Raw genomic sequence first — 57,325 nt, 5'->3', positions numbered from 1 at the left:
TTTTGATGTTTTGTTTTTTAATTTGTCTCACTTGATCAATTGATATTAGACTAGTTATAAATTTTTAAAAATTATAAAGATAGATGTTAATTTAATAAATTTTAACTAACTATTATAGATACTATGTATATAAATTTTTAAACGAATAATTTCAATTAAAAAATCACAAAAATAACGTTATTTTTAAAAATAAGTATATATTCAATAAAAACATAAATACTTAATTTTATTTTTGCTTATTATAATAACTATAGTATGTCACGCACCTTATATTCTATATAGGTACAAAATCATTGAAAATAATGGAAAAGATCTTAGTTAATATATATTAATATTTTCAATGAGAAAGTTATATTTTTAAAAGGTAGAGATAAACTTTTAAAGGAGTGGTAGTTTGTTTATTGAGAGAATGATATTTTTTTAAAAGGGTGGAATATTTTTTATGAAAAATATATTGTAAATTACGACTGTGATTTATATAAATTTTATTCAGTGGCAGATGTAAGACCCTATGTTAAGGAGTGAATTTTAAAATAAAAATAAAAATTAAGAGATAATAAATTTATAAAATTTTAATAAACGAAAATTAATTATCAAGTGAAATATAAAGAAATATATAAAATATATACTAAATTAAAATTTTCAAGGATGATTATTATTATTTATCTCCTTCAATTCATCTGTGATTTAATTTTATTTTTTATCGTTCAGGTTCCTAAGGCTTAGTCTTGATTAATCTAGACCGACTCGAGTTGTGCCTTGGTTATGGTGTGCAAGTCTCCCAATGGAGAATTTTGTATACACAATGACTCAAACTCAACACCGACTTAAGTGATATCAAACTATTTACCACTTAAATCAATCTTATTATATCTCTTGTTTAAATTAATTCTGATCAAAGAAACAATTTTGATTAATGTATAGATAAAAGACTCGACTTGGCATCTTCCAAACTCAATAGATAAAATAGATTATGACAAAAAAAATAATAAAAATCAATAAGTCAAAAGCGTCTGTATTTCGGCGGTCCATGCAATGCAAGTCGCGTTAAAATTTGTTTCCGATTCACAGTTGCGGGGAGTGTAAAACACGCACGAATCATTGAGTGGAATTTGAATAGAATCTTTCTAGGGTTCTTTGTAATTGTATTTTTAGAAAACTAAATAATCTCTTTACCATTGAAAGTCACGACCGAAATGAAAAGAAAGTCGCCGTCCTTAAATATTCCTCTATTTTTTTTACTTATATTTTATTCCAGGTTTAGATACGTACAATTTTTTTGTCTTATTATAAAATTTAATTTTTCTTATAAGTGAATTGATTATCTTATTTTTTAGCTTTAATCTAAAAGAATTTCAAATTATACATTTTTCATTTAGTTGGTAATTTTTTTATTAATTTAGGTATCTAACGTTTCTAATGTTATCATTTATGCATCTCGACTGTAATAGACACTAAAAAATTTCCATCAACCATTTAAAATGTGACATGTGGTGCCTTTATTAATTTTTAAAAATTTTATTTTTAAAAAAATTAAAACTTTTATTATTTTTCAGAAAAAACCCTAAAATATTTTTAAAATCTCAAAATTCTTAATCCTAAAATATCCACCACACCCTTTGCTTGCCCACCCGTTGTCGGCCTTCAATCGTAGTTTCAAATCTCCTAAATCTCAACAAAATTAATCCCAATCGACATGTGAACAGTTAAAGGGTGGCCGACGAGTGAGTGGTCAGCGATTGAGTAGATGGTCGTGAAAGGCGGTAGTGATCGACAGACGAATTGAAGATCTTGGGTATTTTATGAAAAATAAAAAAAATTGAGAATTTTTAAAAAATAATTATGAATTTTATTTTCTAAAAGAATTAAAGGAAATAAAAATCAATTCACATGTCAAATATTGATTGGTTGACTTACTTTTAATGATTTTTTAACGTTCGTTATGTCGTAGCCACCTAAATGATAATATTGGAAACGTTAGACACCTAAATGAGAAAATAGATAATTTAGGCACTTATTTTTATATTAAGCCTATTTCTTATTTGAGAACTTTTAAATATTTTTAAATATTTATTTAATTTTATTATTAATCGTTGACATGTTATAAAAACAAAATAATTGTAATAAAGTAAAATAAATTTTTAATCTTTTATATTTATAATTGTATTAATTTAACTTTCAAATTTTAAATATAATTTGATTGAAAAAAATATTTCGCTCCATTAATGATTATTTTTTATTTAATATTAAAAAATAAAAATTAAATAAAATTATAAACATAAAAAATTAAAATAAATATCTTTTTGTATTCATTAAATCAATAGTCAATAAGAAAATTAAATATAAATTAAGAGATCTGAATTTTCACATAAGAAATACTATAAAAACTTAGCATTATACAAATAATATATAAAAATCAAATTTTGAAATAATAACACGACCCTTAACATATTTTTTATGTTTTCTTCCCGATTCCCTAAAATTTTATCCTGATTAATATATATCAATTTATTTCGTATATTTAATTTTAGTAAATGATTCTTTAAACAAAATTCTTTCATATTTAAATAATATCAATGTGCTTTCGTGTTTTACCATATTTGAATCTTCATTCAGACTTTTCAAATCAACCACACAGGCCTCAATTAATACGTATAGCCGTTGAGCCAACAGTTTAAATAGCACGCGCGAAAGAGTTGAAATTGGATATCATCAATGTGCTAACTTTGAATTTTGACCAATAAATTGTAACTTTCTATTATGTTAAATGATTGGACGAAAGGATAAACATATATAAAATTTATATTTATTTATTCAAGAGTAGGGACGGAAGTATTAAGATAGACCTTTGTCCACTTCAGAGGATAATGCCTACAAGTTGCATGCATTTCCCAACACAAGAATCTCATGATATTTTTCTTTATGGCTCAAGCTATCTATATTCCATATGATCCCTTTGAATAGACTTTTAGTATGAAATAAACACGAGTGAACTATTTTAAAATATTAAATAAGGGGATTTATTCTATGGTTTTAATAGAATTAATTAATTGAATTAAAATTTAGTTCAATTAATTGATTGAATGATTTAAAAAATAAATATACAACTCTTATTCACTTTAAAGGTTTTTTTTTGTCAAGGTAGGTGTTTAACGTTTTTGGCATTATCATTTTAAGTGTTTGATCTGTCATGACTATTAGAAATGTTTGTTAAGAATCAATCGATCAGTGTTTGATATATGACTTAATTCATAATTTCCTTTATTTAAAAAAAATAAAATTCATAAATTAAAAATAATCTTACTTTTCTTATTTTTCACAAAATACACCAAAATCCCTTACCCTAAAACTCATTTTGTTATCGACCACCATCACAGTTAGTGATCACCCACTCACTTGTTATCCACCATCCACGTTTTGTTAGGGATTGCAACCATCCACGTTTTGTTAATGATTGTAAATTACAATATGATTGGGATTAACACCAGTCATCACTTTTGATTAACACTCATCCTCAACGTAACGATAACATCAACGAGCGAAGTTTCCTAGCTAGCAACACTGTTGAGACCTGAGATTGTAATTTGATTGGAGATCAAGAATTTGAGTCTTGGGATTTAGGGATTTAAAGTTTGAATTTTGTGATTTAGGGATTGTGGATAATGGTAAGGATATGGTGATATTGCGTGTAGACAGCTGGCAGGGGTAACAGTGGCAGAGGACGGTCAACAAAGAAGTTAATGTTTTGAGATTAGGATTTAGGGGTACTTTTGAGATTATAAAGAAAATTTGGGTTTTTTTTTTGAAAAATAATAATAAGTTTAAGTTTTTCTAAAATAATATTTTAAAAAATTTATAAGTGTGTCATGTGTTATGTTTGAATGGATGACATGTTTTTTTATCAGTCCCAACAGGCAAGACATTTAAAATTGCAATGGAGAAAATGTTAAGCAATCTACCTTGACCAAAAAAAAATTTAGACACCTAAAGTGGACACTAAATTTTTATATTAAGCCTCAAGTCTTTTTAAAGTTAAATTATCGATTAATTAAGCAGTGATTTAGAATCCCTATATCAGATTGTTTCACTAAAGATACAATGGGCTCTCGATTTGTTAGGAAAAATAAAAATATATAAATTAAAGTTAGATCTTCATAATAATGTGTTATCGGCAGCGGAAAGGAAAAAAAAAGATCATGTTTAAAAAAAAATATATATATATATATATATATATATAATTGGATGTGTGTTCTAAATCTCTCTCGGATTCAGATTTTAGTAACCGAAAGAAGGTATTCTTAAAAGAAGCAAAACGAACATGAGAGTTTGTAAATAATTTTGGTTGTAGTATTGATGGAGGTGAATAAGAAATGGTGCTTGAACTAATTGGTAGATTAGTAGGACAATAGAAGCTTATTGTGATGTCTCATTGGTAAGTGTTTGTAGTGACAGACTCTTCGATAAATTTTAATGAGGTGATGTGGTCTTGGTCCTAAACCATGTTATTTAAGGGGCTGTCATTATATCAAAAGTAAATGTGAATGATTTAAGGTTTTTAATTGTCAAGACGTGGATGCCATTCTTCAATTACAGGAAGTTCTGTATGTAATAGGCGCTTAATGTTGGCGTTAGATTTTGGATAAACCGTACCAATAATTCGTCATTATTGATGTAGTTCAACCTTTGGTGTGGCTTTGTAATTGGAGTAAGTGTTAGCTTCTGCCATGAAGATCTCTTCTCCATTGCTGTTCAGGTTTGTTTGGTAAGAAAATTTAACTTCAGTTACTGAATGAGTTTATAGTCGAGAAAAGAATGATTCAAAGATTTCTTATTCCGTTTTATGAAAGATATTCTATTGCAAAAGCTTAACTTGATTTATTGGAGGTTCTTTTTCATGTACAAAGATTATGGTACCCATGTTCAAAACTTATAGTAAAATTTGAGTCAAAATTCTCATGTTGAGTGGGTGATGTGATTGAAATGGATGTTGCAGATAGTCTTTTACTTGACTTTGGTAGGAATTGACTTTGCAGATTGTAACATCCTTAATACCGGGTTAGTGACTAAATTTTAAGGTTTCAAAAATTGGTGATTTAAATTAGAATAATTGAGTGGTTTAAAGACTTATATGAGAAATGAGGGGTAAGATCAAATTGAAAAGAATGAGGAATGAAAGGATAGTATGGTCATTTGTAAAGAAAAGGAAAAAAAATATAATAATAATAATATATATATAGATACACGTGGAATGAAGGAAACAAAGCTTAGAGGTTTCCAGAGTTCCCTTCTTTTTCTTCTTCTTCTTCACGTGTGAAGCCAAGCAAAGGTGAGTTTTCACTTGAGCTGATTATGTGCTGAAATTTAAGTTTAGTTTTGATTATTAGATGCTAAGTAAGATTAAGGAAAGATTAATTGCTTTAAAACAACAAAATGAAGAGTTTATGAGGATTTAAAGATTTGAAGTTTTTGAATGAATATCGAAATAAAGTTTATATTAAGAATTGGAAGTTGAATTTGACTTGTCATCAAGTCAATTAAGGGATAGGAAGTGTTAGAATAGGAATTTGAACATGTTGCAAAACTAGTATAATTTTTGCAATTACATAGGAATGACTAGATTTGAAGTTAAAGAAGTGATTAGGGAATAAGAATAAGTTTAAGTATGTGTATTAAAGTTAGAAGTATTAAAGGAAGTGAAATAGGAAGGTTTGAGCTGAAATAAGGTGATTTTCGAGCTCAAAATGAGATTTCTGGGCTAGGGGAATCGGTACCCATTCAAGGGGAATCGATTCCCCCTCAAACGAGTATGAATTCCAGAATGCTAGAGGGGAATCGATACCCCCAGGGGAGGAACCGATTCCCCCATAATGAAAAAAAGAAGAAAGAAGAGAGACTAAACTATTAATCCCTTAAATTGGTAGGAATTAGAGGTTAATTTCAAGACTTGGGCATCTGATAATCATCTTGAAAATTATGCTTATGTAGATATTGAACGTGACTTTGTTTCAAAGTAAACGAAGGGTTAGAATTGATTCAATTCAAACAAGGCTAAGGTGAGTGCAGTGCATAACATGATTATGTTAGTATATTCAGTTTTAGAACTGCGATAAGTCTAGATTTAATATCTTGATACATGATTCATTCAATATTATTAAATATGATATGAATTCATACCAATACATTATGGGATATACTATGCAGATTGTGGTAAGTCTATGTTCCAGATTAGAGCTTATATATGAATGAGTTACGAGATATCTATATTAGGTATATGAAGTGTGTGTGATGTGTTTGTTATGGTTTATATGTATGAATGAGCATATGTATTGACATGTTACAATATATATATATATATATATATATATATATATATATATATATATTATATGAGTTGTGTAAATATGTAGATAAATGTGTTAAATATGTGAAATAGTTAAAATGATCAATATGATTTCATAAGAATATGAAATAAGAAGTATGAAAAGGACATAAGAAAGAATATGAAATATACAGAATATGAATATGAAATCATATGAGGGATGACATGTATGTATGTAATGTTTATATGAAAAGGTATAGGTAATAAGATGATCATATGAACATGTGATAAAGAGCTATAGAAAAAGAAAAATGTGATATGATGTATGAATATGTAATAAGGTAAAAGACAATGCCATGATATGAGTTATGAGAACTGTAAGTATAGTTGGTATGCCAAGAGTCAAAGAACTACCTATGTCTTTCGAGACATATGGACAGTATACCTAGGTTCTTCTGGACCTATGGATAGTTACCGAGGATCTTTATGACCTCTGGATAGTTACCAAGGATCTTTATGACCTCTGGATAGTTACCGAGGATCTTTATGACCTATGGATAGTTACCGAGGATCTTTATGACCTCTGGATAGTTACCGAGGATCTTTATGACCTCTGGATAGTTACCGAGGATCTTTATGACCTCTGGATAGTTACCGAGGATCTTTATGACCTCTGGATAGTTACCGAGGATCTTTATGACCTCTGGATAGTTATCGAGGATCTTTATGACCTCTGGATCGGTCCTTCGAAAAATTCATGGAGCTGTGGGGACAGCATACGTGTGCACAATCTCATAATATACCTTGGGTTCTCAATAGTGTATATGGATTTAAATAAGACATAACGAGGATGTATATAGTTGTATCTTAATATGGTATTATTACGATTTATATTGGCTCATATGTGGTATAATAAATGATGGTATGATAGTATAATTGTGTTTGGATAGTAGACGACATGTTTATATTTTAATAATTCTTTATGATGTAATTATGCCTCACTAAGTCTATGACTTAGCGTGTAAGTGTTTTTACACGTAGGCTTCGAAGAGCAGGAGAACCAAGAATAGGAATTTGCAGATCAACCTATCTCTACTCAGCGATCAGATCAGAAGTAAAGTCACAGTAGGTATTTTGTTGTATGTAGTGTGTTGGCATGTAAGAACAGTGTTAGTTCAAATGCTCTGATTAGTTTTGTCCTATTTTGGTTAACTCGTGTGCAGTGACAATGTTATTTTAATCAAAGTTTTAAATTTCATTGGTTTTCGTTAAAAGATTAAAGTTTGAAAAGTCATGTGACACCTCAGACTTGTATCCGGGTCGGATACGGGTTGAGGGTGTTACATTTAATGGTATCAGAGCTACGGTTTAGTCGATTCTCGGCATAAATCGGAGTCCATAGTGTCTTAAAAAGTGTTCATGCCAACATAGTAGTAAGAACTTCTGATCTGATACGAATAATGAGTATGTTGTTTAGCTAATAGAAATATTTGGTTATCTCTTATTAGATGTCCGGACAAGATAGCTCTCGGGGTGAAGCGAGAGATGATAGATTAGCTGAAAGTAGTAATTCACCTGCCCTGGTCAGGCAAGGTGAAGGACAGGCACCCTCTGGAGTGCCTGTACAAGATCAAAATGTATTTTTCAGGACGTTGGGCACTATTTTGACACGTTTCCAAACTCCTGCATCCTCAACGCAGAGGATTAATATAGCCAAAGAGTTAAAAGGATTAGGAGCTCCAGAGTTCAAAGGTGAAGCCGAAGAAGGTCCTGTTGTTGCGGACCTTTGGCTTAATGATGTACAGATCATGTTAGAGGGACTCCACTGCTCTGATATGGAGAAACTAGATGGGATGGTCTCTTTGCTCCGTGGGCAAGTGAGAATCTGGTGGACGAATGTTATTCATAGGATGCCAAATGATCAGAAAACATGGTATTTATTTTTAGAAGAGTTTAAGCACAAGTATATAGGAGATCAGTTCATCAGGGAAATGAAGCAAGAATTCTTGAATTTGAAACAGCTGAATCGCACAGTGTATGAATATGAGTGTGAATTCAACAAGTTAAGTCGATTTGCTGCCGAATTGATTCGGACAGAGAAAGAAGCATGTGAGTGGTTTATTGAAGGACTACGACCAAGGCTAAAAGAGATGTTGATTGTTTTGAACTTGTCCTCATTTCAGGAAGTAGTAAACCGTGCTAAAGCTCTAGAAAGAGCTCAGAACGAGTGGTTTGGGGATCAGAAAGCTCAATCTTCCAAAAGAACGGGGGCTTCGTCGAGCTCTGTACCACCCAAGAGAGGTAGAGATTCTGGGTTCCAATACCAAGTAAGGCCTGAATCAGTGGTATCCTCTGCTAGAGGATCAAATCAGATGAGAGCTAGACAGACTCAATTAGGAAAGTCTGGTGATGGAAGAGCACAACAGAGACACTGTCAGATTTGTGAGAGATATCATGGTGGGGCATGCAGAGTTGAATCTGGAGCCTGTTTTCGATGTGGGGAAATAGGACATTTCATGAGAGATTGTCCACTGGGGACAGGAAAGCCTGTGTAGTCGGAGCGATCTGCTTCGATATCCCAGAGAGAGGACGGGGTAGAGGTAGAGGAAGAAGTCAGACAGAATTTTCTACTCAACAGGAAATGCGCTCTACGGCTAGAGTATATAATCTCAATATCAGTGAAGACAATGAGGATCCAGAGATGATAGCAGGTATCTTCTATTGTACAGTAAATGCTTTATGATATTAGTTGATATGAGCTTGTATAACCATATAATAGTAGAGAATGGGTAAGAGAATTGAGAATTTAGTTAGAAGTCATTTTTTTTGAAATAGTGTAGTGACAATTCCATTAAGGTACAATGTTAAAGTAAACAAGATATGTTAGAAGTGTTACATTCGAATTCAGGGAATTTAATTCTCTGTTAATCTAATGGAGATATTTCTCAAGGGATAAGTAAGGAGATAGTGATTTATAAAGGAGTATATATATAGGGAATTAAATGAAAAAAAGGGTTTAAAGTGTGAATTATAAGTTGATATGGGGTACGGCAATGGTGGATAATGTTATGAAAAGATTGATTGATTTCGTAAAGTATACGTTTAATAACATTTGAAGAGGTTTAGGGTTGTATTCTGAGTTATAGAATGATGGAATAAGAGATTGGGTATGGTTATAAGGTAATTAGAAATGGATTGGGTTCTTTGGGAAGTGAAAGCAAATCATTCATTACAAATTGCAATGGGATAAAGTAGAGAATGAGCATGAGAACATTGAAAGATATGTTCTTATCGATATGTGTAATGAAAATTCGAGGACAAATTTTCTTTAAAGGATGAGAGATTTGTAACATCCTTAATACTGGGTTAGTGACTAAATTGTAAGGTTTCAAAAATTGGTGATTTAAATTAGAATAATTGAGTGGTTTAAAGACTTATATGAGAAATGAGGGGTAAGATCAAATTGAAAAGAATGAGGAATGAAAGGATAGTATGGTCATTTGTAAAGAAAAGGAAAAAAAATATAATAATAATAATATATATATAGATACACGTGGAATGAAGGAAACAAAGCTTAGAGGTTTCCAGAGTTCCCTTCTTTTTCTTCTTCTTCTTCACGTGTGAAGCCAAGCAAAGGTGAGTTTTCACTTGAGCTGATTATGTGCTGAAATTTAAGTTTAGTTTTGATTATTAGATGCTAAGTAAGATTAAGGAAAGATTAATTTGCTTTAAAACAACAAAATGAAGAGTTTATGAGGATTTAAAGATTTGAAGTTTTTGAATGAAATATCGAAATAAAGTTTATATTAAGAATTGGAAGTTGAATTTGACTTGTCATCAAGTCAATTAAGGGATATGAAGTGTTAGAATAGGAATTTGAACATGTTGCAAAACTAGTATAATTTTTGCAATTACATAGGAATGACTAGATTTGAAGTTAAAGAAGTGATTAGGGAATAAGAATAAGTTTAAGTATGTGTATTAAAGTTAGGAGTATTAAAGGAAGTGAAATAGGAAGGTTTGAGCTGAAATAAGGTGATTTTCGAGCTCAAAATGAGATTTCTGGGCTAGGGGAATCGGTACCCATTCAAGGGGAATCGATTCCCCTCAAACGAGTATGAATTCCAGAATGCTAGAGGGGAATCGATACCCCCAGGGGGGGAACCGATTCCCCCATAATGAAAAAAAAAGAAGAAAGAAGAGAGACTAAACTATTAATCCCTTAAATTGGTAGGATATTAGAGGTTAATTTCAAGACTTGGGCATCTGATAATCATCTTGAAAATTATGCTTATGTAGATATTGAACGTGACTTTGTTTCAAAGTAAACGAAGGGTTAGAATTGATTCAATTCAAACAAGGCTAAGGTGAGTGCAGGTGCATAACATGATTATGTTAGTATATTCAGTTTTAGAACTGCGATAAGTCTAGATTTAATATCTTGATACATGATTCATTCAATATTATTAAATATGATATGAATTCATACCATATACATTATGGGATATACTATGCAGATTGTGGTAAGTCTATGTTCCAGATTAGAGCTTATATATGAATGAGTTACGAGATATCTATATTAGGTATATGAAGTGTGTGTGATGTGTTTGTTATGGTTTATATGTGAATGAGCATATGTATTGACATGTACAATATATATATATATATATATATATTATATGAGTTGTGTAATATGTAGATAAATGTGTTAAATATGTGAAATAGTTAAAATGATCAATATGATTTCATAAGAATATGAAATAAGAGTATGAAAAGGACATAAGAAAGAATATGAAATATACAGAATATGAATATGAAATCATATGAGGGATGACATGTATGTATGTAATGTTTATATGAAAAGGTATAGGTAATAAGATGATCATATGAACATGTGATAAAGAGCTATAGAAAAAGAAAAATGTGATATGATGTATGAAAATGTAATAAGGTAAAAGACAATGCCATGATATGAGTTATGAGAACTGTAAGTATAGTTGGTATGCCAAGAGTCAAAGAACTACCTATGTCTTTCGAGACATATGGACAGTATACCTAGGTTCTTCTGGACCTATGGATAGTTACCGAGGATCTTTATGACCTCTGGATAGTTACCGAGGATCTTTATGACCTCTGGATAGTTACCGAGGATCTTTATGACCTCTGGATAGTTACCGAGGATCTTTATGAGCTCTGGATAGTTACCGAGGATCTTTATGACCTCTGGATAGTTACCGAGGATCTTTATGACCTCTGGATAGTTACCGAGGATCTTTATGACCTCTGGATAGTTATCGAGGATCTTTATGACCTCTGGATCGGTCCTTCGGAAAATTCATGGAGCTGTGGGGACAGCATACGTGTGCACAATCTCATAATACTCGTATACCTTGGGTTCTCAATAGTGTATATGGATTTAAATAAGACATAACGAGGATGTATATAGTTGTATCTTAATATGGTATTATTACGATTTATATTGGCTCATATGTGGTATAATAAATGATGGTATGATAGTATAATTGTGTTTGGATAGTAGACGACATGTTTATATTTTAATAATTCTTTATGATGTAATTATGCCTCACTAAGTCTATGACTTAGCGTGTAAGTGTTTTTACACGTAGGTTTCGAAGAGCAGGAGAACCAAGAATAGGAATTTGCAGATCAACCTATCTCTACTCAGCGATCAGATCAGAAGTAAAGTCACAGTAGGTATTTTGTTGTATGTAGTGTGTTGGCATGTAAGAACAGTGTTAGTTCAAATGCTCTGATTAGTTTTGTCCTATTTTGGTTAACTCGTGTGCAGTGACAATGTTATTTTAATCAAAGTTTTAAATTTCATTGGTTTTCGTTAAAAGATTAAAGTTTGAAAAGTCAATGTGACACCTCAGACTTGTATCCGGGTCGGATACGGGTTGAGGGTGTTACACAGATAGTCTCATGTTTTACTATTTTGAATTGTATTGTTTTAGATGGTATGATTGTGTCGTGTGTTTATGTTGTTTCATCTGCCTTTTGTTTTAGTTTTTTTAGAGTATAATTTGATGTTTTTGTTTTTCTGAAGAACACTCGACATATTTTTAACCTCTAACAAATATTATTTTCTTTAATAAAATTTACTTTATTGTGAAAATAAGGGAAAGTGTTTGGTATATTGCATGCGAGTTCATTTATAGAAATATCAAGTTGAGAGTAATTTAATCTAATAGATCATTGAATCTTGAGTTTTGTTTTGCTTGGATCTTTCTTCACTATTGATGTTTTTTTTTGTTATCTTTTTAGTATTTATATTTGAGATTAGAATTTATTTAAGGATTGGAGTTCCTCTTTAAAGATGATATTTTTTATTAGAGTCGCAAGTCGATTAACTATTGTCTTAGGCTGTGAAAAGGTGTTCATCCAATTGTTCAAATGTATCACATCATCCTTCTATTATTGGGATAACAAAAGGTTAAAAATCAAGCGACGACTTGTTGTAAAACAATAATGTTAGTGGTTATTTTATTATTTTAGAAACTTCAATACTGAAAATAGAAACATAATCATACTTCATTTACCATTTATATAGTTTACCCAAATAAAAATCTACCATTAAATTAGAATGCCTAAATTAGCCAGTCCCTCGGTTATTCAATATACCGATATATTGTACCCTGGACTGAGTTTGTTTGCAAAGAAAATTTAACTTCAATGTTGATTGCGAGTCATTCATTGAGTTTTTAGTGGAGATAAGATTGATTCGAAGATACCTTATTCTATTTTATAAAACGCATTCTGTTACAAGAGCTTGATTTGATTGGTTGGAGGTTATCTTCCATACACAAAGATTATGGTACATATGTTCAAAACTCATCGCAAAGTTTGAGTTAGTTTTTTCAAGCTTGTGATAATTTTTTTTTTCTAAAACAATTATAAAATATCATGTGATTTGATCGAAATGGCCGCTACGAATAATCTTTTGCTTGGCTTTGGTAGGGGTTGGTTGTTTGTTTTACGATTTTTAGTTCGTTGTATTGTTTTAAGTGGTGTGATCATGTTGTGTATTTATGATGTTTCATCTGCATTTTGTTTTAGTTTTCTTTGAGTATAATTTGTTTTGTTTTTGTCTTTTTGCTTCTTTGAAGCAACAATCGACATATTTTTGACCTTTTGACCAATATTATTTTCTTTAATAAAATTTATTTTATTGTACGAAAAAAAAGAAAAAATATTTGGTATATCACATGGGAGTTTATTTATGAAAAGATCAAGTTAGGATAATTCAATTTAATAGATAATTGAATTTTGGGTTTTATTTTGTTTGGATGCCTCTTCATTATTGATCTATTTTTTGGTTAAGTATTTGTGTTTGGAATTAGAGTATATTTAAGGATTGAAGCTCCTTCCATGAACCACGCCTTACGCTGATGTGGTGCCACATGTGGTAAGGCGGGCCCATGCACCGCGCCTTATACTGACATGGCAACACTCTGGGTAAGGCGCGGTTCATGGGCCACGCCTTTTGCCACGTAGGTGTATAGCGCGGTGTATGGGTCGTGCCTTCCTGCAATTATGACAGGCATTATACAAGGCGCAATGCATGGGTCGCGCCTTGTATAATTGCACCCGCACTTCTCGGCTTTAAAGCGTCTTCTCTCGGCTATAAACACCATTTCCCTCGTAAACTCTCTCACAACTTCCTCTCAACTGAAAAAAAATAATACAATAATCCTCTCAACCAGTAAATAACACCCGACAATCCTCATATATTTGATTAGAAGTTTGTTCTATCTTTCGTTATAAGGTAATTTTTTATAATATCTTTTTATAATTATATATGATTATTTGAAAAAAAATATTGTAATAATTGTTTTAATTAATTTTTGTGGTTGTAAAATTGGAAAACGGGAGCATACGTCGAAATATTTTTGCTGATAAGGTAATAATATAAAATTATATTATTTAAATTATTTACGTTTTTGTGTAAAAATTTTATTTCCTTATATTTTAATTCATCTATTATTTATTTAATTAGGCTTGTTTCAGGTTTATTTTTTGCAAATATAAGATTGTCTCACTTTCAAACTCTAAGAATAGCGCGAATTTCAGCTATTGTTTATTATGATGGAGAAATTCGGGAAGATGAAACTGGCGTTGTTTTCATATCAAATCATTATGTTAAAATATCATTCAAGAGAAACATAACTCTTGAGGAGTTGATAACGAAGATTTCAAGGAATGTTCATGTTGGAAGTACTAGAAGAATGTCGTCGCTTTAGTACATATTTTGAACATTATTGTTGCTATTAACTTACACAGCGTTCGAACTATCGAACAATGATGATGTTGAAATGATGGTTGATTCTCAAAATAATTATTCAGACGCCGTTACGGAGATGTATGTAAAGTTTGTTGAAGTACGTGCTATTCGGGATCTTTCATTAAGCTCTCACTATGGGCTAGCTGATCAAGTTGACAACCCGACTACAGTAATGTATAATGATTTTAATGCCATAATGGGAAATCCGCATCATGGTGTCGTCTCATCAACTTCAATGGGGAGACATTCATCAGCAACTCTTTACGATATGTACCGAGGTTGGTCTACGAACAATCCGTATGGCAACATCGCGTCTAGTTCAAGGGGAAGGCATTCATCTGCCAATTTCTTTTGACCTTAATATAGACATGCCCTCGACGTAACAATCTGTGCAGTTTCCATTTGACACGATAACTTCAAGCTCCAGGGGCTCGACTGCGAGCTTTTTTTTATCTCAATGTCGATATGCCTTTTAGTTCAAATGGAAGGCATGCAAGTAGTAGGTTCTTCGACCTAAATGTGGAGAGCATAGAGGAACCATCATCTCCACCAGAAGAACCGCTTCGTGAACCAGGTGCAGATGGTGCTGAGACTAGAGTATTCATTCACCCAAATTCACCGCAGTTCAACTCCGATGATGATGATGATGTAGATGAAGTTCCCTTAAAAGTAACACAAGCTGAACTTCCAGCACACAGGTATGAAGCTGACTATGGTGCAATGTACGGGTCAGAATTTCTGGATATACCTCATCTCGCTGGCTATGGATTTTACTCATCAATAAATAATGGTGAGTTATCTTTAGGCATAGGGTTTTTAAGCAAAGTAGAAGTGAAGATGGTTATAAAAAATTACAATATCCATAATTCGTTTTAATCTAGAGTCGACCCCTCTACGACAGAAAAATATGTATGCCACTGTGCTCGACATGAAAACGGATGCAATTGAATGGTTCACGTATCGAAGAGGAAGAGGAAAAATAATAGATGGGAACTAACGATATACAACGGTCCTCACACATGTTGTACTGGAGGGATCAACCAAGATCATCCCAACTTGGACTCTGAAGTGATATACCAAGCCATCATGCCCATGGTAAAAGCAAACTCCCATATAGCTATTGCAATGTTGATTTCTTCTATACAATCACAATATAAGTACACTGTCTCATATAAAAAAAAGCTTGGTTGGTAAAACAGAATGACATTGTCAAACTTCATGGTGAATGAGATGCATCTTACAACGAACTTCCAAGTTGGTTTAGGGTGGTGCGGAGGTTGAATCCTGGGATAATTGTGAACTTCGAAACCTCCCATGCATACCATAATGATCGAGTTCTTTGCGATCGATGTCAATTCTACCAGGTTTTTTGGACTTACCTACAGTACGTTAATGCTGTCAAATACTACAAGCCTGTGGTCCAGATCGCCGGTACTTTCTTGTATGGAAAATACAAGGAAGTTTTACTATTGGCAGTTGTCCAATATGGTAATCGCAACATTCTTCCAGTTGCTTTTGCTCTTGTTGAAGGAGAAGATACAAATTCTTTGGCTTTTTTCCTCCGAAACTTACGTTCACATGTTATCACGAGGGAAAAAGTCTGTGTCATTTTAGATCGCGGAGCTAGGATCAAAGCAGCAATGGAGTCTTTGGGTCAAATGTGGCAACCACCCTTTGTCCAACATAGGTATTGTATCCGAAACATTGTTGCGAACTACCATGGAAGGTACAAGAAGAATGATGAACGTCAATTACTTGTGCGCATGGGTAAGTGAAACTGATGTAGTTTTTTTTTTCTTTCGACCATTTTCATTTTTTAAAGAAACAAAGTTAGTAAGTTATACATTTTATGCTCAGGTTACGAACTACTACCACAAACATTTGAATCCATGCTTTAAGATTTACGGGCGAAGAATGAGGAAGGATATGATTACATCAGCCTCATCGATAAAGAAATATGGACAAACACATATGATGGTGGATATCGATATGGACACATGACGACCAACTTGGCTGAGGCAATCAATTCGACCTTAAAGGGTGCACATCACTTACATGTAGCGGCTTTGGTAAAAACTATATATTTTCATTTGGGGGCACTTTTTACGAAGCTTGGGGGACAAACTCAAACATGGATGCAAGGTGGTAATGTCTATCACCCTAGATTAGTTACAGATCTACAAAAAAATTGTCGCATTAAATGGAATGTCTGTAACAAGCTTCTCTAGAATGCATGAATTGTTTCGTGTCACAGAGTTGTCGCGACCTCTTCAAGGGATTGAAGCTGTGTCATTAAGAGTAAATCTACGGGACATATGGTGCGACTGTGGGTTTTTTCAAGCTCTGAAGTATCCATGCTCTCATGTGATAGCAGTTTGCTCGCATACCTATCAAGACTATAACCGTTTTGTGGATCCTGTATACCTACTATCAGAAGTGTTTAAGGTTTACGAATTTGAGTTCCCCCTATAGGTAATGACAAAGACCCTGATGAGGTTCATAATTGGGTTCTGATTGTACCAGATCAGACTTTATTGAGGGAGCATGGTCGTCCAAAATCCACTCGAATTCATTGTGATATGGATATTCGAGAAACATCTAGACACGATAAAAAATATGGGCATTGTATAAACTAAGGACACACTAGAAGAACATGTCCACTTCTTTTGTTATCAAGTACCCATTCAAACTAAAACAAATATATATAATTCTGATCAAAATAATAATCTAATTATATAACTATAATACAAAATCGATTTTTAAACATTAAAATGCATACCTCTGTACCATCCTTCTGATCGATTAGCAACTTGATTATTTCTAATTCATCATGTAGATCCCGATGATTTTTCCTGTCAATAGACCACCTATTCAAGAAAAAAAATTATTATACACTGGATAAAATGATTAATATACGAAATCAGTTTTGTAATTACCTCAATAGTAACGGAAATACGAACGAGTTCTTCACAACAGAACATAAAAAGGGTAAGTGATATCATGCCCAAGACTACAGTAGAAGAAGATATCCGCCGATAGTATTTTTTCTGTAGTCAGTCGCTCGACACATCTCCCTATACAGGAATGCCAAAACTGTTGAGCCCCAACTCAGTGATCCGGCCAGATGAAAGTCGCCAAGATGTCGCAACCACATACAGTGAACTTGGTTGCGCGATTTGTCCGGCATCAGCAACCCTCCTATCAGTTGCAGTATGCATGCACGTGCATACATTTTAACTTGATCCTCTGAGGCGTCCTCACTCAAATTCTGAAGATTTGTATCTAACCAATTTAACAGTATCCGACCACCGTTAAAATTTCGCGGGACACCTCCTAGATAATCCTGGCACGAAGTAGTCCAATTACCGTGTGTCATCCCTGAAATCACATCTCCATCCACAGAAAGCCCCAAGTGCATATAAACATCATCAAGTGTAATCGTGCACTCTCCGCACGGAAGATGGAATGTGTGGGTCTCCGGCCTCCACTCCACTAATGCAGAAATAATGTTTGGTTATATCTTACAACGACCTTCATATCTAGCTATGTGACCTAATCCAACCTCGACTAAATACGGCCAGACACGGGTAGGTATCGCTAACTTAAGGTTCCTAATAAAATGATCTAATATACGGTCGCTCTCCTAAAATATTAATAATAACAAAATTAATTTATAAACTAATAATCATGCATTAATTAAATAAATTATTACTAATAATTTAAATTAAATTAAAATGTAAAAATATTATCGTATCAGCATAACGACTCGATATATGATTTTTATCCAAACGAAGAAGATCACCTTCCATTTTATAATTGTAAAAAATAATTTAATAAAATAATTAAATAATTAAATAAAATACTAATAAAGTAATAAATATAATAAAATATACCTTAAGTTGAGAGGATTTGAGAGAAGTTGAGAGGATTTGAGAGGATGAAAATGATTGAGAATGAATTTATATATAGGGGTGTGATGGGAGTGTGAACGGTCGGGGGGGAGAAGTTGAGAGGATTTGAGAGGATGAAAATGATTGAGAATGAATTTATATATAGGGGTGTGATGGGAGTGTGAACGGTCGGGGGGTTGGGAAATTAATGGAAAGCGCAGCCCTTGCACCGCATCTTCCTGACACGCGTCCGACTACTAGAAATTTGCGGCCCATGCACCGCGTTATACCCTTACGTGGCATAAGGCGCGGTCCATGCATCGCGTCTTACCCAGCGTGTCGCCATATCTACATAAGGCGCGGTTCATGAGTCGCTTCTTACCACACGTGGCGCCACATCAGCGTAAGAAGTGGTGCATGGGTCGCGCCTTCCTGCAAAGGGTGTTAGATCGAGAAATAAAGTCGAAATGGTGTCTGACAGAGAAATAATGTTTTTAAGAGTGATATTTCAAGAAATTCGCCCCTTTTTAAAGAGGATATATTTTATTAGAGTTAAAAGTCAGTCAACTCTTGTCTTGCACGGTGGAAGGATGCTAGATGAATTGTCCAAACATGTCACATTATTCTTCAACAACTGTTGAAATCAAGTGACCGATATATTACGAAACAATAATATCAGTAATTATTTTATTATTTTTAAAAATTAAATGCTTAAAACAGAAACTTAATCATACTTCAATTACCATTTATATACTTTACTCAAATAAAAACCTACCTTTAAATATATTTTACCCTAGACTTTTTTTTTTTTTGTGAATAACATTTTACCCTAGACCGAGTAGTGCCGTCCTTTGTTACTTTCTCTCCAAATTTTTCCCTTGCCCTTTTCTGTAATATGTCGGGAAGCACATCTTCTTCCTCCTCTCCTTTGGATCAATCATCTTCGAATAACAGTAAAGAGTTGAGGACGGAGAAATTAGAAGGATTGACTGAGAATAAGTGTAATTATTCGGTGAAAAGCGAGTCCGATACCGATGATGAATCCCTAATAACTGACGAAGAGTATAAACGCTACTCGGATGCTGTGAAGGCCAGCGATGTAATCTTCGTTACCTGTGTTTTCTCGCTAGATTTTGGCTTTTATTATCTTATTTTTGTGTTCACAATTTCCCCCATTTGATTTACTTTAGGGATTTGATGTTCCTCGTTTAACTGGAGGAGATTTCTATTATGGTGGTGGAATTGTTCCTCTTCGCATGTGTGATTATTATCGTACAACACTGGAGCCATTTTGCGTTGCTGCTATGAATCATTACAACCAAGACAAGGTTAGTTTGGATTTTATTTTTCTCCATATATATATTTTTTCATCGTGAACTAGGAAAATAACTATAATTATTGGATTTTTTTTCAGAAAACAAATTATGAGTTTGTGAGACTGATAAAGGCAAATGATCAAGTCTTAGGTTGTTTTATAAATTATTATTTAACCATAGAGGGAAGGACGTCTGAAAACAGCACTAAGATTTTTGAAGCAATAGTTACGGAATCTCTAGGTGATCCGGAGGTCCAGTTTTGTAGGGAAAAGGCTCCTCCAACCGAGACGGGTATGGATCTTGTATCTCTTACAAAATGATAGATACATGATATTTTGTATCTGTGTCATTTTATTGGCTTCTTCTTTGACATTTAGCACAGCTATTTGATTATGAGGGATGTGTCTTTGTTCTTTGTTCATAAATTCTCTTTGTCGGAGACAAACACGCAAATTGGATTATTTTTTGATGTCATTTGCATCATCACTAATTGACCTCTGTTTAAAGAGACATGTTCTTATTTTGTAAATTAGGATTTCACTTTTTGATTCTAAATAATCTTTAGAGGAGCACAATGATGTTAAGTCATCAAACTTGGTCTTTTTACCCTTTTCTTTGGATGAATTTGTACATTCTTCGAGTTTCAGTCTCTGTTCTATTACTTTGCTTTTGTGTCTTTGTTTGTAAGGAAAAAACTCTAATGGCTTTCTATTGATAAAATAGGGTTGGCTTAGAAATAAATAAAATCAGCTCGGATATCTTGGAATTAAATGACATGGCGTCTTCTTTGGAATTCTCTCTTGTAGTCTTTGATTTTTATTAAATTTATATGGGTATGCAATGCTAAATTTGTGAGATTGTTTTCTTGATAGTATAGGTGGAATTACAGATGGTATGGCTTATTTTCTTGTTTATGTGAGTGTTAATATAACTGATAAGTTCATCGCATGGTGGTAATCCATGTTTCCTTCCGATCAGTAGTAGATGATATCATGTTTTATGCTTGATAGAAGGTTCGGTACTTTTATGTTTTTCCCCATCTCTATTTTTTAATTGCTTTCACTCCTTTCCTTTTGTTATCAGTTTATTATCCTGCATTTTGATTTCTACTGTGGTTTCTTAAGTTTTATATGAATACATATAAGTATACATGTGTCTATATGTATGGAGAGAGAGTGTTGATTTGATTTGAATTGATTGAGATTATGGGAAAGTGGGGATTTTTTTTTAGTGTTGGCTTTAACTTTGCCTATGAGGAAGCTTTGAATGAGGGAAGAAAGTTTCTATCTTTGCAGAAGTTGGATCTTGTTCAGGTAGGTAGTTTGATTATATCTAAAGCTTATGAAGATCTAGTAATTTCACGTTAAATCTTATATAGTTAATATATAACAATTTAGCATTACTATATTTGGCACTGCATTAGTTGACTAATGTTTGAAATCTTTTAAATTGCATTATTTATGGGCATTTTCTTGTTCTGACCACAAATTATTGTGTGGTGCTTACTGAAAAACAACTATCTATTCTGCACTTAAGCATATTGGCCATAGTGGAAAATTTGGGGAGAGTTGAATTGGTTTTTACTTATATTTCGATGAGAACTGGGTTCCTTTATTCTAAACTTCAATTCCCTGTATTTCAGGAAATGCTGAAGGAAGCAGCGGGAAGTAGGACAGATGAAAACGTTATTTAAGTAGCTGCCTCAGTGGTCGAATATTCCTCAAGCAATCAGTAAACTAAGTGGACAATTTGTTTTTAATTTATTAAAATTTTAATTATTTTTCCTATCTTAAGTTTTAGTTTAAATAAAACCTCATTACTTTTGAAAAGATGTTTCCATGTAAAAAGATATTTTTAACATCAAGTTTTTGTAATGTTCAGTTAAGATTTATAGTGAAAAATAACAATGTCCCATTAACGGTCAACGTCTCTACAAAGGTAGAAGTCTACATAGTATAGCTTTTGGTAACAAGGGTAAAAGTGTCTCCAGTGTTCCATTTCTACGTCTCATTACTCTCTTCTCAAAATGTATCGTCTAATAAAACATGCAAAAATATTGTTTTCAAATTTCAGAATCTTTTTTTTCATACGAGATGCCTTTGTATTATTTTTTTATTCAATCCTGTGACGTTCTCGTTATTGGTCACTGTAGTGGTGGGTTTTCATATGTTCTTTGTCTTACGTTTTTCATTTTCAGCAAGGTAAATAAATAGAAATTTCTTTTTGTTCAGTTCTAATAGCTAAAGCATTATATTATGGTTTTTTTTTTGTTAGTGTAGGCTAACTATGGGATGCTTTTTGTAACTATTGCAACAAAGCTTTGCATCTGTTTCTTATTCATTTAATGTTTATAGTTAAGTTTTAGTGGAAATTCACTCTAATCTAATGTAGATAAAGAGTGAGAGAGACTATGGTGGATAGAAATATGTACATAACATATTTGGCTCCATTCCTTATGTGATGCTTCATTTTAGGTTTCCTGTATAATATTCGGCCTGTGTCACCTACTCAAAACTTCCCACAGAGAATAGAAACTTAACATTTTCATTTGGAATAGTTTTCATTGCTTCCTTTAATATTTCTTGAAATATAGGGACTGGAACTTTAAAATAAAATAATTCAGTTCTCGGCAAAATATAAGTAAAAACCAATTCAGTTCTCTTAAAAAATTTCACTATGACTATTATGCATTAAGTGTAGAATAGATAATTGTTTTCCAAAAAGCACAACACATCGGTTTGTTATCAAATTAAATAAATTGAATAACTACAGTTAAATTCACAGATATTCGTTCAACATCAAATATATCAAAAATCATTGGTAACAAGAAAACATTAACAAATAATATAATTCAAAATATTTTAAACACTAATCAATTAGTCCACTATCAAATATAACTCTCAATTATTTGATCAATTTGTTAATAGTATCTAACCCTTTCTTACGAAATTTTTTTATATAAGGTAATATCTGTCCAAAGATAGTTTCATTTGATTTTGGTCGCTCACACTCTTGACATTCATAATGCTTGAACCCGAGATCAAAGAATAACAACAATTCATTTACCACTGAGATCGCTTGAGTCGTTCTTCTTAAGTATTAAATATGACGTTATCAGTTCTATTAACACTCACACAAGTAAAAAGTCGGTTATCTTATTTGAAATTACATCTATACTATCAGAGAAATAATTTCAAACGAATTAGATATTATATACTCGTAAATTTAATAAAAATAAAAGATTATAAGAGAAACTCTAAAAAATACATTGTCTCTTAATTTCGAGATATCTAAGTCAATTTTATTTTATTAATAGAAAGTCATTAGAGTTTATTCCTTGCAAATAAAGACATAAAAGTGAAGTCATAAAACAGAGAATGAAACACAAATAATGTGCAAAGTCCTTCAAAGTATAATTCGACATCTTTGTGTTCCTTTAAAGAATTTTTCTAATCAAGCAGTGAATTCTTAAATGGTAAAAACACACACACATATCTCACCGAGGAGATGCAATTAGTCAGTGATGTAAATGGGGCTTAGACTATTTAAGACAGTCAAGTCAATCCATGACATTGGTATCAAGAATTATTTTAATTCGTATTCTCTTAAATTGTCAGAATTTATGAACAAATAATAAAGACTCATCCTTCATAATCAGATAGTTGTGCTAAAAAACAAACAATAAACCTTCAAATGACATGTATCAAAGATTTCAAGAATTTATCTGTTATTTTGGTAAGGGTAATAAGATCAATATCTGCTTTGGAAGGGGGAGTAAATTCACCTGTAATTGTTCAGTTTATTTAAGCTGACCACAGAGTCGTATTTTCTGAAAAACTATTCTCTTTTTTGCACTTATGCATATTGGTGATATTGGAAAATTTGGGGTTTGAATTTGTTTTTACTTATTTTGTTGGAAACTGGTTTCCTCGATGTTAATCTGCCAGCTCCTGTATTTCAGGAAATGCTCAAACAACATTTAAAAAAGGCTAGTTCCCAAACAACATAAGATACTTTGCATCACCTAAACCCATTCTTTATAGATTACAGATTACAGATTATAGATAATTAGATATGTGTGTTATTGAGCTTTGGCTTTGAAATTTGTGGATGATGAAGTGAAAGGATATTTGTTACACCAGTAATATTTACATCATAACTAAACAAAGGCGATGTTCATAGATAGGCAATTTGAATGAATCACATGTAAAAACTGGCATTGTATGAACAGAGTTCCCTTACCATTGATCTGTTTCAAGTATCAATATATTTGTCAATGCTAGCAGCCAAGGTAGACTTGGGCACTGCACCGATGATGCTCTCTTTCTTCTCCCCATCCTTGAAAAACAGCATGGTGGGGATGCTCCTGATCCCAAACTGTGTGGCGATGCTGGGGCTTTCATCGGTGTTGAGCTTGTAACAAGCTATCTTTCCAGAGTACTCTTTTCCTAAATTTGCAATCACCGGTTCAATCATGCGGCAGGGTCCGCACCATGGTGCCCAAAACTCCACTAGAACTGGAGTTTTACTCCCCAACACAAGTTCGTTCCAGTTTGCTTCTGTCACCGCATCAACTGCAAAACAAACCTTTACATAAACTTATACGATGAGCAATGCTTTAATTAAGAGAAATAGCCTCATACCTTGGTCAACAGCTTCACGAGCTTTGCAGATGAGCCTGGGATTTTGGCATCTGCCATTGAATGAATGGGTAAAAGATGAAGAGAATGAGAGATTGGGTTTGTTCAACCCTTGAAATGTCGGCAAATGAGTCTTCTCAACAGATGTTAAATGAGAGTGGTTGCTTTGCATCACAGCAGCTCTGGTATTGCAAACTGAGCTCAACCGAAAACAGTTCTCCAGGGCCATCTTCAGCTCTTCCCTTAGAAGTCTTGCAAGGATGAAAAATGTTGAAGATATGGGACCTTCAAGGGTGTGATATTTTCCCCTTGGGCTCGTTTTAGAAAATTTGTGTCTTAGTGATTGTGAGGTGCAGGGAAGAGTATAAGAAATTGAAGTGGATAACACTTTATTTAGTGAAATTTTACATGGTTGGTTGGCCACAAATTTCTCATCGATTAACCATTTGCACAATGTAGGCCTTACGTACATTTGTTGGCATTGTTGGCCTTTTCTAGGTAGTAGCAGATTAAACCGTAACATAAACCGTAAAACGGACATGAATCGCATTAAAAAAGAAGTTACTTAAACGGGAGTAAATATCATGAGTTCGTGTTGGACATAGTCCCTACTAGTCCCTGAGATTTTACATCAGCAAAAAAGAATTGCATCTGGATCCTACACAAAATTATAGTTACAATGCCATACATAACTAAATCAAAAGGCCATGTATGGGAAAACGGTAACATTAACCCGATAATTTTACCTCCATGCTGAAGCAACAATCAAGGTTTTGCCTTCCCAACCAAAATGAAGTGCGCCTAAATCCTCATCCAGCTTGTACCTGTCACAGTACTCCCTGATAAGCTTCCGGATCATATCGATCACATTTGAACTCATCGGACAAGAAGTGAAGCCGGCCATCATCATCCTTGCCCTCCACTTTCCAGCAACCTCGTATCGCTCTATTCTTTCCTCTCCCTCACAAGCAACAATGTTGACTATATCTCGTGCCAAGCACTGCCTTTCAACATTCATCCTGTCCTGACTCTCCCGTGGAAGTGTAGCATCCAGGGACTCAAATACAGTGGAGTAATAACTATAGGCTTCAATAAACCTAGAGAAAAAGGGAGAGGTGTTTGTGTTCACATCTTGCTCAACGACAGTAACAAGTTTCGGATTTAAGCTCTTAACCATCTGAAGAAGCTGGTCTCGCTGATTTATGGTTGAAACACTCTCATCAGGCATGTGGTGGAGCTGAAATGCAAAGTTCACTACAAGTGCTTCTCCGGGTCGGCAATCAACCATAGATGGAGTAACAAGTGAAGTCCTAGAGGCAACAGCATGAAACTCAAATGACACACCAAGTACTTCAGCTAGTTTCTCAAGTCTTAGTCCGATAATTTCAAGACCTCCATTAAGACGTTGAACTGACTCGGGATCATCAACCGCAGTTAACCTCAAGTGAGGTGGCTTACCAGGCAACTTAGCAATTGATTGAATTAGTGTAATATATTGGCTACCTTGACTTATATCAAAATCTATTATATGTACTCTCTTTTCATCTTCAAATGCCTCTATAATTGCACCATTTGCTGCCATAAACCCGAATTTAAAACAAGGGCACACCTCAAAGAGGATTTGCATGGCTGCAAGCCTATCAGAAGAAGGGGGCTCTTTGCATTTTAAAGCTTTATAAAGATATTTTCCAGATGCAGCCACACGAGCAGCAAGACCTTCAACCATGTATGCCGCGATTCTCTGAGGAGGATCTCCTTGAACCGACACCAGCTGGCGAAGTTCATTTATTATGGCTGAAGCTACTTCAATGTTGCCTTCTGCAAGTATACCAGCACACTCGATAAGCATTTGCTTAGGAGTTCTAGATGAAACATGTGATGCCTCTATGTGGCTGCTGACGCGACTGAGATTATAATCCAAGGATGACGACTCCTTGGGCGGTTCATGAATCGATTCTGTTCTTATAGGACCGGACCATTCACCATCTATTTCCATGTTCAGGCCAGCGCCAAACATATCTTCTACATCAACATCATTATCAGCAAGCAGATCTCTCTCCAGTTCTTGAAGCATCAGTTTCATCTTATCTGTATCGGCATCAAATGTATCTGCACTTTGGACTTCCAAGTAATCTGATAAAAGAAATAAGAAAAAATAAGAGTTCAATGGTTTTTGAGCAGTTATGGAGAAAAATGAAGTACCTCTTAGCTGGTCAGAAGTGACATCCTGCAGGGGAAACGAACTTCCCGAAACCTCAGAACTAGATGGATGTGTCAGATCTTCCGAAGGAGAGTCATCAAAGTACTTCTCATAGCTCTCCCTGCTGTAAGAATCAGTGACGTATACAGGCCTATGCTTATCAGTGCCAAACATTTGAGTGGACAAGCCAGAACCGTCACCACTACCCTGAACTGAATATTGCTTTGTATTTCTACATGCTGCAATAGCCGGTTCCGCTGATCTTACTAAAGACATGGTTTCAACTCTTGGGGTGGACGTATTACAAAATGAATCCTGAAGAAAATAATGCAAGTACAACTTAAACGGTAGATTATCTCATATTTCATAGTAGTAGGAGGAACCTAATATGCATTACTGATGCAAGACGTGAAATAAAGAATGCCTCTCTAAGTAAACTGGCTATGAACTTGAATAGGTTATGATTAACATGAGATAAGCCACGCGATCTGACTAACAACCAGCATCAAGGTAAGACAGGTTAACAACAAACAAGTTGCCCCTATGTAATAGTTGGACCACCACATCATCTGTTATTTGTTGCAAGGTTATTTCTAGATTTCATATAACTAGGAACTCGGAATTCCTTCACTGTTTAGTTCTTTCTGATCATCCACTTATTGAAGATCAACCCAGAAGGTCACAAATGAGGATGGTGACAGGTAAAGCAATATGATCTAAACAAAGTTCATACTTGAAAATGAAATTTCTGCGTTCTGAGACTTGAAACATCTTAACAACGATGGCGAGAGGCAAGATAACGGATATAATAAAACATTTTTTACCATGATTTGGTAACAACAGTAATGCATAAATAACAGAGAAAGGTAGATAAGCTATGAAGCTGCAGACATAGCAATAAAACACTCTGTTGAGACAAATCATAAATCCCAAGAGGAACAGAACCCAAACTGAAATTATCAAACAAATATACAAAATAATTTCTTACAAGGACTAAATTTCAAGATAAGACTGTTAATTTAGGAACAACAGGCATCAAACAGGATCATGAAAAACAAGCACGTCAAGAGGATCATAAAATAATTAATTTTGAGACAAGTTACTGATTTATATCATTTGAAGAATCATCTAATAGTGAATAAGAAAATCAATGAATATGAAAAGCTTCCAAGGCTTTCCACTGCACCTGCTACATGAGAAAGACATCAAGAGGAAGCAGCAAAGATCAATATTGCTACAATCAAATCCACCAATTGAGCAGATAACACCATATAAAGATGAACCTCGGAATTGTGTTCCAAGGGAGAAGAAGAAAATTAAAGGCTTTGACCTTGTATTAAAATGATCAAAATACAAGCCCAAAAGCAAATATACCTCATTTTTTGTTATTCTTTAATCATATTTTAAAATTAAAAAAAGGGGGAAACTTTAGATTATGAGGTTAGGAATGAATAAGATAACAAACCCCACCAACGAAGAAGAAACAAAACCAAACTTGTAATAAAATAAAGAAACAAGACATAGAAAAGGAAATGTTTAATTAAATATAATGGAGGATTGCAAAAGGGTTTAAAGCTAAAATATACTACAACTTGAACAAATCAATGTTCCATGACTTCATATTCAAGAACAAAATGAAAGAAAATCAAATCTTCTGGAATCTAAAGTAATAAAAGCATGGGAAAAAAAGAAGAAAAGTAGTGAGAAATTCACCTTGAACTCAAAAAGCTTTTCTTTTTTGGGTGTTCATAGTTCTTACTTTCTATAAACAGAGAAACTTCTGACTTTTTTCCCAAGACTTCTGCCATCTTTATTCTTTACTTTTGCGGGTTTTTTCTTTTCTTTCATTTATCTTTAGTTTGCATGTTTATACCAACTTGTCTGACTTATGTAAGCTATTATAAGCTTATATTTTAAATATATATTAATTTTAAAACTTAGAATTTAAAATTCTAATATTTAAACTTTAAAAATTAAAACCTGAAATTATAATGTTTAAAATTATAACTTTAAATATGATTTTGAATTTTAAAATAAATAAATTTATACAAATTAAAATTTACGTAATATAATTTTCATATATAATATATATTTGTGCTCCTCCTATCTTCTATGGTGTGGTCCAAACCAATAGCATGCCATTGTAGCACCATTAGTGGGATTTCTTTTCATGTATCTTAATCTTCACTTAAAATAGATATTATTTTGTAATAATTTTAATTAATAAAAAAATTATTTTAATCTTAATCGTTTAATCCATTTCAAAATTTTATATGGAATTATACACAAATCTAGTTAAAATAAAAGATAAATTACAAATTTCATCTATGAGTCTACTATCACTCTTATTTTAATTATTATTTAAAAAAAAAATCAATCTAATCTATAAATTTTAGGCATTGATTTTTTTTCATTCCACAAATAAATAATTAGCAGTATCATGACATGATAAACGATATCAAAATGACGTTGTTTTGAAAAGATAAATTTTACACCAAAAAGACATTGTTCTGAATCCTTACAAAATTATTTTCCCCCTTCATTTTCCTATTTTCTTCTTTCTTTTCCTTTTCTCTTCGTCTTCTTTTTTCTCCATCTACATAGATTCTAATAACCACATCGATCACCATCAGTTACAACTGATAATGACCAATGAGTATCAATATTTCTTATGAAACCCGTTTCACGTTTCTAAATGTGAATTTGGTGTTTATTTAATTACAAAACACTCCAAATTTTACATAAGCATATGAGTGTACAAGTTCGTAAATTTAACAAGATACTTCTCAAAATGTAAGGATGTTATTATTCCTATCACTTGTAGTTTTTCTTACAATTTTTTTTTTGAATGATTCTTATTTGAGGAAAGGAAATGAGAATTTTATTTTTAATGAGTATTTAACTCATAATTTAAGAAGAAAAAAAGATGTCAACTTAGAGCTTTTAACCACTACATACTAAAAATTGTTAACTTACTTGTCATTGTTGTTTATTATAACCAAAGGTGGAATTATGATAGAAGAGTTATTGGTAAGTATGCATGAATGTTGACCAACTTAAAATTCAAAAATAAAAAATTTAAATTTTGATATCATTCATTTCATCGTGTGCGAGTGCAGGTAATAATTTCATGTTTGTTTTCCAAGTATAACATGCTGGCATCTAAAATTGCGACTAAAAGCTTGGTTATATCCTACATGTTTTGATCATTAACAAAAACAATTCTATGAGCTTTGTACTGGTTTTATCTTTGTTTATTATTGCATCTCTGCCACATAATTTTTTGGATAAATTTCAAATTTCAACACTCAGGGTTTTCACACTTACAATTTGAAATGGTATTTTTTTTATATTTCTTCGCCTTTCCTTGCTCCTTTCTTCTTCTTCGGTCACAACCCCTTCATTTTTTTTTCATGTTACAAAGGGTGTTAAAGTTGACATTGACGTCCTTTTGACATTAAACGTTTGTAACTTTGGTATTCTTGGTACTCGAACCCATGACTTCAAGAATTAACAATAATTATTTTATTACCGAATTAATTGGGGTTCATACTAAAGTTTACAATTTTAAATCTAAAAAAAGAAAGATTTTAAATCTTAAATGAGTAGTCACAATTTTTATTTTTTGGTCTAAATTTCAAGTTGATGCTTATAATAATAATAATAATAAAGTATGGCATATCACTGAAAAATAGTTGATAAAATGGCAGGACGACTAAAATAATTCAATATATAAAATGTAATGATTAAATTGAAAAATTTTAAACTCAAATTAAGATTGAAGGTAAAGTTTAGTGATAAAATTTATAAGTTACCCTAATTTTCTGTGAGTTTAAGCTATAATAACGTCAACAAGGGGATTGACGTAAAAGACTGTAGGCTCGTATATCGAAAACGCGTGAACGGGTAGAAAGACGGATAAGGCCTCCAGAAACTACTTATATTACTTCATTCTCGGTGACCAAATACACACGTCGAATTGGGCAACCTTGGAAACTCCGAGAATTTGTCAACGCTGAAATAAAACTAGTGAAAACCTTCTTCTCTAAGAATCCAAAGTCCATAAATTTTGGTGCCTTTTATTCAGAAAATCAAAACTAAAATACTGTCACGTAATTGCTGAACAAGTGATATTATGGAAATTAATGTAGATTTATATATTAAGGACATGTTTATAAGAAAAACCATCTAACAATATTGCAATAGGAAATGAATATATAAAAAAAAACTAAGGTTGTGGGCATGGTCGTAAGAAGTAGTGGGAATTAGGCATTGAAAATATTCCAATTAATTAATTAATTATGGAGTCCCGATCCGTTCTTTCACTATATAATCCCCAACAATCTCATTTAGCGATGGTAACGGGTCGAGTTCGGGTTGGGTATTGGTCCCCCATTTCCGTCCATGTTTAAAAAATTCGTACTCGTCCCCGTTTAAAAAACGCGGAGATTTAAACGGGGATCCCATCGGGTAATCGGGGAAACAGATATCCCTGTTTAGCATAAACGGTTATTTAAACGGGTATCAGGTCAGGTATATATATATTTAAACGGGTAGAAAGACGGATATCCCAACAATAATTATTTTTAATATTTATCTGGCCGGATAATCGGGTCGGAGATTACCAAATCCGTTCCCGTTTAGCATAAATGGTTTTTTCCCATCCCCGTTTATTATCCCCAAACCCGACCCGTTTAATTCGATTTTTCCCGTCGGATTCGAGTTTTTTTGCCATCCCTAATCCCATTAGGCTTTAGTCTAACAAATTGTTTCTTCCTTTCAACATGATTAGAATTTGACTAACTTACAATTCACAACTGGATAAGAAGAAAATACTAATTCAACTTTTTTTTGAAACGGATTTTTACATGGCAGTATAATATCAACGCATACAAATAAAAACAATCGAAATAGATCTCGTTAAAAAAAATCTCTTTAAACTTAGGTGGAGGGAAAAAATGCACCATATCGATATCAACCGACTCGTACACGATACAAACCAGCTACAAGAAAAATTACATGCCATCCGATGGAGAAGAAACCCTTCCTCATATTAATTTAAAGGGTTTTTAAATGTATATTTAACAGGTACTTGTGGTTGAGATTTAATTGACGGGCTACTTCATTAATCCTACTTCTTAGTAACCAAAGTGACTTTATTATAACTAATCATCCCATTTAATTAAACAAGCATCATGATTCATGCCAATGAATAAAGAATGCCTTGCATACAATAAATAATTCAAGGGATAGTCATTTTATTATCTGGGGTGAATTATAAAAATATGGAATTTTATTTAGTTTTTATGGCATGATCACAGGAAATGAATGATAGTGCGATGTCATTTACCATTTTTCATTGATTATTTGATGTCCGACGTGGTTTTGAAAATAAAAATGAAAAATTTATTTTAATTGGATTCTCGAACACAAAGTTATAACTTTTTCACGTCTTAGACTATATTTACAGTTCAAACACCAAGATCACTAATTTCTTTAAACTTAATGTTTCACTCAAAAAAGTAATTTTTGAAAATTTTATTTTGGTCTCTATACTTTCATATCTTTACATTTTGATTTCAAAATTATTAAAGAGTGGAAGAGAGAGTTGCTTACGATTTTGCTAAAGATGTCCTTAATTGTTGGCGATTTTACCAGGTTTTACAGCATTCGCCCCATTTTCATAAATGATTTTTCATGAACCATATTTTCCTAAAAAAAACTTCATTCTCAAGATTACCCTCATCTTGTACGTTTTTCTTTTTTCCTTTTTGAAAAAGAAGTTTTATATAATTTTATTAATATAACATATATATAAAACAGGACATAGTCACACACATCGTTAAAACACCTTACTAGATTTAATTGAAGGAAAAAGAGTAGGCCATACCGATGTAACTAACAATAACTGATCCTTACACATGGCAAAACCAAGTTTAACATCCAACCTACCCCACGCTCACTATTAGACCACGCTAAAGACATTAGCAGTTAATATACACTACCCTGACCAGGGATCGACAACTCCCACGAATTGTTTCAAATATGAACGCATACCTCTTCTATCCAAACTACATTCTCAAGAACGGCTCCCCACAAAAAAACGACTTCTCTACATCTACCAAAAGATGAGCAGGGTACAAAACTAGATCGACCCGAAAAAGCAGAATTGTTGAAGATAAAACTCTGCGGGTTACATTAACTTCGAACAGATACTTAAGGGGCTTAAATAACCACACCACTAAATTTGGGGACCAATGTCATCAAAACTGATTTCTCGCTAGACCCAAACCCCTTAAAGCATTTTGTGCCCTTATAGAATCTTCATTGCACCTGCATAAAAGCTCAATATCTCACAACAGTCTTCTGGTTTTGCACAACACTAATTGCAGTTGCATTGGGCATGTAATAAACTCTTGAATAGAAGAGATGGAAAGGGGCCATTTGCTTTTGGAGCAAACTCCAATCCTAAGGATCGCCAAATCGAAAATTTGCTCTTCACTGTACGGCTGTACCTTCTCTTGTTGAACAAAATATCATTTTTACATAGCCATATAATTCCAAAGAAACCCATATTACATATTGGTTTGTACTCCCGTCGAAGCTTTTGGCTATCCTATGCAATAAGCAAAGATTTCACAATTCCTGGAAAAACGATATTAATCTTCCAAGACAAGCATCATCTTTGTCAAACTCTCCAGATAATCTTGAAATGACATAAGAGATGATTAATCGATTCCGGCTCCTTATTACAAAGAACACTAGCTTGTCTCCAACCACGAAACACCACGCTTCAATAATGCCACTAAAGAGGGTATTCTTTGTTGAACAACCTTCCAAACGAAGGCTTCAACCTTTGGTGGAGCTAAATTTGCTCACACTAATTTTCAGAAACATAATGCACTGACACATAAACTCTTCGGCCATTAGAAGAACCAAGCCACCTGAAACAATCAACTGCAGCACAACTCTATTTATTACATTCAAAAAATCATTTCAAATACTAACTTCCCATTCGAATAACGCCCGATATTCCAATCTTAAATACCATTTATCTTAGAATCAAAATCACTTACTTTTCCAGTCTTCTTTATAGCGATGCTAAATCAATGCATAACATTGCACATGAATTATTATTTTGAATTAAAACTAAAAAGTATTGCTACTTGGATTGCTATGTTAAATAAAAATTAAAATTATTAAAAGTTTTGTTTAGTTTAAAAAATCAACTGAATTAGTTGAAATTATTTCGGTTTGATTAGATTTTTTTAATAAATAATTTAATTTAATTAAAGATCCAGTTTTAAAAAATATAACGTGCCTATTTAATTTAATTTAATTTAATTATTAATTTAACGGTCATTTAAACACCCTAAAAAAATCCAAAATATTATATTCAACTTTTTTCGGGAAACAAATATTATTCTCAATTATACTCTCCTTATGAAAAAAATAAAAATCACACATTTATGATTAGAAAGGTAGCGAATGTCTTTTAAATATAAATGTCGGACCGTTTTTCGGTTGGACCCGGAATTGGGTTTCAACTTGAAATGAATGGATTAAAGTCGTCACCGACCATTTTAAAATGAATTTAGGTGGGTTAGACACCATCTTACCTGATCTGCGTTGTACCAGAAACGTGTCGGGTTCGGGAGTCGGTTACGGTCAAGGAAGGATTAGCACCCTTGAACCGCCCTTTCGGTACCAATTAATTTACCAGTTGTCTTTAATTGCGAAAATTGAAAATTAAAATTTGAAATATTCGATTCGAATAACTTACCTCTGATTGGTTGGAGTTTATTCTAAAAAAGGGCAACAATGTTAGATAAAAGATAAACATATATTAAAAAAAATGATAACATAATAAATCAAAGGAAAAAAATGGAAAATAAGAAATAAATAAAATAAAGTAAAAAAAAAATAATTGAAAAGTGTTAAATGAATATAAAAAATATAGTTACATTGAGAAGAGGAAAAAAAGAAAATAAAAAAATAAAATAAAAGGGAGGAACGAAAGAAATATAAACTTTTAAAAACTAAATAAAAAATAAAAAAATGAAGAAAGATATTTAAAAGAAAAATAAAATAAAATAACAACCTAAAAAAAGGAAAAAGAAAAATTAATTAATTGAAAAGTTAATTAAATGAACGAGGGACCGAATTGAAAGAAAATGAATCTGGAGGATAAAATTATAATGAAATAGGGGCAAAACAAATTATTACAAAGGAAGGGGGACCAAAAGGGAGATTACCCCTTTTAATTTTGAAAACACGGGTATGGGGGCCTAAAACGACGTAGTTTCGATTTCCATATAAGTACACATTCCAAAGGCAAAAAAATGCCAAACCATCCTCATTTTCACATATTTGCAAACTTGAAGAGAGAGAGAGAGAGAGAGTTGAGAACTCTCTCAACTTTTCTTCCTTCGGTCGAATATTGGCCATTGGCTGGTGGCTTCTCCGCCGCACCGACCACTAACTCCCACAAAATGCTCTCCTCCGCGCTGTGAACCCAAAACCAACCTCTAAATCCCCAAAACACACCCCCAGCAAGTGTAGATCTAAAACCAAACCTTCGGCCCCTCACCTTCTCCGACAACCTTTCATTTTTTTCGATGGTTTCTTCGGTTGATGCTTCGGCTTTATATTTTTTGTGTGGGTGTTTGGTTTTGGTCTGTTGTTTTCTGTTTTCGTTGGTTGATGTTTTGGTGTTGATGGATTGCGATGGTTCACACTTTACTATCTTTGTGGCTCTCTGTGTTGGCTGATGTATTCGATCTTGTTTGTGGGTTTCGTTGATGGTACTTTTTTTTGTGTGATTTTTGTGGCTCGATGATATTAGCTGTGTTGATTTCTTCTGTTCTACCCCCTTGGTCGTGTCTCACCGGGGGCTTTTATAACCCCGGTGTGGTTGTTGTTGGCCCCGAAATGAGGGGGTTGTTCCGATTTCCCCGTTCATGTCGTTTGTGATACCGGCCATCTCGAGATGGGTCAGTCCCGGGATAAACGGCCGGCCGTTTCGACGTTGGTGACACGTGATCGTCCATTGCTCTCTTATGCGACGCAATGACATACGTTTCTAGGGTTTCCCAGACCCTAAACCTTTGCTGGGATGGTTCAGGTCCGTTCTGTGGACTATTGGACTTTTGCTGGACCACATTGAACCGAACCAAGACATTGGACCTAAAAAAGAAAAATAAAATGAAAAAAAATTAAAATAAATAAAATGAATAAAATAAAATAAAATAAAAAATAATAATATACTAAATATAATTTATATAATATATATATTTCAAAAATATTTTTTTAACTATATATTATATTTTAAAAAAGTTTTCAAAACTATATGTTATATAGTTTTCAAAATGTTTTAAAAATATTATATAAGTTTTCAAAAAATGTTTTTAAAACTATATATTATATAATTTTTTAAAAAATGTTTTTTTAAACTATATATTATATAATTTTTCAAAAATGTTTTTAAAACTATATATTATATAATTTTTCAAAAAATGTTTTAAAAACTATATACTATATAAGTTTTCAAAATATTTTAAAAACTATACAATATATAAATGTTTTCAAAACTATATATTATATTTTAAAAATATTTTCAAAAACTATATAATATATAAATTTTCAAAATCGTTTTCCGAAAATTATATATTATATTTTGTCATAAACATTTTCACAAACTATATTACTATATACATACATATATATATAATAAAAATATATATATATATATATAACAAAATAATTCTGGGCGAAAATGAGTGTCTACAATAAATAAATAAATAAAACATATATCATTATTCAAATAATATATATTTGATGATAGTCTTTTATAATTTTTGAACAATTAAAAGTTTTCTATTTATGTTTGAATTGTCCATAATTCAATCATAATTTTGTTAGGAAATCTGAATTTATGATTGATATTAAGGAAACTGAATGAACCAAACGACCTTAATGGTAAAAGAATTATTGTTGTTCTTTCAGGTCCCAAGTTCGAGTACCATAAATATCAAAGCCCATTATGAAAATATTAATCATAATTAAAATTTATTGTAGGTCGAAAATTAGTAATATAGTTTAAGGGCTAACAAAGCCCAAAGGCTTTCTAAAGAACAGTAAAGGGTGAAACTCAACCCATTTCTCAAAGTGAAAAATGTACCCACCACCATATGAAATGACCCAAAGGAAATCATAACAATCTATTTTACTAAATAATGACAATCTATTTATTTCAAAAAATAATTAAAAATGAATAAAATGATAATGACATATCAAAGTGTTTTTTCTGTTTGATTTAGCTTATATTAGCTATATAATTAATTAACATTTGATATATATATATATATATATATATATAATGATTTAATCAAAATAAGGTATAACTGTAAACATGAAATTTGTGCATATGAAAATGGTAGGTAGAATGTCAAATAACAATATATTATATACTAATAACCGTTCCAACTTCCCACTAATAACATAAAAGAATAATAATTACTCTGAAAAGCATACCAAGACCAAGGTTGTTCCATTTACCAAGCAACCATTGCTCACCTCATTCTCTCTTGTTTTTCCCAGCACACCACTCCTCACCTTAAAGGCGGCTTGATTGTACAATCTTCACCTACTTTGATTTGGAATGTTAAATATGTATCGCTCTATAATTGGATCACCGATGCCTTTCTTTCCTTGTCTTTCAATTGGTTTTGCTTTGAGGTTTTATCGTTATAAACAGTGTCGGATTAAAAAAAATATTTGTAAAAATGAATATATATATTAACGACATAGAATATTTATTAAATTTTATTTTCGGATAATGGGGATAAGTCCAATTTCCACAGAGTTTGTAAATCGATGACGACTATTTCTAAAGAGAAGCATAAAGTAGCTGAAATGTCATTATCGGCCACCACTAATTATATTTAGGTACTCAAAATTGAAAGAATGGAGATGTCGTGATCTGCTTTTATTTCTTTTTTTTTTTTAAATGAAACTTTCAATTATGCTAAAGAAAAACCAACTAATTTGTACTTGACCCTTATTAAAAATTCAATTTGTTTAGTCATGATATAATGGAGTTAGTTTTAATGAGCAAGGAAAACAACCCAAAATTAGTTTCAACAAAGAAATCCTTATGGGATACTTCATCTCTAGTAAAATTAATATATATATATTTTACTGATGGTATATTAAATAATAATTTTATGAATATAGAATGATTAAAATTGAGATTAATATTGGAGGGGTCAAAGTAGTTTGTTGAGGAATGTGAGTAGGGTTGTGTGTGTGTAAAAATGCAGAAATTTGGATGTAGTTGGGAGTAGTGGCGGATTCAAAAATATTTTTTAGGACGGATATATATATATATATATATATAAATAGGTTAATAACACAAATTTTTTAATAGGGTGGTCACAAATAAAATTTCAGGGTCGACACATCAGTAAAATAGGTAATTAATTGAAGAAAATTTGGGTTTTTGGACACAATAAAATTTCAAGGTAGTTATCATTAATAAAATAAACAACTAATAAAAAAAATCAAATTTCAGGATGAGCACGTGCTCACTCTCAGTCCTCAATGGATCCGCCGTGGTTGAGATTTGGGAGGAGAAAAGTAAAGGTGGTTTTGAAAACAAGGACGTCTCAAGAAATTTGGGATTTTTTTTGGGTCTTCTAAGTAACTGAATTCCATCCTTTGCATTTACTTTTGGAAAGCTATATCAAACCCTTCTGTTTATAAACAAATTAGATTTCCTCAATTTTCGATTCGATATTCACTTTTAACTTATTGGAATCAAAATGTAGTCCAATTCAACTTAATTGTTTCAAATGATTTTAATCTAAGATAAATCATATAATATTCATTCTTTAACTATGGAGGTTCCATAAAGGAAGGAACCCTAATTGGTTTAATGATAAAAAATTTATGTACAAAAATTAATTAAATCTTTATGTTTTTTTATTTAACTAAATCTTTATACTTCAAAATTTAATTGATTACGTCCTATTGTTAATAGTCATCCTTACTTTTTGTTGACATTATTAGGAAAATAATTTACTGCAAAGCGAGATATTAACATTGAATAAAATAAATAGATAAAAATAAATAAAGGTTGAGTAATTTTATTGTGTCATGTAATCACTATCTCAAAATTAATTTCACCCGGATTGATATAATCCTTGAAATAGGACGTTGTCCCCTAATGTTGACACAATCTTCTAAATTTTGTAGAGCCGAAATAAAAAAGTGGAGCTCTGAATAATATTGCTCTTATATCGGAAAGAAGGAAAACAAAGCTTTTAACCAGAGTAAATACTACCGAAAGAAAATGACCAAAATCTTTACTCGAAAGCAAATTGTTTGTGAAGATATAAAAGAAAGAAGAGAATGGATGAATGAGTGATATAAAACTGAAGGAGAGGATATGTGTAGGAAAATATTTACGCGAACTAGTCAATAACAACAATTAGACATACATATGCGAAGACTTCATTCTTTAGAACTTACTACCTTAGAAGGAAAAAGAAAAAGACGAAGGTTAATGTATAAACTTTTCACCAAGCTTATATCTCATGCATCATTGTGGGATACAAACAATTTCTTTTTATTACCATTTTACCAACATACATGATTAACATACTCCGAAAATAATGACTTGTGCCATTAGTAAAGACTTAATTAATAATTTTCTTTAATGTCAATGGTTTAATTGATTTCTTAGTGCTTATTTTATTATTGAGCCTTATAAATTTGATGCAATTAGTTAGACTTTGGTGAGATTTAAAATGTCATCAACAAAGGAGAGACTCCATGCATACACATCATTTTTGCAATCATTGCCATTACAAGTAAAGTTGCTTTGAGTTTGAGATAGGCCCCCTCAAGCTATCCCATGGCGGCAAAAACCATCACCCGAAATGGCGATTTGTGCCATATTTTATGTACACGTGTTTGCAATCATCCAAGAAAAATTCCAAAATTGCAATACACTCCAATAAACTTTCTTCTCGGGACTGATTTGTACATGTAACCTGTTCGACCAACCCTCGCCTACCTACCCCAAAACTAATTCATCATAAACCAGTCAAGAGAAACACTACAGCAAAACAGAGGATTAACGACGTTTTTTTAATCTTATAACGCCGTTGAAAATACTTGCGGCGATAAGAAAAACGTCGTAAGAAGCGCCGGCGAAAGCAGCACCGCTAAATTTCACGGCTTTTGAGAATACAGTTTAGATGCAGCAATGATGTTGAAATTTCAAATACAGTTTAGGGTTTCCTTTAACTAATGAACTGAACAATGATTTTCTTTTTTTGGGGTTTGAATTTTGTATGTCTCATGGCATGGACGATAGGTTAAAGTAGTTAACATTATCGACGAATACAAGCAATGGTGTTAATGGCTAGAGTAGTTTAAGCACAATTTTTTCTGGGATTTTTCAGATGTTTTAATTTTACATGGTATAAAATCTCAATCAGTTAAGAAAGAAAACCAAATAAATATATAATAAGCTACTTAATTAGTTTTCAACACAATGTTTCAACGTTTGCATTTGACTTGCCATCTGCATGCAAGTGTGAGAACAGGCAGACGGTTTAGCCATACTTTTCTCGATGCCGTCGTTGCACGGCATTTGGTTTAACCCTTAAGTAAGATTCATTTTCCTCATCATTATATAATCTTTTCCAACGGTTATTTCTGTCCATTTCTTCCTTCTATTCTCCTGCATCCATTGCTTTCATCACCATTGGAACCGGAGATTTAAATTGACTCTCATTATTATTGATGTAACGAATGTTATTACGGTAATCGAAGTAAATATTGGTATACGGTTTAAATTATAAAAATAATAATCTTGACATAACGTAATGGGATTACAGTTTCTATATTAAATATTTAATCATGCTTGGTTTGATCTGTTATTTGCTATAACAAGAAAGACAAACGTGCAATGGCAGCCATAGTTGTTTATGAAACGGAGGACTTTCGTGAAGGAATTACGTTCTGTTTTTACCATCGGGAAAATAATATAATATAGGAAAACAAACCAGGAAGTTAACTTCTTTTGTCTTATTACATGAAATTGTTATCATCATGAAAATATTAAGGAATGTTCAACAAAATAACAGGTGTTTGGTCCAAGAATACGTATTGTTAGACACACCTGGATACTAAAGATTTTTCTTATTCTTATTTTTTTTGTTTTTTTGTTAGCCTCTAGGTTCCAAGTTTTCACTTTGATTATCTCAGACATACTATCGTCGCACATCTAACTTTAGTGAGTAAGTTTCCTAGCAGAGATTTTTTGTATACACAACTGTTGAAAATTCAAGGCATGGGCGGCTGAATCTGTAACACCCCTAATCTGTATCCGACCCGGATCCAAGTCCGAGGTGTCACATTGACTTTTTAAGACTCTGTTCTTTACAAATCTACTAAAATCTTAATTTCATCACTTAAGGAAATGAGTACTTTTACATTAATAATTACAATCAAATTGTTTCTTTAAAACGATCAGAGCATATTAAATTTAAAATCTTGTAACTACATGCCAACTAGCTCCATAAACAAAATACATATGTTCACTATGTTTCTGATCTGATCCTCGTAAGGAAAATACTGACCTGTCTTGCTCCTCGCTACTTCCATTCTCGCTTCTCATATATACGTGTGAAACATTCACACACTAAGTCTATGACTTAGTGAGGCATTAACATTTAAATATGAAAACTCAACTCTAATTACTACTATGCACACTTCATAGAATTATAGTAATTTAATTAAACTCATAATACCTGCAAAACATAAATACATACATATACATATCATGCCAAATTATATATTCTTTGATGTACTAGTTATACCTAGACACACATATCATCATTTACATTCATAACCTTTTTATATGTTATCATCGTTTCTCCCTTTTTATAATATCATGTTCTTCTTATCATTAATACATATACACATTATATAATATCACATAGAATTTTCGCATATTATATTTTTAATGGCCCATGTACACATGTGAGAACTATAGATATGTGAGTCTATAGAGGTTGTGCACTAATGCTGTCACCACAGCTCGTATAAATGCACCGGAGTGCCACGGAGAATTGCACCGAAGTGCCGCGTAGAAATGCACCGTAGTGCCATATAAGATGCCCCTAAAGACCACGTAGAAAATTCCTTAAGAATCATATACATATGTCAAGGACCAAATATGTGTCTCAAAAGACCTCATACATGTTCCAAAGAATACATATATGTCCCGAAGGACCGCGTAGACCCTCGCCTCTTGGCATGCCAACTATACCCCTAGCTCTCATGATACATATCATGGGCATTATCTTTTATATCTTTTTTTTCATATTCATGTAAACAGATCACATATTCATATAAACTCATAGCTTCATTTACATATACATGTAATCACGTAGTTCATGTAAATTCTCATATCATTTCGTATTCATATATCTCATAGCATATAACACTTCTCCTGTGTTCCTATAAACATGTCATACATATCAGACATGTTTACACAACTCATTTATATATAACTTACATGAATCTATATTCTTTTTCATATACTCATATAATATAATATTTCATATAACCTCATGTATCACATCACATAGATACATACTCAAGTACTCATAGTTATATATCACTTAAATTATTCATGTTTACACAATTCATGGTCATATAACTTCTATCACCAAGTCACTTATCTTATCTCTTATTCTCATATGTTCATATTTATCATATAACACATAAGATTTATTGCATATTTATATTGCATTCCTACATCACTAATTCATAATATAATTTATATCGTATCATCTATCTTATTATTTATTTCTTAGTATGCACTTACATTACATAACCTATATTATACTTATAAACTTATATATATATTACTTCTATTATTTATTTTATATACAAATTAATCTATTTACTTAATTCAATTCCATATAACTCCTATAATCTTCTCATATCACTCCATAGTTTTTATCATACAACTAATGTATCATAATTTTATTTAAGCATATGAATCTTTCCCATCTATCTTATCCTATATGTTCATATTATCACTTAATTGATCATACTACTATGTACTTGCCCAACTCACCTTCTTATTATTTATGTAACATTTTCCTTTGCTTACTTAGTTCATATCATTTCTCATAAACTCACTTTTACCATATTCTCATATTACTACTTAAGTTATCTCATATCATGTATTCACGTAGTTATATTTCATTTCTATATATATCTCAAAGATCTTATCTTTTATATTCATAAACTTATCTTTTATATTCATATAATTTATTATCATCTAATATGGTTTATATCATCATAACATAGCATTTATTCATATCAACCATATAATACATATATACAATAACATGTCAACACATATAATTCATACACACATATATTTCTATTTATGAATTCATGCATTTTACAATTGGAAATAGACTTGTCGCAAGTCTTATTTCCATTTAACATCATATACTACTAATATGCACTCACCTTAACCTCACTAAGTTCCAATCCACTTTTATGCTTTCCTTTCTTCCGATCGAATCTTAACTTGATAGTCGTCCTGGAACTTGTTCGTGCTCGATATCTACATAATCATGTACTGATACTTATCATTATCCAATTGATATACTTTAATCTATCATTTCTTAGAATGAAAGAAAGATTTATTCCATTTCCCATTGAAGTGCATCGATACATTCTACAGTGTATCGATGCATCCTTTAACATGTGCATCGATGCACTACCCATGCATCGATACACCAATCACCTTCGATGTTTTCATTTTAAGGGGGTGCATCGATGCACTAATTAGATTCGATGTTTGTGCATCGATACACATTGAATGTGCATCGATACACCTTGCCCAGAATTACATTTTAAGCACGAAAATGTCTTATTTTGACCCCAAATTCTACTTATTAATCCCTCTTTATACCTAAAAACTTATCTATACATATTTAAACCTTCTTATAATACTATAACACTTCACCATATCTCATAATTTACCATAATTCTTGAATCAAAGAATTTCATCAAATTTTCCATGTGTTCTAAATTCAATTCTATCACCTCTAACTTCTTAATTAACCCTTTGACAAGTCAAATCCATCTTTAGAACTTCAAAAATCTTTCTATAACAAAAGTTCATTTCTACACCCTTCATATAATTTTCTTTTTATTTCTCTATTCTTGATGTTTAAAGCTTATATAAGCTTTCCTTAAGCTTATATAATACTCAAAGAATCAAAATCAACTTATAAATCCAAGAATTAAACAACTAAAATTAAACTCACCTTTAACTTAGACTTACGGGGAGAAGAAGAAGCTGAAGAAGAAGACTCTAGATAGATTTCCTCATTTCCCACATTTTTATATTCCTTAAAAAGAGAGAATAAAAATCTTCTCTTAGAAAAGACCATAATACCCTTGTTACTTTCCAGCTTTATTATTAAATGCATGAACCTTTAACTTATTTCGAAATCAAGCACATAGTTTTCAAAATTTGTAATTTAGTCACTGACCCTAAATTTCAGGATGTTAAAGAATCAACAAGTGGGGCGGCTAAATGGTCAAATTTAGACATTTTTTTTGTTGAATTTGGTAAGGATAATTACCAAAATTTAGTCCTTAAACTTTAGGGTATTTACAAGATTAGTCCTTAAGCTTTAACTATAAATACCCTATCTCATTTAGCTTCAAAATCATCCCAAATCAGTCTAGCTTTCTCCCAATACTAGAGAATTTAGAGAGTTTTCTTGAGAGTTGTTTTCTCCTTTTTTTATCAAGAGAGAATTATCATTGTTTTTTCCTTGTTAGATCGAGAGAAGTTGTAATTCTAATTTTCTCATAGTGAAATTCTTCTATCGTTGCCCGTGGTTTTTACCCTATATTATTTATGGGTTTTCCATGTAAAATTTGTGTCTTCTTTATCTTCATTTTTATTTTCTCAAATTATCAATTACGATTTTGCTCTATCCGATAGCCGTATTCCGCAACAATTGGCATCAGAGCTAGATTAGAGTGTGTAATATATATTTATTATCTTTGTGGTTGCCACCAAAAGGTGGATCCTCCAACAAGAAAGTAAGAAGGTATTACCCATTCTTTGAAGGTTCTAGAGAACTATTCACGATAGTGAATTAGTGGGAGATATCCGTAATAAAAGCTATGGCAATAAAATTTAATATTGAAAAGTTCAATGGGAGAAATTTTCATTGTGGAAATTGAAGATGAAGGCCATCATGAGGAAAGATGGTTGTCTAGCGGCTATTAGTAAAAGGCTGGTAAATTTCACAGATAACAACAAATGGATCGAAATGGACGGGAATGCTATGGAAAACTTTCATCTAGCATTAATAGATGAAGTATTGTCAAGCATCGAGGAGAAGAAGACATCTAAGGAGATATGAGACCATCTCACCAAATTGTACGAGGCCACATTGTTGCATAATGAAATTTTCCTTAAGAGGAAATTGTACACTCTCCGTATTCCAGAATCTACTTCAGTGACGGAGCACTTAAACACACTGAACACATTATTTTCTCAGCTTACATCCTTAAGATGTACAATAGGAGAACAAGAACGTGCTGAACTTCTACTCCAAAGTCTACCTGATTCGTATGATCAACTCATCATCAACTTGAAAAATAATAATGTCACCAGTCTAGTCTTCGATGACGTTATAGCTGCTATTCTTCAAGAAGAAAATTGGTGCAGGAATAAGGAAGACAGACAAGTAAATCTACAACAAGCAGAAGCGTTGACAACAATGAGAAGGAGATTAACAGAACGTGGCCAAAGCAGCAGTTACAAACATGGTAGGGACCTCAAATTCTTGGGATATGTTGATGGAGTAAAGAGGTATCGCTTGTGGAATCCCATTGCCCGTAAAGTGATCATTAGTAGGGATGTTATCTTTGTAGAATAAACTACAAAGAAAAGAAGAAGAAGATAGCGCTAAAAAGTCAGAGACTACACAGATACATGTGGAAAAAGAGGTTGAACAAGGAGATTCTTCTGAAGCAGAACCAGCACATGATGAACAAGAACCAGAGAGTTCTGAAGCTCCAACAACTCGTCAATCAGATCGTGTGAGAAGATGTCCCAATTGACACTCAGATTATGTTATAGAAGGAAATGTTGCATACTTCCTTTTAACAGAGGACGGTGAGCCATCAACATACCAGGAGGCAATAAACAGCTCAGATGCTTCACTGTGGATGATGTCGATGCAAGAAGAAATTGAAGCCCTTCATAAAAGTAATACATGGGACCTTGTGCTACTAACACAAGGAATGAATCCAATTGGTAATAAATGGGTCTTCAAAATCAAGCGAAATGGTGACGATCAAGTTGAGAGGTATCGTGCAAGACTGGTGGTCAAAGGATATGCTCAAAATGAAGGTATTGATTTCAATGAAATATTTTCTCCTGTGGTTCGACTAACAACAGTTCGAGTAGTCTTGGCAATGTGTGCTACATTGAACTTACATCTAGAGCAGCTAGATGTTAAAACAACTTTTCTTCATGGAAATCTTGAAGAAGAGATTTACATCCTCCAGCCTGAATGTTTTGAAAAAAAAAGAAGAACTTGGTTTGCAGGTTGAACAAATCTCTGTGCGGTCTAAAGTAGGTACCGAGGTATTGGTATAAGAGATTTGACGCATTCATTATGTGCCTTGGGTACAACAGATTTAATGCAGACCCTTGTGCTTATTTCAAGAGGTTTGGTGATAACGGGTTTGTTATATTACTGTTGTATGTGGATGACATGTTGGTTGCAGGACCCAACAAAGATCATATTGAAGAATTGAAGGCACAACTGGCTAGGGAATTTGAAATGAAGGACTTGGGATCAACAAACAAGATTCTAGGAATGCAAATTCACCGAGACAAAAGTAATAGGAAGATTTGGCTTTTACAAAAGAATTACTTGAAGAATATCTTGTCAATATTCAACATGCAAGATTGTAAGTCAATTTCTACCCCTCTTCCTATTAACTTCAAATTATCCTCCAGTATGAATCCTAGTAGTGAAGAAGAGAGGATGGAGATGTCTCGAGTGTCGTATGCATCGACAATGGGGAGTTTAATGTTCGCTATGATATGTACAAGACCAGACATTGCACAAGCAGTGGGAGTGGTTAGTCGGTACATGGTGAATCCAGAAAAAGAGAATTGGAATACAATAAAGAAGATCATGAGATACATCAAAGGGACCTCAAATGTTGCATTATTTTATGGAGGATCAAACTTTCTAATCAATGGTTATGTAGATTCTGACTGTGCAGGGTATTTGGATAAAAGCAAATCTACTACAAGATATGTGTTCAAAATTATTGGTGGAGCTGTAAGCTGGGTTTCAAAATTGCAGTCAGTTGTGGCTACATCCACAACAGAGGCAGAATATGTAGCAGCTAGACAAGCCAGTAAAGAAGTAATATGGTTGAAGATGTTATTGGAGGAGCTTGGGCACAATCAAGAGTATGTCCCTTTATTTTGTGACAGTCAAAGCGCCTTACATCTAGCAAGGAATCCAACATTTCATTCAAGGACAAAGCACATATGAGTTCAGTACCATTTCATTCGTGAAAAGGTGGAAGAAGGGACGATAGATATGCAAAAGATCCATAGCAAAGACAACAATACAAATTTCATGACGAAGGCAATCAATACTAATAAATTTACCTGGTGTTAATCCTCTTGTGGCATGACAGAAATGTAAGCAATATGAAGGTACAAGGTATAAAGAATGGTGTGAAGATATGATTGTTCCAATCAAATCTTCAAGTGAGAGATTGTTGAAAATTCAAGGCATGGGCGGCTGAATCAACAAGTGGGAGGCTAAATGGTCAAATTTAGACATTTTTGTTGAATTTGGTAAGGGTAATTACCAAAATTTATCCCTAAACTTTAGGGTATTTACAAGATTAGTCCTTAAGCTTCAACTATAAATACTCTATCCCATTTAGCTTCAAAACCATCCTAAATCATTCTAGCTTTCTCCCAATACTAGAGAATTTAGAGAGTTTTCTTGAGAGTTGTTTTCTCTTTTTTTATCAAGAGATAATTATCATTGTTTTCTCCTTGTTAGATCGAGAGAAGTTGTAATTCCTATTTTCTCATAGTAAAATTATTATACCGTTGCCCGTGGTTTTTACCCTATATTATTTAGGGGTTTTTCACGTAAAATTTGTCTTCTTTATCTTCATTTTTATTTTCTCAAATTATCAGTTGCGATTTTACTCTATCAAACAGACTATCGTCGTACATCTAACTTTAGTGAGTAAGTTTTCTAGTAGAGATTTTCTGTATATACAAGTACTTAAACTTGAGATATTACTTAAGCGATATTAAGCTGCTTACCCCTTGAACCAATGATTAAATTTCAAATAATAAAAAAATAAAAATAAAAATTTATCTCCGTGCTAATATTTATTAAAAATGTTAATTTACGCCTTTATTCTACATTTTTTATAAAATATTTTATTATATTATGTCATATTCATACTCATTATTTTTTTTTTATGAAAATCATATCATAAGGACCATATTGTGCCGTATTCTAGTTTAGGGCGTTCATACATATTATAGACGGAAACGATGTAACTACTAGGACAACTAACCTAACATTCTTAAAATTTGATGGTTTTGCAGCTGAAAGCAGTTGATTTAAAGTTATTAACTGCGTAAAATTGTTAAAAAAATTATTAAGTGTGTACTTTTTTTAGAAATCGGAATTAAATAATAACAATCGAGAATAAATTTAAAATATATAAATTAATTTTTTAGGAATAAATATTTAATGTAATAATAGTATATAGTGTGATTGTTGGTATAGAGGTGTATTGCTAGTTGTTCGATCTGTGGAATTGTTGTGGTGGTATATAGTGTTGGATTATTGGATAGTATGTTTGTATTTTGTTGCAAGTTTTGGTTATTCGAATTGTGTGTATTATTTTACTGTATTTAGGATTACATTGATTTTTGTTCGATATTAATAAAATCTTTTGCCGAGAAAAAAAATTCATGTACTATCAGCAAATAAGATAATGACACATGATCAAGAATAAATTTAAAAAAATTAATTTTAAACTTTTGTAGTGATATATCATCTTTTAATTCACTAAGGGTGCGTTTGGTTCACGGAATGTAAGATTACCAGTGGGAATAAAAGATTACTAGGGAATATGATTACTGAGAATATTGTATTTTGTGTTTGGTTGGTTTAGTACGAATGTAAGATTACTGTGTTTGGTTAAAGGAATAAAAGATTATTGGAATGTATATTTGACCAAATTGTCCTTATTATATATTTGTATAATATTACAAGTTGTAAAATATTTATATATTTTCTTTAAAAAATTAAATTCATAATATTTATATAATATTTTTACAAAATTAAAAATATAAAAAAAGTTTAATGAAAGGATAAAATTTTATTTTAACTCTGAACTTCATATAAAATTTTAATTATAGATTTTTTTTTTTGTAAATCTAAAATAATTTAAGGATAAATTTGTAATTTAATCTTCGTAGAATTTTTATTATTCAATGACAGAAGAATGATATTTTTGAAAAAAAATAAAAATTTAAGGGCATTTTAGTCCAAAACGCCGGTAATGTTACAATATCTAAGGGAATGGAGGTAATGACATTCCCGGTAATATACTCCAAAAAATCTACTATTGGTAATAAAACATTATCAGAAATGACATTCCCGGCCAAACCAAAAGGGGGGAATCCCACATTCCCCAATCCAAATGCCCCCTAATAGTATCTAAAATTATATACCGTGTATCAAATGCTAATCAATTCCTAAATTAAGAATGATCAAACTGACTTAGATAATGTATGCATGTGCATGCTTTAAAATGCTTGCTAATCATAACATTATCTTGTTCTTGATTCTGGTATATGACAGCTTCCAGTTTTGCCAACTTTTTGCCACTGATTCCAACTGCAATATTATACATTAAAATGCTTCAAATCTGAACCACGATGTGCCTAGAAAGAGAAAACTTCCATGAATTCAACATTATTACATTTTTTTAAAGAAACTATAAATTTTCATGCTTTTTCTGTCTTAAATTTTTAATACTTATTATGTACTTTTAATGAATCATTTTATTACATGCAATTCATTGGTCATTAAGGGATCTTTGAGTTCATAACCAGTTAGCACGACAAAAGTTCCCAAAACACCTTCAAATTTCCTTATATCAATAATAAATAACATGCGTGCTATTATAAGGGTTTGTTCAAGTGATAAGCAACTTGGTATTATTTATGCAGGTCTCGAGTTTAAGGTCATTGTATGTAGAAAATTCTCGTTGAGAGACTTATCCACCAACACTAGATATACAACATGGATTGATCTGGATTAATCAGGATAAAACCCTCGAAAATCAAGAGGACATCCAAAAAAAAAAAAAAATTATGCATACATTCTTGATAATTAGAGGTTTTGGATCTTAACTAAGTTTGAAATCGATGTAATTCACAGCTTGAAAACGCTTTACCTCATATTAAGTAATCAACATTCTTTGCAAATTTTCATACTAATCGGCTAATTATTATTAAAAAAATGGTTAGTATTGATTAATAATCCGAAGGATCATCCATTCACTATAAGAAAGAAAAAGCACCCTTCGAAAACGAAATAAAAGTATATTAAAGGTGATAAATCATGATTGTAAATCATGATCCCTTGTTAATGAATTTGCACCAGGAGAGCTGTCCCTTTAATAAAAACTACCAGTTGCCCTAATCACCAGGTTTGATTTAACGTAATACCACGGCTTAAACTTGTAAGAGAAAGATAGAAGAAGTACGCAATTAATGAAGAATATATATATTGTGTGTATGATAGTTAGGAAAAATGTTGATAATATAAGAGAGTGGTTCATGGGCCAATAGCATAACAGTTGAAAGAAAGGGTTAGTCAGCAAGTGGTTCTACATATACATATAGGCTTAATGTGTCGTGTAAAACCAACAAAAGTGACTTTCCATCCACAACCCTAAACCAACCGCACTTATTTCATTTTTTCCTCTTTGCTCCTTTATATATCTTCTTTGAGGGCTTCTTTTTTTGCTGTGCTTGATGCGCAAACGGTTGTGCAGCTCTGCTGATCTCTCCCCTTATAGCTAGTGATCATTAAAATATCCATCTTAATTTATCCATGGAGGATTCGGGAGCTGCTTCTAGTGATGATGTCAACAAGACTTGTCCTCGAGGACACTGGAGACCTGCTGAAGATGAAAAGCTCAGGCAGCTTGTTGAACAGTATGGTGCACAGAACTGGAACTCTATTGCAGAAAAGCTCCAAGGAAGATCAGGTGATTTAATTGATCCTTACTGTTGGAAATTGGAATATATGTGATAAAGTTGGTTTAATTTTTAAATCTAATCTTTGGGGAGTTGTTAAAAGTATGATGTTCAAGCATGCAAAGTGTTGATCATAAGCTGATTCAAAACTTAAGATCAAATCAGAAAAAAATGTTTCTTCCTCCATGATAGAGTTGGTGAGGTCATATATAGGTTGTTGATTAGTTTATTTTTGGGTTTCATTTTTCTTCATATAAGTCTATTTCTCCTCCACCTACTTAAGCAAACTTTTTTAATTAATAAGAGTCTCAAATTTCAATAGCACAGGAGATCTTTGTGATATTCAATCATACCCATTAATTTTAATGGATGGCCTAATTTTAATGCATCTGTATTTTTTTTCCTTCCAGGGAAGAGCTGCAGATTGAGATGGTTTAATCAACTTGACCCTAGAATCAATAGAAGGCCATTTACAGAAGAAGAAGAAGAGAGGCTCCTTGCTGCACATCATATCCATGGGAACAAATGGGCATTAATAGCTAGATTATTTCCTGGTAGAACCGATAATGCAGTGAAGAATCACTGGCATGTTATAATGGCTAGGAAACAAAGAGAACAATCCAAGCTATGCGGGAAGAGAAGTTTCCAAGATGACTTTAGCGACTCTAAGCTATGCTCTACCGGTTTTACTACTTCAAGGAAATTAGCAAGATGCCAAGAGGCATTCAGCTCGAGAATTGGGTTTGCAGACAGTAGGGTTTTTGAGTTTCAAAACCAAGGTAAAGAGAGGGTTTTCTTAGTCTCATCCACATCAACTACTTCTTCACCATTCTGGAATTTCGCTTCATCGACTTCATCTTCAATCGCCCAGTTGTCGATACGAAATGGAAAGAATCATTTGCTGCCTTCTGGTTCTAGTTATTACTCCATGGACACCTCAAAGGCGCTTTCGGATCATCAATCTCTTTATAAATACCATTCAAATGCCTCAGCATATTGTAGCAGCTTCAGGAATTCAACTGCATTTTGGAATCCAAAATTACAGAAAGGTCGTTCCAAGTCCTTTTGTCTTCCTCAAACATGAAAGCAACGCTGGTGCAATGGTGAAGGAGTGGTTGAGCATAAACGATAATGCACCAAAGTCTGCAAATGTTAGAGCTAGTAATTCCCAGAAGGAGCAAGAAGATGAACCAGACAACACAAAGGATGTTCCTTTCATAGATTTTCTTGGTGTTGGTATTTCTTCTTGAACATAAAAAAACCCATCTTATTTAACTATTTCCTCTCCTAGTAGACACAACAGTTCTAGCTTTGGTTTTCCAGCTCATCATTATGATCATGTATGTTCGAAATTAAAATGCAAAAGTTAAACAGATAAGACAATGACAGCTTTTTAGCAGTTAGAGAAAGAAAAAAAGAAAAAAAAACACACATTTTCCATCAGTTTCCACACGTTTTCAGATATCATGAGTTTTAATTCGTATAAGACATGCACTAGGCTAGCAAGAACCCAATTTTCCCCCTTGGAATCCTTCACGGATTCAGTATATCTTCTGTTGCCGCATTCAATTTAATGCATTAAAGTACTAAAAAAACAGTAATGATTCGCATTTTTACCCCATTTCAAGGGAAAAAATTACAGTATAGTATAGGTTTTCCTTAAAGTAGAAAGGTGGTGGTGGGAATATGTCAATAAATACATATGTAACTCCAGCTATATACTTATAAATATACATTCAAGCTTTCTAAATTCTAACGTAAACAGCTGGTTGCAGTTGCATCCTTAAATTAATGTGAACTGAAAAGGAAAATCATCAGCTTTTCAATATTGTTGTTAGTAGTAAACATTATACAAGGGTCAAAAATCATTTCTGTTGGATGTTTCTTTCAATATATACCTACACTGCTTGATCTAATAATGGACACTTTGAAGCAATGGATTGATGATAATAGCTAAAGAAAAGGGGAACAACACAATCTATAAATAGTGGAACTAATTATCATATTATATATATATATATATTGTTTTCAGGGATGAATCGTAAGGGCGGATGGGCAACCGTCCCTTAAAAATTTCAAATTAGCATATATTTTAAATATTTTCTTTGTATTTTCGATTGATAATCTGTTTTTTGCTCTTAGAATTTTATAAGTTTACTACCTTCTAAAGTTTTAGAAGTTTATCCCTCTAACATAACATCATGTTTCCATTTTGCACGTAGTTGGGGCCGATTGGACCCAAACCCCTATTCTTAATTCTTGCAAAGATATGGGATAGATTTATTAGTAAATCTAAATAAATAGATTAAAGTAAGTAGAATTGCAATTATCAATACTAAATCATTGATAGATTTATAGTAAAATTGTGTAAATCTACATAAATTCATCCTGATTCTTACAGAGTAATCCATCCTGATGCTTCTTTGTAGTCTACCTTGTAACTGACTAGTTGGGTTATTTTTCTTTGAGATAATTGTACATGATGTTCTCCAATTATGTCTCTCATTTTAAATTACTCTCTAAATTTAAAAATATTTTATATCAGTCACAAAACTATGACCTCATTTTAGATTGATCCTTAAATTTTAAAATATTTTATATATGTTCTCAAACTATCAATATCATTCCATTTTGATTCGTTCATTAATATGTCGTTAACTCTACTAGTTAAAAAATTAATCTATTTTTAAAGATCTTGAGAATTTGATATGTGACCTGCTAAAATATTCTAAGACCTTTCATAAACAAATTAATATTTTTGAAGGTAACGAGTTTAATTCCCAAAATATTCTAAATTAATTATTTTTTTAGAAGATCACGAGTTCAATTTCCAAGATCCTAAAAAGCAGTAGTACTAACGACATATTAATGAAAGGATTAAAAATTGAATAATATCGATAGTTTGAAGACCGATATTGAATGTTTTAAAATCTATAAATTAATTTAAAATGAAATCATAATTTGAGGGTCGATATAAAGTATTTTAAAGTTTAGGAATTAATTTGAGAATATTTTGATTCAATTAACTCATTTTCTTTTCTTACAACTGGGGTTGCTTCTGGTATTACTTCAAAATACATGCATACACACTCATATATATTATTGACTTCTGTAAAAATATTACCATGCATTTTGAAGGTATGTGTTAACAGAATTCATAAATTTATATATTGAAATAACATACTCTTGTGCTTAATATTTCTTTAGAAAGGATTTTATTGCTCCTAATTATTAATTAGTGCAATTAATGATGCTTTGTATCCTTGGAGATGAGTTGAACAAAAGAAATCTTCTTACATTAATTATTAATTAGGCTTGTATCATGTAACAACCTATCATTTAATGTTGTGTGGTTGAGAAGATTGGCACAAGAAATGAAAATACGTAGGTTTCATTCATTCTTTATCTTACATAAATCTTACGGAAATCCGTCCATGTAAACGAAATTATAAGATACAACATCAAATTATTTAACAAATTGTATAACCTGATGATTGTAATAATTTAAAACAAATTTACAGAATAGATTTATTGCCTATCTAATGCATTTAGCAAACTCTCTCGTGACAAAACAAATTAATTTAACAAATAAAATAAAATCCTAAACCTAATTGAAAATAAACAAAATCACATAATTAAAAATTTTAAAAAGATTTTGTAAGATTTAATTTTGTAAGAATCATGTGTAGGTTCTTTCGAACCATATAATGTGTAGTTTAGAGAGATAAAAGATAAGTTTTATAGGTTCTTTTATATTTAAGTAGGCCCCGACTAACCCTTCATATGGCACTAAACAATCTTTACTTTGAAACATTCTATTGCCATTTAATGACATCATTCACTTGTATTTCCCCCCCCCCCCCTTCAAATCTTTATTATCAAATTTCAACACCGAAAGTTGGTACTTGTTAATGCGGTTGTTGGCTGCTACTTTAATCAATGATTATCTTGAATGCTCGCCGCCACTTTTGCAATTAGCCAGTCCCAGTTTTGAAGCTGCATATATATATATATATATATATATATAGCCATAAAACCTTCATCTTTGTTCGGAGATGGCGCAGGCAGGGAAGTGGCAGTGCAAGTCAAGCCACCAAGTTTACAATCACATTGCTACTGTGCTTAGTGGTTTGCCTGGAAACCGTTGATGCTGCAAATTAAATCGTCGGAGGCTCGAACGGGTGGACTTTTAACACGGCTAATTGGCCTAAAGGGAAGAGGTTCAGGCCCGGCGACGTGCTCGATAACTATAAATACCTAAAAAGAAGGAAAATATTTCATAGTCTGTATCTGTAGTTAGTGAAACTTGTGCTGTGATGTTGCAGTGTTCAAGTACAATGCCAGTATCCACAATGTGGTGGTGGTGAGCAGAGGAGGCTACAGTGGTTGCACCACGCCGGCCGGTGTAAAAGTATACAATTCAGGGAAAGAAAAGGTAAAACTGGCCAGGGACTCATCTTCTTCATATGCAACACTGCTGGTCAATCTGAATCTGGAATGAAGATTGCCGTAAATGCAGATTATAGCAGCCTTATATAACTTCCTAAGAATTGGTTAAAAAGTGTCATTGTGCCATGTTTTAGCAGATGAAATGTTTGAGCTGCGTGTCGTTTTGTACGACGACGCATGTGTTTAACATGAATTAGAACAAGAAGAATAAATAAAGGATGTGGTCTGGCAATCATAAACCGCGATAATATGTCAACTATCAAGCTGTCGATAAATTTAGGGATTCATGGAATAAGCAAACAGATGTTTCTTTTCATTTTTTGAGAGACCTTACCAAAACCTATTATTTATATTAATATAATAATATTTTAATTTAATTCTTTAATGACTTTATATTTTTAATAATCTACAACAAACATCAAATGAATTGAAGATATAATATGAAGGATAATTAAAGCATGAAACAATGAGAAAGTGACGTGAATACGACATATATAAAAATTTAAAATTTATTTGAAATAAATTGTTAATATAAAAATATTTTATAAAAATTTATATATTAATTTATAATTGAATTTATTTGATTTATTTTTAGTAACATATTGTCGGAACCGTCTTTCGGTTAGGCCCCGGAATTAAGCTTCGACTTAGGAAAATGGATTAGGAGTCGCCACCGATCATTTATTTTAATAAAAATGGGTTGATCGGATATATTTATTTCTTACCTGATTTGCTTCTTACCAGTGATGTGTCGGATTCGGGAGTCGATTACAGTCAAGGAAGGGTTAGCACCCTTGAACTGCCCTTTCGATACTATATAATTTCCAGTTGTCTTTATTAAAAAAATTATAAATTTAAATCAAAAGGGTAAAATAACGATCCAAACTACTTGTCTCTGATAAATTTAAATGATTAGACCCTTAAGAAAAAAACGTTAGACTTGGAGTGATGAAAATAAATAAGATAAAAACAACTACAAAATCAATGATACAAATAAGAAGAGACAATAGAAATAAACTAACGATAAATAGGATAAATAAAGGAAAAAAATAATGGAAAAAATAAAAGATAAAACAAATACTAAATAAATAAATAAAAATATATACAGATATATGCGTGAATAGTAATAAAAGGAAAAACAAACATAAAAGCAAAGAAATGAAAATTATACGACAACAAAGATTCAATCCGTACTCTTTTTTCCAGTCTTACCTTGCATCATAGGTAAGGCAAAGCGCGCTTCCCTGCCTTATGTCGTATCACGCACGATGAAAGGAAGAACAACCACTTTGATATATTAAGTAAATAAAAAAATAAAGAAAATGAAATAAATAAAAAGAATATACATATAAGATTGATAATAAAATATACATATATATATATTTATATACGTTAAAAATAATAATAATAATAATAGAAATAATAATAGCTATATATATATATATAATAAAATAAAAATGATGTATACAAAAAATATATATATATAAGGGAATAAAAATGAAAATATAATATATAATAATAGTAGGGATTAAATTAAAATAGAAGCAAAATCAAGGGGTAAATTAAAAAGAAAATTGGGAATCAAATTCTATTTGGGGCAAAATTTAACATTTTAAAAACAACGGGGGACCAAAACAGGCTTTACCCTTTTTATTTCGGAAACACGCGGATCGTGCTAGGCGGATCGGGTCCAGGCGCGAGTCCAATGGGCTACTATTTAAGCCAAAATTTTTATAAAAGCTTCATTTTTCTCTCTTCTCGTCGAGAGCCCCCCAAGCTTCAAAATGCCCTCATCTGTTCTTC

The 57,325-nt window shown here is 32.2% G+C and overlaps 3 protein-coding genes and 1 pseudogene across 7 annotated transcripts; 2 read left to right on the top strand and 2 right to left on the bottom strand.

Annotated features, from left to right (window-relative positions):
• Positions 1–19,339: 19,339 nt before the first annotated feature.
• On the top strand, positions 19,340–21,626 carry LOC120129865. The gene is made up of 4 exons (XM_039147270.1): positions 19,340–19,610; positions 19,702–19,839; positions 19,926–20,118; positions 21,470–21,626. The coding sequence occupies exons 1-4, from the start codon at positions 19,407–19,409 to the stop codon at positions 21,496–21,498; spliced, it is 564 nt and encodes a 187-aa protein (XP_039003201.1). The 5' UTR covers positions 19,340–19,406; the 3' UTR covers positions 21,499–21,626.
• A 2,406-nt stretch (positions 21,627–24,032) lies between these two features.
• On the bottom strand, positions 24,033–24,874 carry LOC120130080 (thioredoxin M-type, chloroplastic-like). The gene is made up of 2 exons (XM_039147425.1): positions 24,471–24,874; positions 24,033–24,401 (listed from the first exon to the last, which is right to left on the bottom strand). Exons 1-2 carry the CDS (start codon positions 24,694–24,696, stop codon positions 24,082–24,084), a joined length of 546 nt encoding a protein of 181 aa, XP_039003356.1. The 5' UTR covers positions 24,697–24,874; the 3' UTR covers positions 24,033–24,081.
• A 177-nt stretch (positions 24,875–25,051) lies between these two features.
• On the bottom strand, positions 25,052–28,034 carry LOC120129845 (scarecrow-like protein 1). 5 transcript variants are annotated; one of them, XM_039147250.1, is made up of 4 exons: positions 27,854–28,033; positions 26,670–26,982; positions 26,415–26,600; positions 25,052–26,342 (listed from the first exon to the last, which is right to left on the bottom strand). In XM_039147250.1, the coding sequence occupies exons 2-4, from the start codon at positions 26,941–26,943 to the stop codon at positions 25,210–25,212; spliced, it is 1,593 nt and encodes a 530-aa protein (XP_039003181.1). In that variant the 5' UTR covers positions 26,944–26,982; positions 27,854–28,033; the 3' UTR covers positions 25,052–25,209. The 5 variants fall into 5 exon arrangements, with proteins under 5 accessions (XP_039003181.1, XP_039003182.1, XP_039003183.1 ...); XM_039147251.1 differs by having other exon boundaries at positions 26,415–26,567; XM_039147252.1 differs by having other exon boundaries at positions 26,415–26,555.
• A 22,737-nt stretch (positions 28,035–50,771) lies between these two features.
• Positions 50,772–52,414, top strand: LOC120129954 (annotated as a pseudogene).
• The last annotated feature ends 4,911 nt before the right edge of the window (positions 52,415–57,325 follow it).

Source organism: Hibiscus syriacus, unplaced genomic scaffold, assembly GCF_006381635.1.
Source record: "Hibiscus syriacus cultivar Baekdansim isolate YM2019G1 unplaced genomic scaffold, ASM638163v2 tig00110505_pilon, whole genome shotgun sequence".
Lineage (NCBI taxonomy): Eukaryota > Viridiplantae > Streptophyta > Magnoliopsida > Malvales > Malvaceae > Hibiscus > Hibiscus syriacus.
The sequence above is the reverse complement of the archived record's forward strand: the minus strand, read 5'-3'. Positions and strand labels throughout refer to the sequence as shown.

What these genes read in the sequence shown, in the direction of transcription:
- LOC120129845 (XM_039147248.1), bottom strand. Translation starts at nt 26,943, where the DNA reads ATGTCTTTAGTAAGATCAGCGGAACCGGCTATTGCAGCATGTAGAAAT.
- LOC120130080 (XM_039147425.1), bottom strand. Translation starts at nt 24,696, where the DNA reads ATGGCCCTGGAGAACTGTTTTCGGTTGAGCTCAGTTTGCAATACCAGA. An exon ending in TCGTGAAGCTGTTGACCAAG is followed by an intron (nt 24,402 to 24,470) that starts GTATGAGGCTAT and finishes TTTGTTTTGCAG; the next exon opens with TTGATGCGGTGACAGAAGCA.
- LOC120129865 (XM_039147270.1), top strand. Translation starts at nt 19,407, where the DNA reads ATGTCGGGAAGCACATCTTCTTCCTCCTCTCCTTTGGATCAATCATCT. An exon ending in ATGCTGTGAAGGCCAGCGAT is followed by an intron (nt 19,611 to 19,701) that starts GTAATCTTCGTT and finishes GATTTACTTTAG; the next exon opens with GGATTTGATGTTCCTCGTTT. An exon ending in ATCATTACAACCAAGACAAG is followed by an intron (nt 19,840 to 19,925) that starts GTTAGTTTGGAT and finishes ATTTTTTTTCAG; the next exon opens with AAAACAAATTATGAGTTTGT.